Here is a 72089-nt window from a genome sequence, read left to right as displayed (position 1 = left end):
TGTAGGATATATTGACAAGGTTTGCCGCCCCTCGACTTTGTCTCCGGCCTAATAACACCCATGTCAATATATCCTACAAACACCGGCTTCTCTGGCATTATCACTTAATTGTTGCATTTACAACTTGTCACAGTCCTATTATCAACTGATCTGAGCCAGTGAATGACTAGGGATTGACTGCCCTGTTTGAATGGAATGTTGGCATATTGGCAGTTCATTTTTATAATTAATAGAATACTTTCTCTAAAACTGTCTGGTCAGCTAGCTAACACACATACAGTTCAGATTTTTTTTCACATTCATGGTTTTAAACATTATCTTATCACAGCACTGGGAAACTATGGTTGACCAACTTCCTGACCAACATGGCTGACCTTTTGACTGTCATAAGAAGGTTCATGTCCATTCTAGTCTCCTCCACCACATCCTCTGAACATTCTCTGAAAATCTCTCACTAGACAACACAACAAAATCCATCCCTTATGAGTGAAGATTCCCTAAGCCGGAAATGGCTCTCTTAAAAATCACACACAAAGCGTTCTTTAAAAAGCAACTGAAAACAACATTTTCTATCAACTAGAACATCTCAGAAGTGTTCCATCCTACCTGTTTCACTTTCAGTTAAATCTCAGGGCTCCATCTCAAAGCCACGTGGATCAGGTACAGAAACCACATGCAGAGGGGAATGCAATGCAAATGCTCAATTCCGGATGGCGTAAAGAATGAACAACTCCAGATCCAGTCACCCACGAGACCTAGGGATGTGCATTGTCCTCATTTCAGCACCGTCGAGAACAGCTCCAAGGAAAAAAATGTCCATTACAAGAAAAAAGATAGAGAAAAAGCTGGGGGAAAGGAGAAAATGCCAGCACAATACCCTGCCAGTCTGCTCTCTATCCCTCTATCTCTTTCTCAGTCCCCTTCTCTCCACTCTCTCTATCGCTCTATTTCTCTCTCTCTCTCTCTCTCTCTCTCTCTCTCTCTCTCTCTCTCTCTCTCACACACACACACACACACACACACACACACACACACACACACACACACACACACACACACACACACACACACACACACACTCTTCTGTGCTCTTGCACTCACAGTTGTGTAATCAATTGGGTCTGATAGAAAATAATGGCACTCGATTTCACAGGACAATCAATACGATGTATTGTATCCCCCTGACTCTACCCCAGGCTGCTGCTACTGTACCGAATGGATTACAACACACCAATTAGACATTTGGCAGAGTGCAACAGACACACTATATTCCAAAAGAAAAATAAATACATCTGCAGCATTGTAACATAGGGAACACTCAAATTGATGCAAAGTATGAGCTAATAGAATAATACATTTAAATCCAAAGGGTGGAAGGGGACTGACTGGCACCTTCCTTAAGGAATACTGTAGTACTCCTTGGGGAAAATAGTTTTCACTGTTTGATAGAAAACGTAATGGAACTCCCCAGTATGTGTCTTCTGGTCAAGTAGAAATGCAGCTAAGTATAATAATAAACACAGACTAACATTGATGCACAGTACCCCTTGACTTTTTCCACATTTTGTTATGTTGCAGCCTTTTTCTAAAAATGGATTAAATAGCTTTTGCCCTCATCAATCTACACACAATACCCCATAATGACAAAGCAAAAACTGTTTTGGGGATATTTTTTTGCAAATGTATCAAGAAAAAAACAACAACTGTATTATCTCATTTACATGAGTATTCAGAACCTTTACTCAGTACTTTGTTGATTACAGTCTCAAGTCTCCTTGGGTATGAAGCTACAAGCTTGGCACAAATGTATTTGGGGAGTTTCTCTCACTCTTCTCTGCAGATCCTCTCAAGCTCTATCAGGTTGGATGGGGAGCGTCGCTGCACAGCTTTTTTTTGGTCTCTTCAGAGATGTTCGATGTGGTTCAAGTCTGGGCTCTGGCTGGGCCACTCAAGGACATTCAGAGACTTGTCCCGAAGCCACTCCTACATTGTCTTGGCTGTGTGCTTAGGGACGTTGTCCTGTTGGAATGGGAACTTTAGCCTGAGTCTGAGGTCCTAAGTGCTCTGAAGCAGGTTTTCATCAAGGATCTCTCTGTACTTTGCTCGGCTCATATTTCCCTCGACCCTGACTAGTCTCCCAGTCCCTGCCTTTAAAAACATCCCTACAGCATGATGCTGCCACCATCATGCTTCACCGTAAGGATGGTGACAGGGTTCCTCCAGACGTGACTCTTGGCTTTCAGATGAAAGAGCTCAATTTTGGTTTCATCAGACCAGAGAATCTTGTTTCTCATGGTCTGAGAGTCCTTTAGGTGCCTTTTGGCAAACTCCAAAAGGGCTGTCATGTGCCTTTTACTGAGAAGTGGCTGCGTTCTGGCCACTACCATAAAGGCCTGATAGGTGGAGAGCTGCAGAGATTGTTGTCCTTCAGGAAGGTCGTCCCATCTCTACAGAGGAACTCTGGAGCTCTGTCAGAGTGGTCATCTCCCTTTCCAAGGCCCTTCTCCCCCGATTACTCAGTTTGGCTGAGTGGCCATCTCTATGAAGAGTCTCCAAACTTCCATTTAAGAATGATGGAGGCCATTGTGTTCTTGGCGACCTTCAATGCTGCAGAAATGTTTTGGTACCCTTCCCCAGATCTGTCCCTCGAAACAATCCTGTCTCGGAGCTCTACGGACAATTCCTTCAACCTCATGGCTTGGTTTTTGCTCTGACATGCACTGTCAACTGTGGGACCTTATATAAACAGGTGTTTGCCTTTTCAAATCATGTCCAATCAATTGAATTTACCACAGGTCGACTCCAATCAAGTTGTAGAAACATCTCAAGGATGATCAATGGAAACAGGATGCACCTGAGCTCAATTTCGAGTTTCATAGCAAAGGGTCTGCATTTCTTATGTAAATAAAGTATTTCTGTTTTTATTTGTAATACATTTGCGACAATTTCTAAAAAACTGTTTTTGCTTTGTCATTATGGGGTGTTGTGTGTAGATTGATGAGGGAAAAAAGCTATTTAATCAACTTTAGAATAAGGCTGTAACTTAACAAAATGTGGAAAAAGTCAAGGGGTCTAAATCCATTCCGAATGCACTGTACAGTAGGATAATGTACTGTGTATGTGTACTGTAGCATATGCACATCCAAAAGCACTCAATAAATGTCTTGTCTAGGTTACTATTTTTGTTCATTCTGAGGACAGGATTTGACCTGAATGTAATCATACTTAAAATCTCTGAAAATAACATTCAGTTTATAAATCAAATTCATCAAATTAAAGTATCTTAAAGAAAACCTCAGATGTAAAGTTCTATAATTAGCTCTATCATATTCAAAATTGCCATATGTTAGAGACAGAGAAAACAAATAGGTTCTTCTAGGAATTATCATGGACTACTGAAGCGTTCTTTAGTTTATAATGGACTACCATTAACAATTAAAAATCCTTACAGCACTAAGATATTACGCAACTGTTAATATAAGGCCACATTATTTAAGATACTTTATCAGATGGTGAATCATTCATGTGAAGATTAAAGTCGCACTCCAGACTCCTTTTCACCTCATTTATCAGCTGATTTACTTAACAAAAGGCACATCTCAATAAATGCTTGAGGTATCCTCATGACATGGTGGGACTTTCCTCTTCTTTTCTCTATTGCTCCTCTATGGTTCCTGCAAGCAAGGCGGGAGGCTGATGACATCAGAGGGCACCATAAGACCTGCTCCTTATTATTTTGGCCTACTCTTTGAAGTTTGCAAAAAAATCTACTTTGCTCAAACATATTTTTGTTCCCCTTAAGTGTGTGTACAGTACTGTATTCATATGTGGGATATTGTTTCTCAACAGGAAAAGTAAAAAAATAGCTGGAGTGCGTCTTTAAAGAGAAATCTAAAAACATGTTTTACTTCATATTCATCATCTCCAGCACCACTTCAACATCAACATACATTAACATTCAAACGTTTGATGTCACTTAGACATTTCCTTGCTTTGGTGGTGGTAAAGTGGGAGATTTGTACAGGGTAAAAGCAATTTTTTTGTCCATGAAAATAACATAAAACTGATCAGAAACACAGTGTAGACGTTGTAAATGTTGTAAATTACTATTTTAGATGGAAATGGCAGATTTTTAATGGAATACCTACACAGGCGTACAGAGGCCCATTATCAGCAACCATCACTCCTCTGTTCCAATGGCACGTTGTGTTAAGTAATCCAAGTTTATAATTTGAAAAGGCTAATTGATCATTAGAAAACCCTTTTGTAATTATGTTAGCACAGCTAAAAACTGCTGTGCTGATTTAAGAAACAATAAAATTGGCCTTCTTCAAACTAGTTGGAGCATCGGCATTTGCGGGTTCGATTACAGGCTCAAAATGGCCAGAAACAAAGACCTTTCTTCGGAAACTCGTCAGTATATTCTTGTTCTGAGAAATGAAGGCTATTCCATCTAAGCCATATCTCAGACTGGCCATAAAATAAAAAAATTAAGATGGGAAAAAGAGCGCAAGACACTGGACAGAAGAAGTTTGGAAAAAAGTGTTATGGACAGACAAATCTAAGTTTGAGGTGTTCGGATCACAAAGAAGAACATTCATGAGACAAAGAAAATTAAAATTAAAATTAAAAGATGCTGAAGGAGTGCTTGATGCCATCTGTCAAGCATGGTGGAGGCAATGTGATGGTCTGCGGGTGCTTTGGTGGTGGTAAAGTGGGAGATTTGTACAGGGTAAATGGGATCGTGAAGAAGGAAGGCCATCACTCCATTTTGCAACACCATGCCACACCCTGTGGATGGCGCTTAATTGGAGTAAAAAAAATATAAAAAAATAAACATGATTTATAACCTTGTCAACGTCTTGACTATATTTCCTATTCATTTTGCAACTCATTTCATGTTTTCATGGAAAGGACATTTCTAAATGACCCCAAACTTTTGAACAGTAGTGAATATATAAAAATTGCGTGTTTCCATGTTTTCCACAAAAAAAAGATGGAGGAAGATAAGTGTATCCAATGACATCTTAACCAATTAGTAGGCAATGCCGACTCATAATTGGTTAAAATCATACAATGCACATCGATAATGTCATATCTTCCTCTATCTTTTTTTTTTTACTGCAAAACATAGAAATGGGCAATGTTCACATATGTTGATGTTGGGGTGGTGCTGAAGATAATGAATATGAAGTTGAACAATTTTGAAATTTCCCTTTAAAGCTGCAATATTTAACTTTTTGGGTGACCTGACGAAATTCATATAGAAATGTGAGTTATATATCGGTCATTCTCATTGAAAGCAAATCTGTTCCATGTGCGCTGTATATATGCTTCCTGTTCTGAAGTTTAGATTTAGCGTCTTTTACTTTCAGTTTTGTACACCAGCCTCAAACAGATGAAAATATAATATTTATGGAAAATATATTTCACAGCGGTTTAGATGGTACAATGATACTCTACAATATAGTTGCTTGTTTTGTCACAAAACTATTACAATTTTAGCAACCAGAAAATGGTGGAGTGATTTGATCAGTCCCTAAAATGTTTGGCCCTGGCGGAGACATGGATCACCCCAGAGAACACTGCTACTCCAGCTGCTCTTTCTTCATCTGACTATGTGTTCTCTCATAGTCCAAGAGCATCTGTCATCGAAGTGGTGGCAGAGGGCTACTTATTTCTCCTAAGTGGAGATTTTCTCTTTTCTCCCTCACTCTCCTGTTCACCTCCTCATCTGAATTCCATGCTGTCACTGTTACTTGTCCACTCAAGCTTAACATTGTTGTCATCTATTGCCCACCAGGTGCCCTTAGAGAGTTCCTCAATGAGCTTGACACCTTGATAAGCTAATTTCCTGACAATGGCTCACCGCTCATTGCACTGGGTGATGTCAACCTCCCGATGTCTGCCTTCAATTAATTTATTTCCACCTCTTTCTGTCCCCTCCTTGCCTCCTTTGACCTCACCCTTTTATAGTCCCCTCCCACTCACAAGGCAGGCAATACGCTTAACCTAATCTTTACTAGATGTTGTTTGCCTATTAATCTCACTGCAACCCCTGTTCAGGTCCCTGATCAATACTTTGTTTTCTTTTCTGTCTCCTTCTCCTCCTAACATAGTCACTCAGCACCTACACAGATGGTCATGCGCCATCACAATCTTTGCTTTCTCTCTCCCACTACTCTCTCGCCTTCTATCCTATCATCTCTCCCTTCTGCTAAATCTTTCTCTCTCCTGTCTCCTGATTCTGCCTCTTTGACCCTACTCTCCTCCCTTTCAGCCTCCTATGACTCACACTGTCCCCTTTCCTCCCAGCCAGCTCAGCCTACCCGGCCTGCTCTATGGCTGAGTGATTCATTGTGAGTCAAGGGAGGAGCGGGCAGCTGAGCAAAAATGGAGGAAAAATTTACTTCCAGAGGAACTATCATCCTTTCACTCCCACCTCTCTATCTTCACTTCCACTGCTAAAGCCACTTTCTATCACTTAAAAATGTAAGCCTAACCCTAGGAAACTATTTTCCACCTTCTCCTCCCTCCTTAATCAACCACTCCCCCTCCCTCCCTCCTCCCTCTCTGTGAACCGACTTTGCATACTACTTTGAAAAGAAGGTTGACGACATCCGCTCCTCATTCACTCAGCCTTTTGAGTCCATTAGTCCTACAAACATAGAACTACCCTATGCCTTGACCACTTTCTCCCCTCTCTCTCCAGATGAAATCCTGCGACTAGTGAGGTCTGACCGCCCAACAACCTGCCTGCTTGACCCCATCCCCTTCTCCAGACCATCTCTGGAGAGCTTCTATCAATCATCACTTTCTTCATCAACTAATCCATGACAACTGGCTGGATCCCCTCTGACTTCAAAATGGCCAGAGTCGCTCCCCTCCACAAGAAACTACAGACCGGTATCCCTTCTTTATTTTCTTTCCAAAACACTTGAGCGTGCTGTCTCTGACCAACGCTCTCGCTATCTCTCAGATTGATCTTCTTGACCCTAACCAGTTACTTCCAGAGGAACTATCATCCTTTCACTCCAGGCTTCAAGACATGTCACTCAACCAAGACAGTTCTCCTTTGTGTTATGGAGGCTATCCACACTGCCAAAGCTGATTCTCTCTCCTCTGTTCTCATCCTCCTAGATCTATCCGCTACCTTCGTCACCATGAACCCTCAGCTCCTCCTCTCCATCCTCTCAGGGTTGGGCGTCTCAGGCTCTGCACACTCTTGGATTGCATCCTACCTGGTAGGTCACTCCTACCAGGTGACGTGGCGAGGATCTGTGTCTGCACCACATACTTTCAATACTGGTGTCCCCCAGGGCTTTGTTCTAGTCACCCTCCTCTTCTCTCTATACACCAAGTCACGTGGCTCTGTCATGTCCTCACATGGTCTCTCCTATCATTGCTATGCGGATGACACTCAACTACTTTTCTCGTTCCCCCTTTTTCATTGCAACAACTTTCTACTTGTGATGTGCTTGATGCCTTGATGGGGCTGATTTCCCAGATCCGTTCTTGCTGCAGCGTTCTGTTCCGCTGATTAAGGAGTCATTGACATTGATATTGATATTTTTAATCTGACTATTATCTCGGGTGCTATCCCCAGGGTTTGGAAGGCAGCCCATGTGCTCCCACTCCACAAAGTTGGTAACCCTTCCAACATAAATAATTATTGACCTATCTCGAAATTGTCTTGCCTTAATCAACTGTCAGCTTAGATCCTTCCTAGCTACGAGCTGTATTCTGTGTTCACCAGTCTGGTTTCAGGCCGGGTCATAGCACCACCTCTGCTCCAACCTTGGTGTTAAATTACGTGGTAAAGGGTATTGTAATGCTCCGGGTGTCGTGGGTGTGGAGTCAAACACGGGGAATGAAAAATTTACAACTGAAAAATGCACGACCAGGAACTAACACGTTCCTCTACTACAGAGCCGAAGGTTACAATGATTAATCCCGCACAACAAACAGGCGGGCCGGCTGTCTAAAGAAGCCCAACTAATCATCACAAACAGGTGCTACCAATAAACATACAAGGAGGGGGAGGAAAGACAATCAGTGGCAGCTAATAGGCCGGTGACGACGACCACCGAGCGCCACCCGACCGGGAAGGGAAGCCACCCTCGGTCGGACTCGTGACAGGTATGGATAGGAGGATGCACTGTGCTGCCCTCTTAATTGACTTATCGAAGACTTTCAATACTGTTGACCACTCTTTATTGATTCAAAGATTGTCTGTAATCTGTATGGATCAGGCGTCATGTAATTGGTTTGAAAATGACTTGACAGGCAGGACACAATGTGTTTTTTTTTCTTAAATCAGGTTTCTTTTAAAGAAAAATCAGGTTTCCTTGATATTACGAAAGGTGTCCCACAGGAATTTAGGTCCTGTACTGTCTATATAAACAATGTTAGTCAATCTGCAATTTTTTATATACTGTACACCTGTATTGAATTTAATTTATTATGAATCCTTATGGTTCATCATGAATTTTAATAAAGAAAACACTGAACACTATACAAAAACAGTAAACAAAATAACAACCGTGAAGCTAATGCGAGCTGCGCTGAAACAAGCCATCAACATAGACAATCACCCACAAACAAACAGTGCAACCCAGGCTACCTAAGTATGATTCTCAATCAGAGACAACTAATGACACCTGCCTCTGATTGAGAACCATACTAGGCCGAAACATAGAAATACCCAAATCATAGAAAAACAAACAGACTGCCCACCCCAACTCACGCCCTGACCATACTAAATAATGACAAAACAAAGGAAATAAAGGTCAGAATGTGACAGATCCTCATTACTCTTCCTGGGGTCCAGCAACATAAGACAGTTACATACAGTTTAAAATACTATACAACATTACATTTCATGACACCTTACCCAACACATTTAGTGTGTTCCCTTCAAGGCAAACCTGCTCCAGCTCCTTCAAGTTAGATGGGTTCCGCTGGTGTACAGCAATTTTTAAGTCATATCACAGATTCTCAATTGGATTGAGGTCTTGGCATGGACTAGGCCATTTAAATTCCAAGACATTTAAATGTTTCCCCTTAAACCACTTGATTGTTGCTTTAGCTATATGCTAAGGGTCATTGTCCTGCTGGAAGGTGAACCTCCGTCCCAGTCTCAGATCTCTGGAAGACTAAAACTGGTTTCCCCTAAGAATTGTCCTGTATTTAGCGCCATCTATCATTCCTTCACTTCTGACCAGTGAAAAACATCCCCACAGCATGATGCTTCCACCACCATGCATCACTGTGGGGATGGCGTTCTCAGGGTGATGAGAGGTGTTGGGTGTGCGCCAGACATAGCGTTTTCCTTGATGGCCAAAAAGCTCAATATTAATCTCATCTGATTAGAATCCTTCTTCCATATGTTTGGGGAGTCTCCCCCATGCATTTTGGCAAACACCAAATGTGTTTGCTTATTTTTTTCTTTAACCTCTCTAGGGTATGTGGGACGCCAGGGTCCCACCTGGCCAACATCCAGTGAGATTACAGAGCAGAAATACAGAAATACTCATTATAAAAATTCAGAAAAGATACAATGATTTTACATAGGTTTAAAGATGAACTTCTTGTGAATCCAACCACGTTGTCAGATTTTAAAAATGCTTTACGGCAAAAGCATACCTTATAATTACTTGAGAACAGAGCCCAGCAGACAAATCATTACAAACAGTAACCAGACAAGTAGAAGAGTTACACAAGTCAGAAATAGAGATAAAATTAATCACTTACCTTTGATGATCTTCATATGGTTGCACTCAGAAGACATTAATTTATTAAATAAATGTTCCTTTTGTTCGATAAAGTCTCTCTTTATATCCGAAAACCTCAGTTTTGTTCACGCGTTTTCTTCAGCAATCCACAGGCTCAAACGCAGTCAAAACAGGCAGAAATAAAATCCAAATTGTATCCGTAAAGTTCATAGAAACATGTCAAACAATGTTTATATTCAATCCTCAGGTTGTTTTTAGCCTACATAATCGATAATATTTCAACCGGACAATAATGTCGTGAATATAAAAGGTAAACAAGAAATGTACTCTCTCGGTCGCACGCATGAAAAAGCTTTGTGACACGGCAGGGTCCACTCAATCAGACTGCTCTTACTCACCGTTTTTCAGAATACAAGCCTGAAACAATTTCTAAACACTGTTGACATCTAGTGGAAGGCATAGAAGTCATAACTGCAATTTGTCCTAAGTCAATGGATACTGTAATGACATTGAATAGAAAACTACAACAACAAAATAAATCCTACTTCCTGAATGGATTTTTCTCAGGTTTTTGCCTGCCAAATCAGTTCTGTTATACTCACAGACACTTTTAACAGTTTTGGAAACTTTAGAGTGTTTTCTATCCAAATCTACCAAATCTATCCAAATCAATATGCATATCCTATCTTCTGGGCCTGAGTAGAAGGCAGTTTAATTTGGGAACCCTTTTCATCCAAAATTCCAAATGCTACCCCCTACCCTAGAGAAGTTAAGCAATGGCTTTTTTCTGGCCACTCTTCTGTAAAGCCCAGCTCTGTGGAGTGTATGGCTTAAAATGGTCCTATGGAGAGATACTCCAATCTCCACTGTGGAGCATTGCAGTTCCTTCAAGGTTATCTTTGGTCTCATTGTTGCCTCTCTGATTAATGCCCTCCTTGCATAGTCCGTGAGTTTTGATGGACGGCCCTCTCTTGGCAGTTTTGTTGTGGTGCCATATTCTTTCCATTTTTTAACAATGTATTTAATGATGCTCCGTGGGATTTTCAAAGTTCCAGATATTTTTTGTAACCCAACCCTGTTTGGAGAGCTCCTTGGTCTTCATAGTGCCGCTTTCTTGGTGGAGCCCCTTGCTTAGTGGTGTTGCAGACTCTGGGGCCTTTCAGAACAGGTGTATATATACTGAGATCATGTGACAGATCATGTGACACTTAGATTGCACACAGATGGACTTTATTTAACTAATTATGTGACTTCTGATGGTAATTGGTTGCACCAGATCTTATTTAGGGGCTTCATAGCAAAGGTGGGTGAATATATATGCACACACCACTTTTCCATTTTTTATTTGTCCTAATATTTTTAAACAAGTTATATTTTTACTTTCACTTCACCAATTTGGACTATTTTGTGTATGTCCATTACATGAAATCCAAATAAAAATACATTTAAATTACAGGTTGTAATGAAACAAAATATGAAAAATGCCAAGGGGGGTGAATACTTTCGCAAGCCACTGTAAATGAATGCAGCTGTTTATCATAGCACAGAACACTTATTACAGGCGATAGGTTCAGTACACATCACTGCATTCTGTATTAGAAAGTAAACTGGCCCTCTTTGGGGTCTCATTGATCAAGGCATTGCATTCTTTTTGTTTATAAAACCCTCCTGCGTAAACCTCCGCCGTACCTTACTTTATTGTTATCTTACAGATGTACGAGATACCACACTCAGTCTCAGGGATGGCTAAATTTGGAGATCCCTTCGAACTCCACTGAGAGGTAAATCTGCTTTTAGTTTATTTACACCTTACTTATGGAATTATCTCCAATGCTCTCTAAAATTTGATGAATTGCTGCCTCTAGGGCAATTCAACAAGACTTATTGACCATTTACTGAAAAATGTGTTTGTTTTCTATGATCGTGTTTTGCTTTGATGTGTATTGACGTGTATAATGATGTGTATAATGGTGTGCATAATGTTTATTGATATGTATTGATGTGTATAATGATGTGTATAATGTATTTTGATATGTATTGATGTGATGCAGGGCTCATCTGTGACAGAAACCTTGGTCTCAGCAGATTCCCTGTCAAAATAATGGTTAAATAAGAGAGAAGGGAATTGCTCAGAATATGCCATTTCAACTGCATAAATAAAACAGGGTAAATCTAGAGCTCTGCTTGTAGTATAGTATTGGGGAAAAGGGAATGAATTAATATGTCTTTGCACTGAATTAGATTGGCCAATTTAGGCCCCAACATGTGAGCAAGGAACATGACACTATGCAGTGGGATACCAGTAGCTTAGCAGCCTGATGAGGATGATGTCTTCATCCATGTTCTCACTTCCAGAGGTGCTTCTGGCCTGGGGGCTGTGGGTTACTGCTGTAGATGTGAATAACATAATATTGATTTAGTATGATGACATGTTTATTAGGGTCAACATGCAACGTTGTTCTCTGGGAGTAGAATAACACTGTGTGTTGATATTGGATGTTTGATGAGCCTCACACTTAAAAATGATTTATGTTGCTTTTACATGCACAATAAAAATGGAATTATATATTTCTTCGTCACCTTCAAGGTGCGACTTTTAGGTTCATAATCTATTTGCTTCCTTCGACAAATGACACACATGCTAATGCACGTGAGAAGAATAAATAACTGTTTATCACTTGCCTACTCAAGGAGTGTGTGTTAATGTATTATCGCAACATACAGTATATGAAGCAAAACTCAAAAGGATACAATGTTCTATGTTAATGTATGCTTTCAAGTAGATCAACATATATTGAACAGGTTATGTGGATCAACATAGATGAACAAATCAAATAATCCTCTGAAACGGTCTGATCCTACCCTGTTTACTTTTCTGTAAAGTCAAAGTACGAAATGTAAACATTTAAGTGTTTAAACCATTTGGAGTATGGTGAACTAGAAAGCTTATCATTTTCAAGATAGTCATCTTATCCTTACAGTCTTTAGCATAATTAATGCGAGAATCGCATTACAATAAAATATGCCACTGCAGTTGACATTTAAAAATCACTTGATATTTAATTTGACAAGAATAAAAGGGGATGAAAGCTTGTAGCTCCTTCCAGATGAACAAGACAAACAAGAGCATTGGTTGGATCTTGATTTCGACAGAAACAATTTGTCTATTGTGATGAGCACCACCTTCAATTCTGGCTAGCTCATCAGAATCCATGGACAAGGGTTTAAGTAAAGATTATTGTACAATACTGTAGTTCACAGCCGCATGCTTTTGAAAGGCTGTGATGATTATGGTCTAAAGCCCCGGTTTAGCTCAAGTGGGTGAGTGTATCTGGCCTATGTGAGCATGGATGAGGTGTCTCTTTTCAATAGATTATTACATTCTTACAATAAAGACATCTTGTAGATTCTGTAGTTAGATAAACATCAGAGCAGTTCCCGAGGCACTTTGATAGCTTGTCAAGTTTATTTTAACCAAAAAACAAACAACAATAACAACCACCACAAAACTATGATAAAAACTTAAGTGAACGGCTTGTATTTTATTCCCATTGTCTATAAAAGTACTATAAAAGTAAAACAACTTTTGCAAATCAAATAGTATTTTCTGTCATTCCTGTCTTTACAAGTACTCTCAACTCTCCTCCACTTCCGCAGTGGGAGGATCTGCTTTGTCTTTGTCTAATATCCCCACCAGAGTTTTGAAGGACGGCCCCCACTCGCTGAGGTATCTGAAGTCCTCACGGCCGTCCACCGTCCACGACTCGATGGAGCTCAGCGACTCTGCCACTGACCCATCCCCCTCGTAGGCGTATGTAGCCAGCGAGTCATACGGGGGAGCAGAGAAACCCAGGTGGTTCTCCTGGAGACGCTGGTGAATATAGTCCCTGATGATGTTAGTGCTGCCTTCTGTGGTAGGGGTTGACCCATTGATCTCAGTTTGAGTGGTGACATCTGACCATGACCCTGTGCCCCGGCGGAGCATGTTCTCCTTTATGGCCTTGGTGTTCCTCAGCGTGCCCATGTCGAAGGCGTGGGTGTCCTCCTCGCCTCCCCCCTCGACGTCATAGTGGACCACGTTGTCCCGGATGTCCTCCTTAGACGACATCAATGTCTCCCTCTTCTTCTGCCGTCTCAGGCCTACGTAGAGCACCACGATCACTACAATACAAAAGAAACAAGCGCACCACGATCAATACAATACAAAAGAAACAAGCGCACCACTATCAATACAATACAAAAGAAACAAGCGCACCACACCCCCACCATTTTATCGTCTCCATACAAAGATGTACTGCAGTGAAAATATACAGTGACGTGCATTTCAAGAGCTTTTCAAGGTACTGTAGGAGGCAATGGGAAGAAAGACAGTGGGATGTCATGTGTGAGGAGCCATTAGTTAATTTCCTCTTTTCTTCAGCCATTCTTTTTTTCAGCAGGAGAACTTAAAGGAATCACAGCCTGAGGCCAGCCGTGATCCATTTCTGACATGCCATCTGTCACTATTGTACTGAGGCAGCAGTCAGACAGGATGAAAGGCTGTTTCACAATGCTTTCATCTCTCCTTCTCCCTCCCTCTCTCTTCCAGCCTCCCAGTGGCAGAGAGTAGGGAGTACAACACAGCAGTTTACTCCACACTACTGTAGTGCTCACTGTGTTATGTTATTCAATAGTAAGAGATTATAGTAGGAGAAAGTAGGAGAAAGTAGTAGGAGAAAGTAGGGAGTAATTGATGGACCAAGATAAGTGAGCTAAATCGACCTACAAGTATGATTATGGGATTGTTTCAAGGGCCATTTTTTAAATTGTAACGGTCAATTTAATAACATTACTGTATGTTAGGACTTCAGCTCCCCCTAGTGTAAAATTGTACACATTAACATTATGATAATGTACATTTACAGTCTATAGCAGGTAATTAACACTTGGAGGAAGCCGTTATTGACATTATTGCTATTTATCATCGTCAAGGTGGGTGTCAAATGGAAATAATATTCTGTATACTGTACGTCCAGAAATACTGTGTTTCTACACTATAATCTCTGACTGACAGACATAACTTACCCAGGAGTATGACCATGCACAGTAAAATGGCCATCACTGCCCCGGTGCTGAGACCCACTGGTAGAAAGACTGCTTCTGCCGTGCAGGACAGGAGGGAACCATCGGTCTCACAGGCACACACGCGGACAGTGAGGGTGCCAGTGCTGCTCTGGGCTGGGTAGCCACTGTCCTCCACCACCACAGGCACCACGTAGTACTCCTGGACCCGCCTCTGGAACCCCACACGCTTGGTCACTATCCCCGCTGTGTTGTCTGGAAACAAAATGACACAACCATTAACCCTACATGTCTTAAATCAATAAATCAATCAATCTGGTCTGGAACCCTATACGTGTGGTCACTGTCCCCGCAGTGTTGTCTAAAAACCAAATGAGGGATCATCAAAGAGTGTTCACCCGTGATGCAACAGAGAGTACTTACATGTATTTACATAGTCACATTTACATTTAAGTCATTTAGCAGATGCTCTTATCCAAAGCAATTTACACTTAGTGCATTCATCTTAAGATAGCTTTTTTATTTTTTATTTATCCTTTATTTAACTAGGCAAGTCAGTTAAGAACAAGTTCTTCTTTACAATGACAGCATACCAAACCCTAACCCGGACAATGCTGGGCCAATTGTGCGCCGCCCTATGGCACTCCCAATCACGGACGGTTGTGATACAGCCTGGAAACAAACCAGGGTCTGTAGTGACGTCTCCACCACTGAGTTGCAGGGCCTTAGACTGGGCCCCCCGAGCTAGGTATCACAGTTGTAGTGAGTACATTTTTCAGAAAACTCTGTGCTGGTAGGAAAAGACAAATGCACATGTTTTGTTTTCAGAAGATGGGCAGGGACTCTGCTGTCGTAGCATCAGAGGGAAGCTAGTTCCATCATTGGGGTGCCAGGACAGAGTAGAGCTTTGATTGGGATGAGCAGGAGCTGACCTCCTGTAGGATTGGGATGGCCAAGAGACCTGAGGTGTCAGAACAAAGAGCTCGGGTTGGGGTGTGGGGTTTGAGCATAGCCTAAATGTAGAGAGGGGCAGTTCCCCTTGCTGCTCCCTAGGCAAGAATCATGGTCTTCTAGTCGTACTCTATGGATGTTGTAGAGTGTGAACCTGCAGTTCTTTGTTTAGGGAGAAATATAGGGCACATACTAAAGATTGACATTGCCTCCGGTCTTGTACAGTTGAAGTCGGAAGTTTACATACACTTAGGTTGGAGTCATTAAAACTAGTTTTTCAACCACTCAACAAATTTCTTGTTAACAAACTATAGTTTTGGCAAGTCGGTTAGGACATCTACTTTGTGCATGACACAAGTCATTTTTCCAACAATTGATTACAAACAGATTATTTCCCCTATAATTCACTGTATCACAATTCCAGTGATCAGCAGTTTACATACACCAAGTTGACTGTGGCTTTAAACAGCTTGGAAAATGCCAGAAAATGATGTCATGGATTTAGAAGCTTCCGACGGGCTATGACATAATTTGAGTAAATTGAAGGTGTACCTGTGGATGTATTTCAAGGCCTACCTTCAAACTCAGTGCCTCTTTGCTTGACATCATGGGAAAACCAAAATATATCAGCCATTGTAGACCTCCACAAGTCTGGTTCATCCTTGGGAGCAATTTCCAAACGTCTGACGGTACCACGTTCATCTCCTCAGGAAGGAGACACGTTCTGTCTCCTAGAGATGAACGTAGTTTGGTGCGAAAAGTGCAAAACAATTACGGAACAACAGCAAAGGACCTTGTGAAGATGCTGAAGGAAACAGGTACCAAAGTATCTATGGCCACAGCAAAACAAGTCCTATATCGACATAACCTGAATGGCCGCTCAGCAAGGAAGAAGCCACTGCTCCAAAACCGCCATAACTACGGTTTGCCACTGCATATGGGGACAAAGATCGTACTTTTTGGAGAAATGTCCTCTGGTCTGATGAAACAAAAATAGAACTGTTTGGCCATAATGACCATCGTTATGTTTGGAGAAAAAGGGGGATGCTTGTAAGCCGAAGAACACCATCCCTCGTGAAACACGAGGGTGGCAGCATCATGTTGTGGGGGTGCTTTGCTACAGGAGGGACTGGTGCACTTCACAAAATAGATGGCATCATGAGTGAGGAAAATTATGTGGATATATTGAAGCAACATCTCAAGACATCAGTCAGGAAGTTAAAGCTTGTTCACAAATGGGTCTTCCAAATGGACAATGACCCCAAGCATACTTCCAAAGTTGTGACAAAATGGCTTAAGGACAACAAAGTCAAGGTATTGGAATGGCCACAAAGCCCTGACCTCAATCCTATAAAAAGTGTGTGGTCAGAACTGAAAAAGCGTGTGCTAGCAAGGAGGCCTACAAACCTGACTCAGTTACACCAGCTCTGTCAGGAGGAATAGGCCAAAATTCACCCAACTTATTGTGGGAAGCTTGTCGAAGGCTACTCGAGATGTTTGACCCAAGTTAAACAATTTAAAGGCAATGCTACCAAATACTAATTCAGTGTATGTACACTTCTGACCCACTGGGAATGTGATGAAAGAAATAAAAGTAAAAAATAATTCTCTCTACTGTTATTCTGACATTTCACATTCTTAAAATAAAGTGGTGATCCTAACTGACCTAAGACAGGGAATTGTTACTAGGGTTAAATGTCAGGAGTTGTGAAAAGCTGAGTTTAAATGTATTTGGCGTATGTAAACTTCCGACTTCAACTGTATCTAGAATGTCAGTTTTCCAGTGCCTTATTTGAAATGAGGTGATGGTGAGTACTTAGCATGTACAAAAAAAAATAAAACACAGGCCTTGTGTTTTTACAGAGACGACGTGTCGATGTGCCTTGCCTCGTCTCCATCACCAGGATAGTGGTGGTGAACTGACTCTGTCACACAGCATTCCCTCTGCCTGGCTGGACGAATATCTCATTTGACAAGGTAGGAGCCATTATGGCACACCTTGTGCCTGTTTGCTGCGAAGGCCATGAGCACCTCTGTCTCTCTGAATCAGCTCTGGTATTTATGTGTTACTGTGTTAGAAAAATACGAACGGAGGATGGTGAGGTAGGAAGGCTGTAGGGGTTAGCAAAAAGTAGAAAATTCCACCCTGGCATCCCCTGGGTTGTGACAAAAAAACCTGAACATCTATTAATTCAATACCAATTGTTAGTGGATATTGTAGGGAGTTAGTATCAAGAAAGCAGATTTGAAGCGAGTCACTGGCATGGCATCGTAATAGATAGTCTGTATATAATATACAGAGACTTGCAGAGACTCTCTTCTCTCACTCCATCTCTTTCTCTGTCCCCTCCTTCACATTCTCTCCATCTCTTTCTCTGTCCCCTCCTTCACATTCTCTCCATCTCTTTCTCTGTCCCCTCCTTCACATTCTCTCCATCTCTTGCTCTCTTTCATCCATTCCTTTATTTCTCTGAAGAAAAAAAAAACCTGGCTTACTTCCAAAGTCTCGCACAGTGAAATTCCTGTTTCTGATTTCCCTGGGGGACTTGAAGAAGAACTTCTGTCCAACAGTGGGAAGATCCTTGTCCGTAGCATTGATGGTCTGAATTACCTGGTAAAGCACAAAGAGCTTTAAACTACAGAATATGCCCAGAAACAAGTGGAGAGACAATTATCACAATTATTATATTTCTCTTTCATACACACACACACACACACACACACACACACACACACACACACACACACACACACACACACACACACACACACACACACACACACACACACACACACACACACACACACACACACACACACACACACACACAACCTTTATCACAAAGGAGCTGTTCTTGCCTGGCCTACTTTTGCATTTTCACAGACAAACGTGTCAAAGAGAATGGTGAGCTCCGGAGGGAACTCGTTGACATCCAGCACATTGACTGTGACTGTGACCTTGTTGGATAGGAGAGGGTTGTCTGCAGAATCAAAGAAAACAGTAATCATACAACACATAATAAATACACCATGCACATAGTGGACCTCAGTGAGCATCACAAATGAGTGAGCATTGCAAAAGCTCTTTCTCTCATGTCTGAACTGCTTTGTAAAACAAACAGTGTTGTGTTTACAGTAGCTTGATGAAAGATGTAACAGTGTCTGTTTACGCTTTAAACTGCAGGCCTCATACAAGTAATATTAAATTGACAATGAAATAACATGAGAATACTTGAAAATAGAGTCATTGACAAATAATAACATGTTTTCATAGAAAAACAAATGGCTGCACAGTCAAATTATAAGAAATGAATAATATGTGTTGATTGTATTGTGTGATTTTCTAATAATGCTAATGAATTTGTAAAAATCCATTGAAAAGATTCCCATTCAATAAACTTCTCTTTCAGAGGAAAAATAGCATTTAGTTCATTGAATCTGTTGAGCTGCTTTACTGTAAGCATCAGTCAATTTCACTAGATGGTGCCACAAGTATGGAACCCTGTGTGTGTCTGAGACTACGGTATGGCCTGCTTTGTGCAATCTCTTCCCAAATTACTTGCACCAGGACCCTTATTCACAAGCGTCTCAGAGAAGTACTGATTGATCTAGGATCAGGGCCCCCGTCTTGTTCATTATGATTTTGAAGGCACAACTGATTCTAGACCATTTAGACAGTTTAGACAATTTGGACATGGATTGTGTATGTGTGCTATTCAGAGAGTGAATGGGAAATACAAAAAATTTAAGTGCCTTTGAATGGGGTATGGTTGTAGGTGCCAGACGCACCAGTTTGAGTGTGTCAAGAACTGCAACGCTGCTGGGTTTTTTCCTGTGTATATCAAGAATGGTTAACCATAGAAACCATAAATGCATAGAAACTGTAAATGACTTGGTAACAGGAAATCTCTTGGACATTAGAGAAACCTTGAGGGAATCTTATGTGAGTTAGGAAATTATGTTCATTTGATAAGGAAGAATATACAAACCCTTGCAGAGAGCATATCCAACTGACAATCTCTTAGAAAAAAACATTAACTATTAACTACTATTTGACTATTAAAAATAACTGGTTTTGTCATAAGATGTAGGGGAAGTTGGAGCATAACTAACAAAATGAAGTTTAACTAAAAGTTTAACTAACGCTTGATCCAGTAGAAGCTAATATAGAATTTACAAGAGACAAAATTCAGAAATTCCACAACACAACTGCAGGGTCATGTCTTAAGTGTAAATCTAATAAGTATTCCATATTCCATGCTTTCTGGGAATGCTATAAAGTCCGGAAGTTGTGGACAGAGCTAGAAAGTTGGCTGTCAGAAGTATTACAATGTAAACATACTTTCAATCTGTCTGTCTGCATATTTCAAGACATGGTATATGGGGGTGTATTGAGATACACGATGGTTTGGATGATCCTCCTCATCACTAAAAAACTTGTTATGGCTGGGGGCAGTATTGAGTAGCTTGGATGAATAAGGTGCCCAGAGTAAACTGTATGCTACTCAGGCCCAGTTGCTAATATATGCATATTATTAGTAGATTTTGATAGAAAACACTCTGAAGTTTCTAAAACTGTTTGAATGATGTCTGTGAGTATAACAGAACTCATATGGCAGGCAAAAACATGAGAAGAAAATCTAACCAGGAAGTGGGAAATCTGAGGTTTGTCGTTTTTCAACTCTTTGCCTATCGAATAGACAGTGTCTATGGGGTCAAATTGCACTTTCTAAGGCTTCCACTAGATGTCAGAACCTTTTTTGATGCTTCTACTGTGAAGTGGGGGCGAATGAGAGGGGAATGAGTCAGAGGTCTGGCAGAGTGGCATGAGCTGACCACGCACGTTCACGTGATAGTTAGCTTGAGCTCCATTGCAATTCTACAGACAAAGGAATTCTCCGGTTGGAACATTATTGAAGATTTATGTTTAAAAAATATAGACTAAAAACTTGGAAATCAATCAATCCACCATTATTAACAGAATGGAAAAATCTAAATCTAAGTGTGTGGGTTACTAAGAGAATCAAAATGGTGCAGTTTCAGGTGTTAGCAGTTAATGTTACTGTTCAAAACCACAGACCCCAAAGCAAATCAGGAAGAGTAAAATAGGTTTGTTCAAAGAGGACGAATCATAGATGTTATGCTGAGAGGTAGATGTTCATTCTCCCCTGTCCTCAGTGATTCTCTTCAGTGATTCTCCCCACAGAACAAAGAGACAGGATGTACTTTATAACAAAGCCCTAGCCTGTGGTTGACCAATTAGAATTCCTTGTAAGAAAACTAGGCCATTGGCCAAATAACAAGTATCCTATTTCAGGTTCAATGTATAAACAATTTGGACCAATGATAACTTGCCAAGTAGATATGAGTCCCAGACTGAAATTCCTTCCATGTCTCTGACCCATTAATCCTTAATCCCCTGTTACAGAAAAACCCTATTTCCATTGATTGTTAGTACTCCATTGACTTTTAGTCCTCTATTGACCTCTCGTCCTCTGCGTTGTGTATTTATCTTCAAAATATTCTTACACAGGCCATGGGCGCTAGAGATGGGGATGTGTGCTAGTTGGTCTGGGCAGGTGTGATGTAGTTGATGTTTGTAAATATTGTTTGTGTGTGTACATTTTGTATTGTTTATAAAAGAATAAACACATCTTACAAAAAAAGAATGGTCCACCACCCAAAGACCATCCAGCCAACATGACAAAACTGTTGAAAGCATTGGAGTCAACATGGACCAGCGTCCCTGTGGAACACTTTCAACATATTGTAGAGTCCATGCCTCGATGAATTGAGTCTGTTCTGAGGGCTAAAGGGGGTGCAATTCAATATCCTAATGTTTTGTACACTCAGTGTATATTAACACATATTATATACTGTACATATTTACCCTTTGTCCTATACTTACTAACTTTAGTGGCCACAACAAAGATATTGTGCTGCCTATTACTCTCTCTGTCCAACATCTCGGTGGTGGAGATGGTCCCTTCCACAGTATCAATGTCAAAGCAGCCGTCCACAGGCCTCTTCCACTCAATAGAGTATCTACAAAACATTCACAAAAAACATGAATACATTTTTTTTAAACTACTGAACATGATTTCTTCAACCTCACACAGCATCTTTCATTCAATATTTACATCTGAACTATTCTTTCCACACCTTCATTCTGTATTTGCATGTACAGTGCCTTCAGAAAGTATTCATACCCCTTGAATTATTCCACATTTTCTTGTGTTGCAGCCTGAATTAAAAATGGAATCAATATTCAATTCAGGCTGTAACACAACAAAATGTGGAATAAGTCAAGAGGTATAGTCAAGGGGTATGAATACTTTCTGAAGGCATAATGACAACGTGAAAATGACAATGTGAAAACAATACTTGTAGAAGCACCTTTAGCAACAATTAATAAAGCTGTGAGTCTTTCTGGTAAGTTTCTAAGACTTACAACACCTGGATTGTGCAACATTTGCCCATTGTTCTTTTCAAAATTCTTCAAGATTTGTCAAATTGGTTGTTGATCATTGCTAGACAGACAACCATTTTCAGGCCTTGCCATGGATTTTCAGCAGATTTAAGTCAAAACTGTAACTCTGTGACTCAGGAACATTAACTGTCTTCTTGGTAAGCGTTGTGTTTTAGGTTATTGTCCTACTAAAAGTTGAATTCATCTCTGGTGGAAAACAGACTAAAGCATGTTCTCCTCTAGGGTTTGGTCTGTGATTGTCTCCATTCCATTTCTTTTTTATCTTGAAAAACTCCCCAGTCGTTAACGATTGCAAGCATACCCACAACATGATGCAGCCACCACTATGCTTGAAAATATGGAGAGTGGTACAATGTGTGGCATTGGATTTGCCCCAAACATAACACTTTCTATTCAGGACAAAAAGGTAATTGCTTTGCCACTTTTTGGCAGTATTACTTTAGTGACTTGTTGCAAACAGGACGCATGTTTTGGAATATTTAAAAAAGATCTGTACAGGCTTCCTTCTTTTCACTCTGTCAATTAGGTTAGTATTGTGGAGGAACTACAATGTTGTGGTGTAACGACTTTTCTCCTATCACAGCCATTAAAGTCTTTAACTGTTTGAAAGTCACCATTGGCCTCATGGTTAAATCAATGAACTGTTTCCTTCCTCTCAACGGAGTTAGGAAGGATGCCTTTATCTTTGTAGTGATTGGGTATATTGATACACCATCCGAAGTATAATGAATAACTTCACCATTCTCAAAGAGATATTCAAGGTGCCCTATCATGCGAGGCATTGGAAAACCTCATTGTGGTTAAATATGTGTTTGAAATTCACTGCTTGACTGAGGGACCTTGAAGATAATTGTATGTGTGGGGTACAGAGATGAGGTAGTCATTCAAAAAACATCCAGTCCATGCAACTTATTATGTGACTTGTTAAGAACATTTTTACTCCTAAGTGTACTTAGTCTTGCCATAACAAAGGGGTTTAATACTTATTGACCAAAGACATTTCAGCTTTTCATTTTTTATTAATTTGTCAACATTTTGAAAAAAACGATGACATTATGGGGTATTGTGTGTAGGGCAGTGACCAACAAAATCTCAATTTAAACTATTTTAAATTCAGGCTGTAACACAACAAAATGTGGAAAAAGTCAAGGGGCGTGACTACTTTCTGAAGGCACTGTAATAGAACATCTGAATGTAATAGGTCTACAGAGATAGATAGGCCTAAATAATGTATTGGTCCCGAAGGAGAAATGTCCTAACGATTAGTCAAATAAAGATCCAGGCAATGACCGCAAACATTACACAGAAGAATAATCACTCTCTTTTCATGTAGAAACTAGGGATGCGTCCCAAACAGCACCTTATTCCCTATATAGTGCACTTCTTATGACCAGACCCTGATCAAAAGAAGTGCACTATGTAGGGAACATAATGCCATGTGGTTGTGTTCTGATCAGCATTCTAGTTTGTTTATGTTTTTCATGTCCCATGAAAACAATGACAAATGTAATGCTTTAAAATATTAAGCAGACATCACAAAGATGGCCTTTTTGAGCAAGGTGAATTACTGCCTCCTCCATTTCTAGCAAGACATTAAATATTCATCGATAACAAAAAACACTGCTGGGCCACAACGTATTTGTATGTTCTTGCGCAAGAGATGTCCTGCATCTCACGCTCTGTCTCTCAACACCAACAGAGTGGAAGTCAACTGTACTTGAAAACCATTTGGAAGAAGAAGAAAAACAACAAGTCAAATGTATATTAGTTGTCAGTGTTCATAAACTCTGAGGAGCAAAGTGTGTCTCTGTTGGTTAAATCAAACATCCAACACTCCAGTCACCAGACCAAAATTCTCCCATCTCGCTAAATAGATACAGTAAAGTTGATCTATGTTGACAGCTTTTTCTTTTTGCCATTTAAGGTGCCGGATGCAGGTGCCCAATTGGAAAATACCTCAATCCATCATGGTCCCATTGTTCAACACCAGCCTTGATGAATCACTTTTTGATTAACCATACAGTAGGTAAATAGGACTTACTATACATGTATGTATAAATGTATTCACCTAACTGCGCTGGTACTTGCATCTAGGTCCTGCGCTGTAACAGATCCAATGATGGTGCTCACAGGAGTGTCCTCATACACATCTATGGTGTAAGAGGTCTTAGTGAACACAGGGGGTTCATCCACATCCAGCACGTTGACCTTCACGGTGGCTGTGTCTTTGAAGGGGCCCCGGTGCAGGAACCGGGGATCCAGGTGAGCGTTGGAGGCCTCCACTTTAAAGGTGTATGATCTTTTGGTTTCGTAGTCGAGATGCTGAAAGAGAATGAATGAAAGGTGAAATGCATTTATTATTCATAGTAATCAAATCAACATAGAATCACTATTTATAAAATCATTCACATCGTCAAAATCAGAATGCATTTCATGTCAATGTTCTGTGATATGAATATACTGTGTGCAATGGTCAAATATAGTGCTTGGTTCAGTTTGTTAACACCTCTGTTAGGTTTAGTATGCTCAACAGACACGGAAGTCAAGCACTTTGATATGGAAATATGTACGTTAACTGCGCCAACCAAGATTGATTTATGTTAAATGGGTAAAAAATAGTTGGATTCAATGTTCTTTTATCAACACAGACACATGTTCTTCAGTGTCTGAGTTTTTAAGCAATTTGAGACTTGAAAAGCCCCAATGTTTGGGGTTTTAACACATTTTCATGGAGACACTTTGAGAACCGCTTTCTGACCCTATTTTACAGTCTCACATTAACTCAGCTGGGTCCCTAGTTAGCGTTGACAGCAGAGCAGTTTTCACTGTCAACACACACACAGCAGTCCCTGTCTGGGACACACACATGCAAAAGCCTGGTTGTCTGCGGAATGGGCAGCCACCCTGCTGACTGCATAACAAGCAGACAGACAACAGGACTGTGCAGGAGATGCAGGAGGATAGACACCACAGCATGTGTGCCATCCCATCCAAAAAGCACCGCTCAGCGTTACCTGCAGGGAACACAATTCTTGCAACATTGCAAATTAGCAGGGACAATATTCCTTATCTGGAAAGTGAAGCCATCCGTTTTTGGTTTGGGCCTATATCCTCTTACTCTACCTCCCACCTCCCACCCACAACCTAGTGACAATTCCTTCTTATTAACGGCACAGAGGTGTCAATTACAGTATTTGTGCCAGGAAGCTCCTGCTGTTTTTACTGTGCCCTCCTAGGTGCCTGACTCATCATCAAGGAGATCCATGGGTAAGCATAGCACCTCAACCTCCCACTTCACGTGTGATGGAACACTTTTTCAAATTCACTGATAACCTACATGGTAAAAACTGTTTTTGGAATATGCCAGAGTTTGGCTTGGAAAGAGATAATATTATCTAAAATAAATAAAATAGATGACTGTGGTTGATATTCTAACGTACAAAGGTTTGACATTTCCATATCAAAGTGCTTGACTTCCTGCATACTACAGTTTTTTTTATATAATCGCTTTGGTGCTATTTTGGTTGTAATCGATAACTCCTGGAGTCTTGAAGCATATCATAAATTGGGCGTGCATTCAGGCCTAAACTAAATCCAGCACTGTCCAATGTAGAAACAAAGTATAGACCCAATATCTTGACACATAAATACATTTAGAGGCCATTTGAATCCCACAGACGGTTTATCTATCGTTTCACTAAAATCTTTTATTTTGACGGGGTCGATTACCCCTTGAAATGGTTACTCTTCCAAAACCTCTTGTCACAAACTGTGGCAAACTTTGGCTGAGCCCTCTCCAAATCAGCCATTTTGCATACTTTCCTCCATCACCTGGGCTTTCACAGTTTTACAGGGGCTGTTTTAGCAGGACCAGATAGAGAGCAGGAAGAAACATATCACTAACAAGGATGGCTATGATACAAACAGCTACAAATAGATGGCTCTAAAATTTCAGAAGGCAAAAGTGCCTTTGTATAGTCCCACTATGTATTTGCAAGAAAGTGCCTAATGTTTTGAATGTTCATTGTCAACATCCAGACTAGTGCAAGTAGCGCTTTGATGTACTTACAGTATATCGAGGTAACTCACAGAGCTGCAAGATACACACCCCATCTGTGAATAATAATATAATCCCAGCCCAGACGAGACATGCACTCAAACCCAGTTCAAAATGCTTTGGTGCAACTATCCACTTATGTGAAGATAGGATACCAGTATTTGGGAGTCTGTGGGCCACAGAGAGAGAGAAGAAGCTGTTGTAAAGGGGATTTCTAAAGGGATTCCTGCTTGTCACATCCCATCAGGAGTTGTGTTGTCTGATCATAGCCTCAAATGTATTCATTTTAGGCTAAACCAAAACACATCCAAGCACTTTCCTGAAGAAAATATAAAAATAAATGTTTAGACTGCCAGAAAATAGGGATCATCAATTTCTCCATATTTCCTCATGGTTAGGTTCTGAGGATGGTTTGTAGTTGTATCAAGGCACAAGGCGAGACCCAAATGCAGACACAGGAGGCAGGTTGGAGTCTTACAGTGTTTATTAACCCAAAGGGGTAGGCAAGAGAATGGTCGTGGACAGGAAAAAAGGTCAAAACCAGATCAGAGTCCAGGAGGTACAGAGTGACAGGCAGGCTCGTGGTCAAGGCAGGCAGAATGGTCAGGCACGTGGGTACAAAGTCCAGAAACAGGCAAGGGTCAAAACCGGGAGGACTGGAAGAAGGCGAATGCAAAAAGCAGGAGAACGGGAAAACCACTGGTTGACTTGGAAACATACAAGACGAACTGGCACAGAGAGACAGGAAACACAGGGATAAATACACTGGGAAAACAAACGACACCTGGAGGGGGTGGAGACAATAACGAGGACAGGTGAAACTGATCAGGGTGTGACAAAAAGGATATATGCAGCAATGATCTATTAATATTCCAAGGCCTAAGTAGTATGTTAGTTTAATTATCTAAATGAGCACAGCTTTGCTCATGATCTATCATAACAGACCTGCAATTCTTACTTGAGAAACTGTCCCAAAACAAAGCGGGATGGAGATCATTTGTGGACCTTTCCTCAACATAGAGTAAAAGGGATCAAGTAAAATAAAGTGATTGGTGAAGGGTTGTTAATTCCTACCTCACTGAGGACTATGATTCCCTCTTGACTGTGCCCGTTGGAGGTGATGTTAAACATGTGTCCTTCATCTCCAGGAACTATAGAATATTCCACCTCCGCATTCTTCTCAGAGTCCAGGTCATGAGCTCTGATCTTCCCCACTGCTGAGCCCACTAACGAAGACTCTGGGACCCTGAGGTGGAATATACCTGCCGTACAGTAAGAATAGATTCAAATGTAGACATGAAATATTATTATTGGCTGCTTCTTGTATGAGTCAAGTCTCAAGTCTCTAGTTTTATGTAAGGGCCAGAGACTCACTTTACCCTCTTTTAATAATGTGAGGCCTATTTATACAAGTATCACTTCACTGGTGTTGCTAAACCATTGATTATATATAAACAGCTCATACAAATATGAATTGCCTAATTATAATTGATTACCACTAACACTAGTTAATTATTAAAGTAACATCTAGTTGCCTAGAGATATGATGAGATCCCGTTTGTGCAGAAAGATTCCTTTTCAGTGCCCACAATATTGTTAAAATCATTGGGTAATAGCAAACAAAACCATAGTCATTAAAATGCAAATTGGCACACTTTTTGAAAACCTGGGTGGGTTGTCGTTGACGTCGCTGAGAGTGATGTTGATGGTGGTGGTTCCGGCTAGTCCTCCCAGCTGACCGCCCATATCCTTTGCCTGAATAAGGACCTGGTAAAGCTCCTTCACTTCACGGTCCATGTTAGGCAACGCAGTTCTAATAACCCCTGTTCAAGGTCACAAAAACCAACAGAGAAGATGTGAGAGAGTGTGTGTGTGTGTGTGTGTGTGTGTGTGTGTGTGTGTGTGTGTGTGTGTGTGTGTGTGTGTGTGTGTGTGTGTGTGAGAGAGAGAGGCAAGCAAGAGTAAAGAGTAGTGAGGTGGAGAAAGAGAGATGAGTTGTGATTATAAGAGACTGTATCCCCTTTGATGTTCGTCGAAGGAAGAGAGAAGAGGTGGATTTTGACTCATGCATTCATTTGGGAGAATTATGACATCCTACACAGATGTGTAACAAAGGGAGACCTTTGACACTGTGCAAATACTAATCTGACCTAATAGTGCTTCTACTTGTGTGAATAGCGTTTGATCAGGAGTGAGTCTCATGGTTCGGGTACTAAAGGGTCACATGGTTCGGGTAGTAAAGGGTCGTTGCCACCGACAACGAGTAATCCTGATTCAATGTGTTCCCCTATAGTTTCAGTCCAACTTCAGCTGCAATATAATCTCAAAGTATTTACAATAATCACATATTGCAGTGGTACAGCTTTACATTTTGCCATTGTAAAGGCCTGTTACACATTTAACGCTTTGGTTTTCAAATCTCTCCATTTGACATTGTGGATGTGCCTTGATTTCAACTATGTTGTGATCTCACCAGTTTTGGAGTCGACTGAAAAGTAAGGCTGTCCATGTAGGATACTGTAGACGATCCGTGCACTATTCCCATAGGAGGGGTCATCAGCATCTGTGGCAGTCACCTGCATAACAAAAGTACCTGTCCATCATACAGAGACAAAAGGAAGGAAATTGTTAATAAATAGTGTTATTTTCATCACTTCGAGCATTACGTCTTAAGAATAGTACATGATTATTTTGAATGAATCATTAAACATGTAATGATATAATTGACAAATTCTGGCATGCAATGTAACCTACATAGGCCATAGGACCTCCATACTGAACTGGTGGACCGCGGACCAGATCATGAACGGGGTCAATACGGACCGCAGGCCCCCCTACAAAAAAAACCTGCTATCATGTAAACACACATAAGACATGTAGGAATGCATAGAATTTCAGGAATTTAGCTTTTAAACAGCGGGGGGAAAAAATGCTCTGCCACATGCAAAATGTTTAGAATTGCGGGAAATTAGCTTGAAAACTGCAACATTTTCTCTCCAACAACAAGAGAGGTGTGAAAAGTTTAGGGTCGCATGGGTTGCGAGGTGGGGGTTTGTTACTGCGCCAATAAATTACCTTATGCATCCAGACCTTTGCCACCTGCAGTAGGTATCACACCCTGATCTGTTTCACCTCTCTTTGTGATTGTCTCCACCCCTCTCCAGGTGTCGCCCAGATTCTCCATTATCCCCTGTGTATTTATACCTGTGTTCTCTGTTTGTCTGTTGCCAGTTCGTCTTGTTTGTCAAATCAACCAGCATTTTTGTGTCTCAGCTCCTGCTTTTCCCAGTCTCTCTTTTTTTCACCTTCCTGGTTTTGACCCTTGCTTGTCCTGACTCTGAGCCCGCCTGCCTGACCACACTGTCTACCATAGACCCTGACCCTGAGCCTGCCTGCCAAACCTGTACCTTTGCCCCACCTCTGGATTATTGACCTCTGCCTACCCTGACCCTGAGCCTGCCTGCCATCCGGTACTGTTGCCCAACCTCTGGTTTACTGACCTCTGCCTGCCTTGACCTGTCTATTTCCTGCCCCTGTTGGATTATTAAACCGTTGTTAATTTGACATTGTCTGCATCTGGCTCTTACCTTCAAACCTGATACTAGGAAGTGTATGTGGACCTTCTCAAATAGTACCCCTGCTATAGGATATCTAATGTAATTCAAAGCAAGATATTGACAATTTGGCTGAACTTTTTTGATAAAGGCTGAATCTGAAGCTTCCTCTACATGGAGTTTAGACTTCATGAGAATTAAGAGATGATGGTTTTAAAACCTAATTGTTAAGATAACTTTACGAAATTGTATTTATCAGACAAAAAGATGGGAGAAGTTATGTCACCAACAAAATTATTGAATAAAGTACATGATGCATATTAAGCAGGCATAACTAATATAAAGACTAGGTCTTTAGTGCGAAGCACGAGGTAGAGGCTTTCTTATTTAATATTCATATCCTTGTTTCTTTTGTTTGTGTTTCTGCGCATTCACCACAGGAGGTTGGTGGCACTTTAATTGGAGAGAACAGGCTTGTGGTAATAACTGGAGTGGAATTAGTGGCATGGTATCAAATATATCAAATACATGGTTTCCATTTGAGCCGTTCCGGACATTATTAAGAGGCGTGCTCCCCTCAGCAACCTCCTGTTCCTTCACTGACCGCTCATGTGTGCTCTACTGTGTGTGCATCCTAGAGCATGGGTGAGTATTTGTGGCCACAGTTGCGCGATTGTCAGTAATTTCCGCATAGACTTAGGACATGGCGTCATAGACATTGCATCATTGCATCTGTATCATTATGGCGTCTGTGAGAGCACGGACAGCGCCATTGAGGCCATCTTCATTTTGAAGTGGTCAATTTTCTTCTTCTATTACTTCTGAGTAGGTAAACAAACTGTAACAGTGCATACTTCCCCCTGGAGTGTGTTGTTTGAACAGGTATAAAGCCAAGGTTTGCAATTTACTGCCACCTGCAGTTATGGAATGTTTGATCACAAGTATAATTAATTGGCTGATCCCTCCCGATGACCTGGCTGGAATCATGGGATCCTTCCTTAACCCATAGGAAGTCCCATCCAGTTGATTATTTAAAAATAGTTTCAGTCCTTAATGGCGCTGCCAATGCTAAATAAAGCCTCTTTCAGTAGCCAAACATTGCTGAACATTGTGGATATGCCACGAGTAGAGACAAAGTGATTCCTTTTTCTACATGTCAGAGAGGGGTGTTTGTTCTACATAGCATATTTCTATCTGAACGCACCAAAACATTGCATCCTGCTGAATGCACCCATGGTCTGTTTATCAGGTGGGCGGTCACGTTTGTTTGCAATCAGAGGACCACTTATTTGAGCCCAGTAAGGGGACAGGGACAGTGGCAAAAGAGAAGCCGGTAGCAGCACAGTGACACAGGTTACATGTACGTACATTTCTTTAGAGCATAAGGAGAGTAATAAATATATGATGATCATGCTACCACCTTGCCTGTGGTTACTGATAATGTGTCAGTCTGACTCCATTGGTTATCACTAAAACTGTCCTGTCACCAAAAAACTGGCCTCTCATTAATGCCAATGCTATTAACATCTACTGGCGCTGGTGAATCCTTACCACATACATGTGCACTCTCTTTGCATAATCCTTTCCTCCTACTTTATTAACAAAATGTAATTTCCTCCTATCCTAGCTTCCTTTCTGCCTTTTCCTATCTTTCTTTCCTCATTTCCTAGTTTAATTTCCTTGAAACCTTGCCTTACTTTCCTCTCATCCTTTGGTTTCTCTGCTCCTTTTCTTTTCCTCCTGTTCTAGCTTCCTTTCCTCCCATCCTTTGATTTTATAGCTCTGCTTCCTCCTATCCTTTCATAGCTTCCTTTCCTCCTTTACTAGCTCCTTTTTCTAGGAAGGAGGAAAAAGAGCTAGGAAAGGAAAATAGGAAAGGAATATAGGAAAGGAAATTAGGAAAGGAAATTAGGAAAGGAAATATGGATACAGGCAAGGAAATGAATTAAGGAAACATTTTTAGGTAATTATACTAGGAATGGATACTAGGAAAGAAATCTAGGAAAGGAGGAAAAGAGGCGCAGAACCTATAGGAGGAAAGGAGTTAGGAAAGGAAAATACGTAAGGAAGCTAGAAAAGGGGGGAAACAAATCTAGGAAAGGAAAGGAGAAAAGAGAGCTAGTAAATTAAAGAAGGAATGGGTTTAGGAAAGGAGGAAAGGAAGCTAGGAAAGGAAATAAGGAAAGGGATTTAGGAAATGAAGATAGGCAAGTAGGAAAGACTCAAATCCTTACTGAGACTGACTCAACTTCTACTGAGACTGACTCAACTCTTATTGGGACTTAATGTGGATACCGTATCCATGGTATCCCACCTGTGCTCAAAAGAGTTAGGAGAACTAACTGCTTTAACTTTGATTTAATATCAATTCAGTGTTTTGTACCACTTAAACATGGACATGGAATGTATCATATAAAGACTGAAAATGTTTGGCTTTAGGCCAAATTGTTAGCAATCTTTAGGTTTCTACCACTGCTCATGGTGATCAGTGCGCGTTGCAAACGTTTACAAAAATGGCACGGTTTGTTTGAGACTAGCAACATTTGTTGAGTCCAGTCCACCACAATAAACTGTGAATGAATGTCACCTGCTTTCAATGTGTGTTTTTTGTAGAAAATAATGGACTTTATTCCTTTCCACTGCAGAAACATTCCAACACAAAAACACCAATGCCACCTGACTGCCATGACTTGAAATGAAACCAAGCAACAACAACCTTTGCCTATCATTTCAATTGGAGTCAGATCTCAATCATATGATTCTATGAAGGTACAATTCATAGACAGTAGAACTAGGCCTGTATTCCTACAGGATTCCCTTCAAATACTCTAGTGTAGCTTAATGTCCAATTGTCATCATAGCTTTACTCCATGTGGATTTGTATAAGCCAAAAAGTAGATTACAGGTGCCTTTCTTACCCCCTGGTGACATCTCTGGGACACAGGCTGTGTATGGGCCGTCCAAGAACTTGGGTTCATTGTCATTGACGTCTTGAATTTTTATGATGAATTCAGACTCAGGCTCCAGAGGCCTGCCTGTGTTCATGTCCACAGCCTGGGCTCGTAACGTGTAGTAAGACTTCACCTCTCGGTCCAAACCCATCAAGGCATGGATGTCACCTGTCGTCTGGTCTATGGTGAAGATGGTTCCGACTCCTTCTCCTGATAGAGTGTACTTCACGTCGCTGTCGCCCCTGTCCAGGTCAGTGTGAAGCTGCATAGAGAAAACATGTTGTATTTGTCAGTGAATCAAGGTAGGAATACACATGTACTTGGCCTAGATCTTTATGTGACTTGAGCATAAGTGCATACTGTAGCTTGTTTGATGGATGACAAGGGGACAGAGTTTTGTTGCTGAGCTGTGTCTATTTCCTCCTCCTCATTCCTTCCTTCCAACCGTCACTGACCATATGGAAATGCTGAGGACATGTTGTGCCCTTGATAGATACATATAATGGCAGAGCACAGTCCCCGAGTCAATGAAGACATCCTTTAGTTGACCTGTGGCTTGGTTATCCCATAAAGGGATTTATTACTTAGGGTGGATGGCAAGGCTTAAGTTTTACATAGTAGATAATCCATGAGCCACAACAATAACGATAAAATGGGATGAGTCCCAATCTATTCCCTATGTCAGGGGTTGGCAACTAAATTCAGCCACGGGACGATTTTTGGTCATGGGGCTGGACCATAATTATAATAATTTGCACATTGCAAATTGACCACAACTAAGCACAAAAAAAGATTGTATTTGAAAATAAGAATCATTTCATACCTTGATTACATTGAGACATGATCACATATGTCTATTTCTTTATTATTGGGAATACTTTCCTAAATACATTTCTTTTCTCAATTCCTTGTGATTTTTTTACTAAAACCTTTGGGGGGCCACGCCTGTTTCTGCCTGTTGCCGACCCCTACCCTATGTAGTGGACTACTTTTGACCAGGGCCTATAGGGTTCTGGTCAAAAGTAGTGCACTATATAGTGAATAGGATGCCATTTGGGACACAGGTTGTCCATTCGGTTTCAGTATGCAGGGGACAATAAAACCCTTTCTATCCATGAGATTATTGGTTTATTTAGAAAGTCAGTGAATTGAATGTAATTAAATCAGAGGGCTGAATCTCAAGACACGTTCACTCATTACATTGTTTTATGTCCATTCCCTCACCGTCTGATGTACCTCATTCAGCAGGCAGAACACGATTTTACTCTTGACAGTGGGTTCGGATATAATGAGTTTTAAGGTGAATCAGATATTAATGGAATTTGTGGTACACGAATAAAATCGAATGAAACCTCCACAGGAGCAATGTCTGGATTAAAATAAATCGTGAGGAAATAAACATTAATAGAATATTTAACAGTATCCACCCAGTGCTATAATGTAGAGGAATCGCTTGTTTCCTGAGTACAAAGCAGTGTTGGTATTTAGCTGAATCCATATATTATGATACAACCTGTGGTCTGTCTGATAATTTATCTTACTGGTTCCCCTGTATGTGAATAACGTCTCATTGTAAAAGGTTATTCACCAATAAGGAATATTTGGCAAGGGGTCGATATATCCTTGACCAAGGTTTGAGAGGTGAGCCTTTTTCATGATTGAAGAAAATTATAATCTGTTTATTATCTGATGCAGCATTTCTCTGCAATACATAGTCATGGGCTAGTGGCTATACATATACTGGTTTTCTACTTTGTAACTGCAAACATGCAATGCAAAATAATATGATAACTTAAGTGACATGTTGTAGCTTAAACTGAGGAGTGTCTATCCTTGAGAGACCCAACAAGAATGCTTAAATGATCATCCGTACCACAAACAATTTAACACAGTGATTTAGACTAGAGAGAAGCTTAGTGTGTTTTAGCTCAGACCAGACAAGCCCACTAGCTCAGTCTTCCTTGCAGATGGCATTTGCTTAGTACGGGGCCCAGTAGCAGACTTTTTAATTGTAAAGAGTACAGTTGCATATCCAGTGCCTTGCGAAAGTATTGGGCCCCCTTGAACTTTGCGACCTTTTGCCACATTTCAGGCTTCAAACATAAAGATATAAAACTGTATTTTTTTTGAAGAATAAACAACAAGTGGGACACAATCATGAAGTGGAACGACATTTATTGGATATTTCAAACTTTTTTAACAAATCAAAAACTGAAAAATTGGGCGTGCAAAATTATTCAGCCCCCTTAAGTTAATACTTACAGCTGTAAGTCGCTTGGGGTATGTCTCTATCAGTTTTGCACATCGAGAGACTGAAATTTTTTCCCATTCCTCCTTGCAAAACAGCTCGAGCTCAGTGAGGTTGGATGGAGAGCATTTGTGAACAGCAGTTTTCAGTTCTTTCCACAGATTCTCGATTGGATTCAGGTCTGGACTTTGACTTGGCCATTCTAACACCTGGATATGTTTATTTTTGAACCATTCCATTGTAGATTTTGCTTTATGTTTTGGATCATTGTCTTGTTGGAAGACAAATCTCCGTCCCAGTCTCAGGTCTTTTGCAGACTCCATCAGGTTTTCTTCCAGAATGGTCCTGTATTTGGCTCCATCCATCTTCCCATCAATTTTAACCATCTTCCCTGTCCCTGCTGAAGAAAAGCAGGCCCAAACCATGATGCTGCCACCACCATGTTTGACAGTGGGGATGGTGTGTTCAGGGTGATGAGCTGTGTTGCTTTTACGCCAAACATAACGTTTTGCATTGTTGCCAAAAAGTTCAATTTTGGTTTCATCTGACCAGAGCACCTTCTTCCACATGTTTGGTGTGTCTCCCAGGTGGCTTGTGGCAAACTTTAAACAACACTTTTTATGGATATCTTTAAGAAATGGCTTTCTTCTTGCCACTCTTCCATAAAGGCCAGATTTGTGCAATATACGACGGATTGTTGTCCTATGGACAGAGTCTCCCACCTCAGCTGTAGATCTCTGCAGTTCATCCAGAATGATCATGGGCCTCTTGGTTGCATCTCTGATCAGTCTTCTCCTTGTATGAGCTGAAAGTTTAGAGGGACGGCCAGGTCTTGGTAGATTTGCAGTGGTCTGATACTCCTTCCATTTCAATATTATCGCTTGCACAGTGCTCCTTGGGATGTTTAAAGCTTGGGAAATCTTTGTGTATCCAAATCCAGCTTTAAACTTCTTCACAACAGTATCTCGGACCTGCCTGGTGTGTTCCTTGTTCTTCATGATGCTCTCTGCGCTTTTAACGGACCTCTGAGACTATCACAGTGCAGGTGCATTTATACGGAGACTTGATTACACACAGGTGGATTGTATTTATCATCATTAGTCATTATCATCATTTAGGTCAACATTGGATCACTCAGAGATCCTCACTGAACTTCTGGAGAGGGGTTTGCTGAACTGAAAGTAAAGGGGCTGAATAATTTTGAATAAAAAAAAGTTTGAAATATCAGAAAAATTGTGTCCCACATTCTTCACAAAAAAATACAGTTTTATATCTTTATGTTTGAAGCCTGAAATGTGGCAAAAGGTCGCAAAGTTCAAGGGGGCCGAATACTTTCGCAAGGCACTGTAGCTGTTTTCCCCATAAGGCCTGCTGAATGTCAGATCCAGGGGCACAAGGCAAGCTGGTGTTTAAATGTAGGTCTTTCACTCTTAGCTGGTCAGCTTTGTCTGTGTCTGCCTCTACAGTTGGATAATACATGGGAACAAACCCAGCAGAGGAGCTTTCGGCAACGTGGATCAGTGGTGCAGTCATTTTCTGTCTTCAAAATGCTCACACAAAGGTGTGCGATTAATGGTAGAAAATGCTTTATCTCCTGTTTTAGCCAGGAAGGCTGTGGCCATTACCTGTTGGTAAATTCAAAGTTGTGAAGGCTCATTTGTGTCTGTTTATAAATCATAGCGTTGTCTTGCTAAATCTCTTTACAAAGGCGATATAGAAACAATAACCAATTCAATGGCTGATGAAAGTCTCCAGGTGCAAGTTACCATGTTATACTGTAATATGCCTCTGTGGGTTTTCTAAATAGAGTAACAGAAACCATTAGACAGCTCTCTCTAGCTGGAGGGGGATTCATGAACTGGCAGTCAGATGGTTTTCAAGCCAGATTTGGTTTTTGTTCCCTTTTCCAAACATGCAGCTCACAGTGATAATCAAGGTCCTGATCCTTCACACTGTCCCCTATTAAACAGCAACAGATGAATCAGTGGTCTCAGGGCTGGTCGGTTACGACTTCTGCCATCCTCATTCTCAACACAGACACTGGTTACATTCAGACACTGGTTACATTCCATTTGGGGGATGCACCCACTGTGAGGAGTGAATCACTCAGTAATTGTAGCATCTGTTTGACAATGTGTGGATGCGTCTTTCCCATCCTTCCTTTCTCAGCCAACAGAAACACATTCAGCGGGACTGTGCGTGCTGAGAAAGGCAGTGGTAGATGTCCTTGGCATCAGCAGCTGACAAGTCAATCTAAGCCATTATTTCATTTGAGCTGGAAGTGCCAGATTCCAGAATGGTTCTTAATGCCTCTTAAAATTTGATTTGGAACTGCCCAAAAATCCCTTTCACTTCCTCTGTGTGTGGATAATTAGAGCCGATGCTGAGAAAATTGCAAAATCGCAGTCAGTAGCGATCAAGCAGCTCAAGCAATTAGATGTGATTTGTGTCGTGCTGCTTGCATTCCTATATTCTTTAAGTCTTAACGGACAGAAGCACAAGCCTTCAACCTCCTCAGTTTGATTTCTGACCTCAAACTGTCATCACAAGAATAAAGACAGAGGTTTACATGGATTAGTCTTAGAGAACCTTAACCTTGAACTTATGTTGCCTTTTTTTCCCAACCTACTGTGGGAAAGTTCATATAGATAAGTCTGAATGAATGCTTTAAAATGATGGTGGCCTTACCTTTCCAACATATTGTGGTTCCGATCCCATATATTCCTCCAGTACAAAGAACTGGTTCCACACCCATCCTCTCTTCACCCTCTGAACCCCTGACGCCACATGTCTCCTCAGTCCCAGTCCTTCCACACCCCTCAGGTGTTGCTCTCTTCCCATCCTGCGTTGGGGCGGAGCGTGGAGGGGAGCCAGGAAACCTTTGTCCAAGAGAAACCAAAAGACCAACAGCAGACCGTTCCTTGTAATCATTGGCAATCTGGGCAGTGGAGTATCTCTGTTGAATTCCACTGAGAGACTGTCAGTGAGACAATAGCAGCTGGGTTGCAGATCCAATGAAGAAAGAGACAGGAGGATGTTGTGGTGACATGGGTAGATTGGTCTCCAGGATGTTTGGCTTCTCACTCAACTAGTCCTCATTACCTAGGTATCCTGGTGGAAAGAGGGAAGACATGTGCTTACTTTACAATGCAGTTAAAGTAGTTACAAGACAACATGAAAAATAATCTTATCCACCAGCCAATTGAGCCTGTCTCTCTTTCTATATGTGGTAGCAATATAGCCTGGGGACGAGGTTACATACAAAGTACTGCATTGAAATAAACAGCAGTACTTCATTCAGTCCCAATCTTATAACTGGCACATCAGTAACTCATCATCATTATTAACAAACTCTGCTCCGATTATATCTACTCATTTTGAGGTCAAAATGCACTTTCTATGTTCGTCTAGTCAACCTTGACAGTATCTTACCGGAGGGATTTTACGGATAATGATTCCGGAAAAATGAAACATGAGCAAATTGGTCCTCTGGCGTGCATTTAATTCTGCGAGTCAGGCTATGTGAAGTTAGTGGAGCAGGAGCAGACATCAAACAAAGTCACACACACAGAGGAAAGGGAGATGAGCAAAAATGACAAGACTCCACGTCCAGAAAAATCACTGTAAGGGAGCATGAAAGATACAATATATTGTGCCAGTGTCCAGGATATTGGTCCAAACATTGATTTTACTTGAAGTGACTGGAGGAAACTGGAGGAGGCAGTGCCAGAGCTAGATGTCAAGGATCCAGGTTCTCTGTCAGGGTTTTGACTTTCTAATTATCTTTGCAGAAAGTATGTGACATTCCTGCATTTCTAACAACAACTGCATACTGGAGATTAGAGAATAGTTTACATATTGCATAATTAACTAGAATTCCTGTCACCTTTTGACTTGAAGGGGATACTTTGTAGTCCCCTTCAAAGACATTACACACTAGTTGTTGTGAAGGCTTATGTCCTCACCCTTAACCTCTGGCCATGCCCCTCCCTTGCCTCTCACCTCAACCCTCTCCACTCTGTTCATTAGCACCCTCCAGTCTTCGTTATTCCTGTTGGTAAATGCATGGGGCGGCCAACTTATGTTTTCCTTTCCATTTTGTGAGTGACTGACAAGTGAGTACCTTTCATTATTGAATAATATGTATACATGTTCATATCAATATCCTTGTTAAAGTTAGTGTATATTCTGCATGCAAATTAGTACCATTTCCTGTCAATCCAGCATTTGCGATGCATTTCAGTTATCCATTTTGCACTTGTCAGTCATGCTTGTATGTTAAAATGTGTTTGTATCCCCCTCTTGTATTTCCCTAGTAAACCTCAAAGTTATCCTGCAACTGTTCCCCAAGTGCTCCTGTGTCTATGTGTGCAATAAACCCCACTATTTGGATCCTTGCTTCATCTCTTCGTTTCATCTGCCTTATCGACGTGCCATGGTGGCATTCTGAACCAGTCAAAACTTCCTTAAACAGTCCACCTCTTCTATACTAATGTTAGTTGTTAACAGTGCAGCGTCTGTATGCATAGCACTGAATGACAGCTGTAGGCCAACTTCCACTGATCCCACCCCTCATCCCTCTTTACTTCTATCCCTCCCCCCTTCAAATCTGCTTCAACAGACCTGTTTATTTTTAGCTTCGGGTTTATACAAATTTACAGTAGTTTCTCTGCTTCATTGCGCGATGGTAGGCTATATTCCTTGGTTAACAGGTTATTGTGCATCCATGTATTCTCTGGAGGCTAAACCCCCGCTGTTCTTATCTGTCTGGAAGGCAAGTCCCAAGATTGTACAAAATGTCCTTGTAGCGTGCCACACTCGGCTATTCCATATCCCACTTTCTGAGATTGAGTGGTCACTGAATGATGACAACATCTGACTGATGACGTGTTGGATGATCTTGTTGATTATAGTACCTGCATCCATATGACTTTTTGACACAAATTATATTGTTGTGTCCTATAAAGTACCGTTTGACTTAATGAGTAGGTCATCATAAGTCATCACTGTTATTTTACAGTTGATGTGAGATGTCTTCTGTAGTTTCTGCCTCCAGAGCAGAAGGCCTAATGAGAACAGACGTGTGTGTGTGTGTGTGTGTGTGTGTGTGTGTGTGTGTGTGTGTGTGTGTGTGTGTGTGTGTGTGTGTGTGTGTGTGTGTGTGTGTGTGTGTGTGTGTGTGTGTGTGTGTGTGTGTGTGTAGTGGGAGCCTGCATGGCACTAATACTGCAAAGGAGTGCTCAACCAACCCCCTTACTGCACAAACATGTGACTTAACAGACAGCCACCCCTGATCTGATAGTGGGGTGGTAGAGGCCCACTATTCTCCCTTAGCTGAGCTCAGGTGACTACATACACCATAGACATTAGGTCACACACACACATTTAACTCAGGCCGATCCATCTCATAGCCGCAGCTCATGAGCTCCATCAGCAGCAGATTTGGATTCACATGGGAAATAAATCTTAATCAACAAATGTTATTGAATCACATCAATGCGTTCCTCTAATGAAACTGAATAGCACCAAATAATTTCAAACTGAAACTTATCGGTCCTGTATCGTATTGTTCCTGTATGTACAGTACATTCGAAAAGTATTCAAACCACATTTTGTTACGTTACAGCCTTATTCTAAAATGGATTACATCGTTTTTGTCCCCCTCATCAATCTACATACAATACCCCATAATGACAAAGCAAGAACAGGTTTTCAGAAATTTTTGCAGATGTATTAAAAATTTAAAACTGAAATATCAAATGTACACAATTAGTCAGACCCTTTACTCAGTACTTTGTTGAAGCGTCTTTGGTTGCAATTACAGCCTAGAGTCCTCTTAGGTATGACGCTACAAGCTTGGCACACCTATATTTGGATAGTTTCTCCCATTCTTCTCTGCAGATCCTCTCAAGCTCTGTCAGGTTGGATGGAGATTGTCGCTGTACAGCTATTTTCAGGTTTCTCCAGAGATGTTCGATCGGGTTCAAGTCCAGGCTCTGGCTGGGCCACTCAAGGACATTCAGAGACTTGTCCTGAAGCCACACCTGCACTTTCTTGGTTGTGTGCTTAGGGTCGTTGTCCTGTTGGAAGGTGAACCTTCAACCCAGTCTGAGGTCCTGAGTGCTCTGGAGCAGGTTTTCGTGAAGGATCTCTGTGTACTTTGCTCTGTTCATCTTTCCCTCGATCCTGACTAGTCTCCCAGTCCGTGCCACTGAAAAACATCCCCACAGCATGATGCTGCTACCAGAATGCTTCACCATAGGGATGATGCCAGGTTTCCTCCAGACGTGACGTTTGGCATTCAACCCAATGAGTTCTATCTTGGTTTTATCAGACCAAAGAATCTTGTTTCACATGGTCTGAGAGTTCTTTAGGTGCCTTTTGGCAAACTTCATGTGCCTTTTACTCAGGAGTGGCTTTCGTCTGGCCACTTTACCATACAGGCCTGATTGGTGGAGTGCCACAGAGATGGTTGTCCTTCTGGAAGTTTCTCCCATCTCCACAGAGGAACTCTGGAGCTCTGTCAGAGTGAACATCGGATTCTTGATCACCTCCCTGGCCAAGGCCCTTCTCTCCGATTGCTCAGTTTGGCCGGGTGGCCAGCTCTAGGAAGAGTCTTGGTGGTTCCGAACGTCTTACATTTAAGAATGACGGAGGCCACTGTGTTCTTGGGGACTTTCAATGCTGTTTTGATACCCTTTCTCGGATCTGTGCCTCACACAATCCTGTCTCAGAGCTCTACGGATAATTCCTTCGACCTCATAGCTTGGTTTTTGCTCTGACATACTCTGTCATCTGTGGGACCTTATATAGTCAGGTGTGTGCCTTACATATCATGTCCAATCAGTTGAATTTACCACAGGTGGACTCAATCTAGTTGAAGAAACATCTCAAGGATGATTCATGGAAACAGCATGCACCTGAGCTCAATTTCGAGTCTCATAGCAAAGGGTCTGAATACTTGCGTAAATAAGGTATTTCCATTTTTTATTATTTTTATAAATTTGCAAACATTTCTAAAAACCTGTTTTTGCTTTGTCATTATGCGATATTGTGTGTATAGTGATAAAAATACAAATAAATTATACATTTTAGAATAACAAAAATGTGGAAAAATGGAAGCGGCCTGAATACTTCCCGAATGCACTCTATCTATCCTGAATAAAAATATAAAAATGTTGGTCTCGTGAGCTGAAATAAAAGATCCCATAAATGTTCCATAAGCACAAAAATATTATTTCTCTCTATGTTGTGCTCAAATGTGTTTACATCCCTGTTAGTGAGCATTTCTCCTTTGCCAAGATAATCCATCCACCTGACAGGAGTGCCATATCCAGAAGCTGATTAAACAGCATGATCATTACACAGGTGCACCTTGTGGTGGGGACAATAAAATGCCACTCTAAAATGTGCAGTTTTGTCACACAACTCAATGCCACAGATGTCTCAAGTTGAGGGATTGTGCAATTGACGTACTGACTGCAGGAATATCCACAAGAGCTGTTGCCAGAGAATTGAATGTTAATTTCTCTATCATAAGCTTCCATTATAATTTTAGAGAATTTGGCAGTACGTCCAACCGGCCTCACAACTGTAGACCACGCGCAACCAGGACCTCCAAATATGACTTCTTCACCTTCGGGATCGTCTGAGACCAGCCACCCAGACAATTGATGAAACTGTGGGTTTGCACAACCGAAGAATGTCTGCGCAAACTGTCAGAAACAGTCTCAGAGAAGCTCATCAGGATGTTCTTTGTCCTTGCTGATGTCACAGTTGTGAACAGAGAAGCCCATGCTGGCAGTGGGGTTATGGTATGGACAGGCATAGGTTAAGGACAACAAACACAATTGCATTTATTGATGGTAGTTTGAATTCACAGAGACACCATGATGAGATCCTGAGGCCCATTGTGGTGCCATTCATCCCCTGCCATCTCCTCATGTTTCAGCATGATAATGCATGGCCCCATGTTGCAAGAATCTGAACACAATTCCTGGAAGCTGAAAATGTCCCAGTTCTTTCATGACCTGCATACTCACTGGGACATGTCACCCATTGAGTATGTTTGGGATGCTCTGGATCAACGTGTACGGCAGCATGTTCCAGTTTCGCGCTGCATGAGGCAAATGGTCGTCACACCAGATACTGACTGGTTTTCCGATCCACACCCCTACCTTTTTTTAAGGTATCTGTGACCAACAGATTCATATATGCATTCCCAGTCATGTGAAATCCATAGATTTGGGCCTAATGAATTCATTTCAATTGATTGATTTCCTTATATGAACTGTAACTCAGTAAAATCTTTGACATTTTTGCATGTTGTGTTAATATTTTTGTTTTGTGTATATAAGTATCGAATCGTCTGGAAAGTGTTAGATACACATCCCTAAAAGACAGCCATCCCTAATCCACCAGTAGTATCCTTTGGGTTGAGAGATGTGTTGTGAGATGTTCAAAAGCATCCCTTGAGAAAGGTAGTGGCAGAAACTTCTGTGATGGCTGTACTATATTGAATTCAAATGTAAAAGACCACAGCAAGCAAGAACAAACTTGTATTCTTTGCATGTGCACCCCATCTCTATATTGAGAGATGTGTCACGACTTTTAGATAGAAACGAAGAACAAGGCATACAAGGACGTAGACCATTGCAAAGCATAAAATACTTTAGTTGCTGGATCAATATTCAGAGACAAAGGAAATGGTATTGTGTTCGATTGAAATTGTGTTACATAAGAGTCCGTTTTTCATATAAAATAGAACCCAATATGAACCAGCAAAGCCTAGAAACAGTGTTGGCATTAACACATCAACACATACATATGACCCTCTGGCCTGTATACTGTACGGTAATGATTTATCCTCAGAGAATTATTATATCTTTAAAGTCATGGTCAAAGGCACAAACATCACCAGAGGCTAGAATTTTTATTTTTTATTTTTTATTTTATTTAACCTTTATTTAACTAGGCAGGTCAGTTAAGAACAAATTCTTATTTACAATGACAGCCTACAGCGGCCAAACCCTAACCCGGACAACACTGGGCCCTATGGGACTCCAAATCACGGCTGGTTTTGATACAGCTTGGAATTGAACCAAGGTCTGTAGTAACGCCTCTAGCACTGAGATGCATTGCCTTAGATCGCAGAGTAACTCGGGAGCCCCAAGAAAGGATGGTCTGAGATGCCCTTATGGACCATTAAACAATCTGTACTGTATGTTACTACATAATTATCACTCTCTCTCACACACACCACACACTCTCCCTGAAACATTTGCAAATCCTCCCAAACACAAATGTCATCAATCATCCCATGATGTCAAACCAGCTCTGCTGCCCCAGTTGTAGAAGAATTTAGGAATTCTGGTTTGGAATATATCAACACAATTTATCACTGGGCTCTCCACTGCCGTCAGTTTTAATGCTAAATCACAGTTTATAATTTGAATTTGGAATTTGAAGTTTTCAACTAATATGGCCAATTATCTTTATGGGTTGACCAACTTATTTAATGTTGTTAGTCAACTTACTGCATTACATACTGTATGCAGGGCCAGCCCTGCCAATAGGCAAAGTAAGTGGCCACTAAGGGGCCCCCCACCAAGGGAACTCAGTCAGGGTCTCAATTTACCAGTTATAATATTACAATACATATTACAATACCCAAGGTGCAATTTGGAAATTTGGTAGTGCATCAGCAGTTTTCTTCTTGTTATGTAGGTCACTGATAGTCACTCAATTAGCCAATTTTTTGGATTGATAGGTAAATTAGTCTTGCCAGCTATCTAAACTTTGCAGTAATCCTGGCCAATTTACCAACAGGGCACGCAGGACACATGCACAGGGGCCCTGACCTCCAGGGGGCCCCCATTGATTTTGTTAGTCACCCTCACCCAGATATTGTATAATCACAGCAAAATGTGTCGAATTGCAGGAAATGTTATTTTAAACCGCAAAAATGTATCTCCACCCCATGGCAAAATGAGTATAATTGCATGAAATTAGTTTTAAAACTGCAAAGAAAAATCTGCCCCATCACAAAATGTGACTTGTTTTAGGATACTAGGCATATGCCATGCATCACTACTTCAAATGAGAGGCATATTTTTATATCAATGCATTTTTGGGCAGAAATGCCTTCTGGAACATGTGAACTTTCATGTGCCTTAAAAACAAACTTGTATGCCATCTGTAAATATGAATAAAATTGTTAAATTACGAGCCTAGTTGGTTAAGCCACGGAAAAAGCCAGGAACCTTCCTGCTAGCCATGATTGGCTTAGATAATGGAAGAGCTGGACATGCCGAGAGATGAGTTCGGATTGGTCTGCCATGTAGCTCGCTTCTGTCGATAACATGAGCTGCTTACTATGTGTAGGTAATCCTTTCTAAAGCGGATTTTTTGAAAGATATCATGAAGAACCACAAGTGGCTCTCCACTTTCTGGAGGACCGAGTTTTGAAATCAGTGGAATGCCTGGTGTGAGCAGAGTATGATACCTAAGGAGATGGAAAAAATGTGGGTGTTTGATTGCAAATGTGGAGGGAGTTGAAAAGAGAACACAGAGGGCTGTTGTATAAAACTGGATTACATCTTCAAACTAAGGGCAACCATGGCATCCGTGACAGAGAGGGATAAGCGGTCGTCCATGTATAAGGGTAAGAGAGTCTAGCTAGCTACATTTTCAGATATTATATCTTTCTAATTATGTCAGAAAGTCATTTTCATTGCAAGTTAAAGCACACTGTTAGCTAGCTAGCTAATGCTAGCTGGCTGGCTGGCTGGCTCACTAGCTAACGTTATATGTATGATCTGTGAAGTAATGTTAGTCGTATCTCAGATCCATTTGCATTGCTATTAACATGCCTAATGTTAGCTAGCTATGAAGGGTAGTTGGGATTAAAAATTAAAATTTATTATTTCAACTTTATTTAACCAGGTAGGCCAGTTGAGAACAAGTTCTCATTTACAACTGTGACCTGGCCAAGATAAAGCAAAGCAGTGAGACAAAAGAACAACAACACAGAGTTACACATGGGATAAACAAAAGTACAGTGAATAACAAGAGAAAAATCTATATACAGTGTGTGCAAATGGAGTAAGATTAGGAAGGTAAGGCAACAAATAGTCCATAGTAGCGAAGTAATTACAATTTAGCAGTTTAACACTGGAGTGATAGATGTGCAGATGATGATGTGAAAATACTGGTGTGAAAAATAACAAAAAAGTAAATAAAAATAATATGGGGATGAGGTAGGTAGTTGTATGGGCTATTTACAGATGGGCTGTGTACAGCTGCAGTGATTGGTGAGCTGCTCAGATAGCTGATGCTTAAAGTTAGTGAGGGAGATATAAGTCCAACTTCAGTGATTTTTGCAATTCGTTCCAGTCATTGGCAGCAGAGAACTGGAAGGAAAGGCGGCTAAAGGAGGTGTTGGCTTTGGGGATGACCAGTGAGATATACCTCCCGGAGTGTGTGCTACGGTTGGGTGTTGTTATGGTGACCAGTGAGCTGAGATAAGGTGGAGCTTTATCTAGCAAAGACTTATGGATGACCTGGAAACAGTAGGTCTGACGACGAATATGAAGCGAGGGCCAGCCAACGAGAGCATACAGGTCGCAGTGGTGGGTAGTATATGAGGCTTTGGTGACAAAACGGATGGCACTGTGATAGACTGCATCCAGTTTGCTGAGTAGAGTGTTGGAGGCTATTTTGTGAATGACATCGCCAAAATCAAGGATCGGTAGGATCGTCAGTTTTACAAGGGTATGTTTGGCAGCATGAGTGAAGGATGCTTTGTTTGCGAAATAGGAAGACGATTCTAGATTTAATTTTGGATTGGAGTTGCTTAATATGAGTCTGGAAGGAGAGTTTATTGTCTAGCCAGACACCTAGGTATTTATAGTTGTCCACATATTCTAAGTCAGACCCATCCAGAGTAGTGATGCTAGTCGGGCAAGCGGGTGCGGGCAGCGATCGGTTGAGGAGCATGCATTTTGTTTTACTAGTGTTTAAGAGCAGTTGGAGGCCACGGAAGGAGTGTTGTATGGCATTGAAGCTTGTTTGGAGGTTTGCTAACACAATGTCCAAAGAAGGGTCAGATTATGGTTAATTGTCTAAACAAAAGACCCCATTATGCAAGTAACCATTTCCACCTTCCAACAAGCTAGAAGTGAACCAAAAACATTATCTAGAAAGTTGCATTTAGTTGCCTGGTTTGCTAGACTGACATATACTAAATTCCTTTCTAAACAGATGGATTTATTGGTGTTAAAATTCACCAGTTATGATATTTTGGACCCCCAGTCTGCTGATGTCATGCAGCCTGTCGTTTATGTGGTTATACTGGGGCTGCAGGGTAGCCTAGTGGTTAGAGTGTTGGACTAATAACTGAAAGGTTGCAAGTTCAAATCCCAAGCTGCTGATGTTCTACCCCTGAGCAACCCACTGTTCCTAGGCTGTCATTGAAAATAAGAATTTGTTCTTAACTGACTTGCCTAGTTAAAAAAAAGGTAAAATGAGAAGTTTGATTTTTGGACAACAATAGAATTTCCATGTTGTCACTGCAACCACTCTATACAGACATGTGGAAGTCATATAAACCAGCCTTTAGTCATGATCTTTGGTTGTACACTTCCATACTCACTGTTTAGAGCATGGCCTCACATGTGAATCCTTAAAGAGATGGGTGGGGCTAAGGGGGAACTATGTTGAATGACGACGAAGACAATGAAGAACTCTCCAGTAAGTGTCCCAAAACAATCAAGGGCTATTTTTTCAAAAGGGGAGTTACAAGTTTCAAAGCAGAATTACTTTCCCAGTGTTCCTCAACAGCAGTGTATGATATACCATACTAGCTCAGAGTCTCTACATTTATCCAATGTAAAAAATACAATTATGTTTTTACATAAGATCAGATCAAGGAGGCCGATCACAAATGTGTAGAATGGCAGAAAATCTGCTTTAAAACTAACTGTTCTGTATCACCATGGCATGATGTGTAGAATTGCAGGACACAACTTAAAACTGCAATATTTTGTTTCTCTCCGCCGCAAAGATGGGGTCAACTAAAAAGTGGGGGGATCCCCCAGCCAAATTCGCTTAGGGCATCCCAAAAGGCTAGGGCCGGCCCTGACTGTATGTGTAGAGCTGAGGCAAGTAAAAGATAAATGCACAAACCACGTGTCAGCAATATCTGTGCTAAAACCCGGCCTTTGCAATAAAATCATGTTTTGTTTTTAAGTGATTTTAAAGAAAGTGGAGAGTCACACATTCTATTGTAGCCTACTCTCATATTTTATTAATGCAGAAGGCAAAAACCAGCACTTGGGCACACGGTTCCTTCACCAGGATTTAGAAAGGAAAGTTAAAAACAGCAGTGAAGGCAAAAAGCAGCACTTGGGCACACGGTGCCTTCACCAGGATTTAGAAAGGAAAGATAAAAACAGCAGTGAAGGCAAAAAGCAGCACTTGGGCACACGGTGCCTTCACCAGGATTTAGAAAGGAAAGATAAAAACAGCAGTGAAGGCAAAAAGCAGCACTTGGGCACACGGTGCCTTCACCAGGATTTAGAAAGGAAAGATAAAACCAACAGTGAAGGCAAAAAGCAGCACTTGGGCTTCACCAGGATTTAGAAAGGAAAGATAAAAACAGCAAGTCAAAGGAAAGAAAACTGAGGCCGTTGCATGTATTTGTGTTTACCTAGACACAGAAACAATACCATGGAGCTTTATATGGAATTCTGTGCAATTCTTTATATGGAATTTGAATACCTGAACCACTTGCATCAATATCATCCAGTGCAGATCACTGAGCAAAAGACGACTGAGTGGGCTGCTTGCTGCATGTTATCACTTCAAATGCAATAAAAACAATCTTTTAATCCATGTCGGCATACTCTATGGGGGCTTAATCGAGTTTGGAGTCATGTTAGTAGGATGTTTTCGGGTGGTGATACAGACAGATTTGGTTTGCTACTGTACCAGTTATTTCTTATTTCGTTACTGTCACACTTTACTGTCTTTTCGTTATCTATCTTATCTTTGTAAAGATAAAATATTCAGTTCAATTATTATTTGAATGAAACAGTGAAATTAACACAGTGGGTATAACTACTCCACATCTCTGTTATGTAATTGTAGCATTTCATCCTCACAAAACAAACAAAACAACTAAGGACCTTAACAATGAAACAAACCTTAACTGTCTCTCGTCAGGCTCCCAGGCTGGTGGAGTTTGACCAAATTAATCCCAACATCTGATGGTAAAAGCGATGAAACTCCCTTGCGAGCAAAGAACACACTCAGACTTACAGCCCTTCAAACACATTCTCTCCCTGTCTCTATCTCTCCCGCTCTCTCTGTCCTGCTCTCTCTCTTTCCCTCAACCTCTCTTTTCTCCCTCTCTTTTCAGTCTACCCCTCTCTCCTTCCCTCTCTCTTTCATTCTCCCTCTCTTTCCAAGGTTTTCCAAAACACTTTGTTCTCACTCTTCTCTCAGCAGGCGAGTGCGGAGTAGAAATGAAAAAGGAGAGATAGAGTATAAGCTGTATGTAGTAGTATTGTATGCAGGAGTGCTCAGCAGTGCACACAGCGTAAAGCCAAGTTGCAAGCCCAGCACTCTGATGGGCTCCTGTGCCGTGTTGTGAATATATTTGAGGTGGGTGTCAAGAGAGTCTCGATCCCTTAAGGTCCCCATGCTGGTCTGGAATCCTCCTCCCACCTCTAAATTCCTGGATAAGTAGAGGGGAGGAACCAGTGATGTGCTCTGATGTGGTCATCTGAGGAGTTTACTTGTGCCCTGAGACTTTGATTGTAAAGAGCCTCACCATGATTTATTGCTAATGCAATTACTGATACAATTGTTGTTTCATAGGGTTTAATTTTTTAGTTAAGAACAAATTCTTATGTACAATGATGGCCTATCCCGGCCAAACACTAACCGGGACAACTCTGGACCAATTGTGCGCCGCCCTATGGAACTCCCAACCATGGCCGGTTGTGATACAGCCCAGGATCGAACCAGGGTCTGTAGTGATTCCTCTAGCACTGAGATGCAGTGCCTTAGACCACTGTGCCACTCAGGAGGAACCCAGCAGGGCTCAAGATGCCTTTCCCAGTGGCATGGTATCTGTGTACTTTATGTCATCGCAGATGTACTAAGGTATTATTTTTTTCTTTGCTCTCTCAGAAGCATTAGTGGAATACATGATCTTGTCCATTGTCAAAGCCAAATTAAAAACTACCCAAAGGCTAAGCCACAACACCTGGTAGTAGTGGTGTGTAGCACGCTATCATGTTGACATTGCATGATAGCATTTGTGTCTGTGAGTCTGAACCTCTGCCTTTTCTCCTAACGTGATCTTAATTTGATTGTAGTTCATGGAGTAATGTGAATCCCCTGCCTGCTCTGATCAACCCCTGTCCAGATGGCATAGCATGTCCCGTGAAAAACACTATTTAATCCTCTGAACACATGGTGTGCTGAGTCAAGCTCAGTGTGTGTTCGTGTGTAAGCGTGTGTAAGCGTGTGTGTGTGTGTGTGTGTGTGTGTGTGTGTGTGTGTGTGTGTGTGTGTGTGTGTGTGTGTGTGTGTGTGTTTGTGTGTGTGCATACAGTGTATTCTGAAAGTATTCAGACATGTAAAATGTATTGAATTAATGTTTTAATTATCAATCTACACACAATACCCCCATAATGACAACACGAAAACAGGTTTTTAGAAATAAAAAATTAATAATAAAAAATGGTAATACCTTATTTACGTAAGTATTCAGACCCTTTGCTATGAGACTCGAAATTGACCTCAGGTGCATGCTGTTTCCATTGATCATCCTTGAGATATTTCTACAACTTGATTGGAGTTCACCTGTGGAAAATTCAACTGATTGGACATGATTTGGAAAGGCACACACCTGTCTATATAAGGTCCCGCAGTTGACAGTGCATATCAGAGCAAAGACCAAGCCATGAAGTCGAAGGAATTATCTGTAGAGCTCCGAGACAGGGTTGTGTCGAGGCACAGATCTGGAGAAGGGTACAAAAACATGTCTGCAGCACTTAAGGTTCCCAAGAACACAGTAGCCTCCATTAGTCTTAAATGGAAGTAGTTTGGAACCACCAAGACACTTCCTAGAACTGGCCGTCCGGCAAACTGAGCAATCGAGGGAGAAGGGCCTTGGTCAGGGAGGTGACCGAGAACCCGATGGTCACTCTGTCAGAGCTCCAGAGTTCCTCTGTAGAGATGGGAGAACCTTCCAGAACGACAAACATCTCTGCAGCACTCCCCTAATCAGGCCTTTATAGTAGAGTGGCCAGAGGGAAATCACTCCTCAGTAAAAGGCACATGACAGCCCGCTTGGAGTTTTCCAAAATGCATCTAAAGGACTCTCAAACCACAAAAAAAAAGATTCTCTGGTCTGATGAAACCAAGATTGAACTCTTTGGCCTGAATGCCAAGCGTCACGTCTGGAGGAAACCAGGCACCTCTCTTCACCTGGCCAAAACCATCCCTACGGTGAAGCATGGTGGTGGCAGCATCACGCTGTGGGGATGTTTTTCAGAGGCCCGGACTTGGAGACTAGTCAGGATCGAGGGAAAGATGAACAGAGCAAAGTACACAGAGATCATTGATGAAAACCTGCTCCAGAGCGCTCAGGACCTCAGACTGGGGTGAAGGTTCACCTTCCAACAGGACAACGACCCTAAGCACACAGTCAAGACAGTGCAGGAGTGGCTTCGGGACAAATGAATGTCCTTAAGTGGCCCAGCCAGAACCTGGACTTGAACTCGGTTGAAGATCTCTTGAGAGAGCTGAAAATAGCTCCACATCCAACCTGATGTCACAGAGCTTGAGAGGATCTGCAGAGAAGAATGGGAGAAACTCCCAATCCAAGCTTGTAGCCTCATACCCCAGAAGATTTGAGGCTGTTATCGCTGCCAAAGGTGCTTCAACAAAGTAATGAGTAAAGCATCTGAATACTATTGCAAATGTGATATTTCCATTTATTTTATTTTATACATTTGCAAAAATTTTGAAAAACTGTTTTTGCTTTGACATCTTTGGGAATTGTGTGTAGATTGACAAGTGGAAAAAAATATTGAATCAGTTTTAGAAAAAGGCTGTAATTTAACACTGACCATATGAGGCAGCTCATCTATTCCCTTTTGTCATGTTAAACTTTGCAGTCAGAACAAAGAATACTGGCATAACATTACAGATTAAAGTAGCTCTAGAGGCTTGCTTTGCCTTATGGAAATTATGAAGCTTAGAGGCAAGAAAGGATAGAATGGAAACTGCATACTGTATGCCCCCTACATTACCCATTGTGGATTTGTATGCTATTGTGACTGATGGGGGTTGGCTGTCATAAAGTGAAGATAATCCATTGTAATACAAAGGAATCGTCCAGAGATGCTATGAGATTCTATGAAATCACAAGGGAATTGACACTTCGCTAAGCCCTGTACCCCTTGGTTACTGTTGCATCCTCAGACAACATTTTCCCCGGAAGCCCAATTCACCACTCATACCACTGGTGAAATGTTTTTAATATGCAATTCAATTAAACACAGACTACTCCTTGCTAATCAGGAGGCTCTGGTATGTTGTGGTTGACTGTCATTACAATTGGTTCACAGGAACCGGGTCAAATTATGTTTGTCTTGTGGCCAGGCACTGATTGGCTCTGAATTCACTGTCAGCAAGCAGTCAAAGCTACTTTTGAAGCTAACAAGTACTCTTAAATCATATCCTGATGTCAAAAGCACATGATAGTTGTATTCATAACTTGGCTAACTTAGCTAGCTCACATATATTTAGAGACAACAAGTTATATTAAAGAGATTGTCCGGTACTTTTGTATATTTTTTAGCCAGTAGTTCTGAAAGTAGTGCTCACCAAAAATGGCATACTACGTCACATACGTGACTCGCTCTATAATAATCAGTCAGAAGTCGCAATGGCTCATTTGTATAAAAATTGTGTTTTTGGCCAAATTTAGATTTTTCGCTGTTTTGGGGTTTCATCCAGTTTCAACAAAACAATCTCTTTGCTTTTATAATCTGTATGTTTTATGGTCAAATTCAGAGTATAAATAACATTTTTAAGTTCATGAGGTATTTAAGAAAGAATGAGTTGTAGGCTGTGTCATCATTTGGAAAAAAGAGCTGCGTATACATTGTGCTTTTCAGCACATATTAAAAAGGCATGTTTTAAATCGTTTATTTCCTGGTTACATCATTTCTACAGATAAGCTGACTGCAGTGATAGAGTTCTACAAGGAACATGGTGTGGCTCCAAGGAAGAACAGGTGTGGTGGCTGTCTCGCCTGCAAACGGGTGCTGTTCTACGAGGACATTAAGCGAATCGTCCACTATGTCAACAACTTCACCGATGTCCATGCAATGCCGCTCCCAGGACGGTCATATTTTCTTTAACATTTCTAATTTGAGTTGCTGCTTAGAGAGACCAGAGCTTACTCTGACCCTTTTAGCTCTCACCCCCTCCACCCCTTCCCTGTTTTAGCTCTTTTCAGATGACCTTTACTCTGTGTGACTGTCATAAAAATGCAGGTCCTGGGTTTGTGAGAGGGTTTCTTGGTCACATCTGCATATGTTGTGTGCTGTACCCAGGGACATGTCAGATGTGTTTGACTATAGCCTATACACATTCTCTGTGACATGTATTTCTAAGAGATGCTATTTAGCGTGGACATATATTCATTATTTATCCTTATCTCTGAATGTAATCTGACATAGAGAAACTAAGGGCCACAACCATGATATGTGCGAGGACTATATGGGTTCTGGACATGTTTGTGTGCATGTGTATGTGTATGTGCACATGTATGTGTATGTGCACATGTATGCATGTGCACGTGCGAATACACATGCACACTGCATGTACAGTAGTCCTCGTACATACAGTATCATGGCATGAACATGTGCAGTGTGAGAGTGTTTGTCTTTCATACATACAGTATGAATGTACATGTATGTGTGTACTGTACATGTGAATGGGCACGCTTTTATGTGTACAAACGTGTACAAATGTGTGCACGCATACATGCATGTGTATGTATATGTGTACGTGTGTGCGACAAAGATGCAGACAGACACTGTGAGTGTAAGTGTGAGTGAAAGAAGATTTCATGTATTGTGTTTTGTATGAAATAAATTGTTGTTATTCATTATTAAATACATGTCTTAAAAGTAACTGCAAAGTTCGACTGTGTTTTTTGCGAAAACATGGTTTGGTGACACTCACTTGATATTTGGAGTAGAGAGATGATTTTGGTCTCATTAGAAAGCTAACATTATCCTCTTTCCAGCACTGTATAACACTCCACATGTTTTGGGGTCAATGGGGCTGATTATAATAGAGCAAGTCACTTTTTAGTTCTACTTAAGTCATTTTTGGGGGTATGTGTACATTACTATTAACTTTTACTTTTACGTCACTACATTCCTAAAGAAAATGATGTCGTTTTTACTCCATACATTTTCCCTGACACCCAAATGTACTCGATACATTTTGAATGCTTAGCAGGACATTAAAATGGTCCATTTCACGCACTTATCAAGGGAACATCCCTGGTCATCCCTACTGCCTCTGATCTGGCGTACTCACTAAACACAAATGCTTCACTTGTAAATTATGTCTGAGTGTTGGAGTTTACCCCTGGCTATCTGTAAATTCAAAAACAAGAAAATGGTGACATCTGCTTAATTGTTGCTTAATATAAGGAATTTGGAATGATTTATACTTTTACTTTTGACACTTAAGCATATTTTAGCAATGACCTTTACGTTTGATATTTAAGTATATTTAAAACCAAATACTTGTAGACTTTGTTAAAGTAGTACTGGGTGGCATTCACTGTTACTTGAGTCATTTTTTTATAAAGATGTCTTTACTTTTACTAAAGTATAACAATTGGCTACTTTTTCCACCACTGTGTGTCCCATGTCATTGCTCTCTTTCTCGCTCTGCTGTGTGTCCCATGTCATTGCTCTCTTTCTCGCTCTGCTGTGTGTGCCATGTCATTGCTCTCTTTCTCGCTCTGCTGTGTGTGCCATGTCATTGCTCTCTTTCTCACTCTGCTGTGTGTGCCATGTCATTGCTCTCTTTCTCGCTCTGCTGTGTGTGCCATGTCATTGCTCTCTTTCTCGCTCTGCTGTGTGTGCCATGTCATTGCTCTCTTTCTCGCTCTGCTGTGTGTGCCATGTCATTGCTCTCTTTCTCACTCTGCTGTGTGTGCCATGTCATTGCTCTCTTCCTCACTCTGCTGTGTGTGCCATGTCATTGCTCTCTTTCTCGCTCTGCTGTGTGTCCCATGTCATTGCTCTCTTTCTCACTCTGCTGTGTGTCCCATGTCATTGCTCTCTTTCTCACTCTGCTGTGTGTCCCATGTCATTGCTCTCTTTCTCACTCTGCTGTGTGTGCATCTTGCTAGCTTTCACTCAAATGGAAAGGGGCAGAAGGTCATTGGCTAGAACATGAATTGCTAGGAGGCTGGCCCACGTGGGGGAAAATGTAAGGGAAAAAGCGCTGCACAGCTTCCTTCCAGTAGTGTATCCAAACAAAAATAGCATATTTTGACCAATGACTAAAATAATATGTTAATTGTGTGGATAATCCTCTAACAAACCAATGGTCCAAACCGCATGTCTCTATCATAATCTGATATAACATTATTGGAGTGTTTACCCTTGTAAGATGGCCAGAGTTAGGGTGAATAAATCAATAGAGGTCAGGAGAAAAAAAGTGGTCAAAAATCAGGAACATTGCATCAGGTCAACTAGTCTGGATTCTGTGCAAGAATTAAGGCTACTGGCTACCTGACAGGCTCACTTTCCCGTTGAGCTTGTCATCTTCTCGAATCCACAGGACATAAACCAATATACAGTGAGTATACCAAACATTAGGAACACCTTCCCACTGTTGAGCTTTAAAAACCTAGCAGCGTTGCAGTTCATGACACAAACCGGTGCGCTTGGCATCTACTACCATACCCCCGTTCAAAGGCACTTCCATTTTTTGTCTTGCACATTGAATCTCTGAATGGCACACATACACAATCTATGTCTCAATTGTCTCAAGGCCTTAAGATCCTTCTTTAACCTGTCTCCTCCCCTACATCTACATTGATTAAGGTGGATTTAACAAGTGACAATAAGGGATCATAGCTGTCACCTGGATTCACCTGGTCAGTTTGTCATGGAAAGAGCAGGTGTTCTTAATGTTTTGTATACTCAGTGTAGAGGTTAGATAGATATCCATTTTGAGACATGACATGTACAGTAGTAAATTCATATTTTAGTATACGCTTGTCATATTTATTCGAAATTCCTGTTCTTTTTCAAAAATGTCTCACAAAAAAGTGTATCTCTGTGAAAGGTCAACGAAGCACTTTTATATTTAATTCAGCTCGTGTCATACTAATTTAGCTTTTTGCGACCCTCTGAAAAAACTTTGAAGGCGACCACAACAAAATGTAAAATCCTCAAAAGTTGTTACAAGAAACCTGCACCGCTATGTTACCAGAGTAATAATTTTGCACGCCCAATTTTTCCGTTTTTGATTTGTTAAAAAAGTTTGAAATATCCAATAAATGTCGTTCCACTTCATGATTGTGTCCCACTTGTTGTTGATTCTTCACAAAAAAATACAGTTTTATATCTTTATGTTTGAAGCCTGAAATGTGGCAAAAGGTCGCAAAGTTCAAGGGGGCCGAATAGTTTCGCAAGGCACTGTATGTTAGACCCAACAGAACGATTCAGAACATTAATAATCATATTTGTCTTGGTAAAAATGTATTTTCTAACATAATCAAGTGAAATTTCATCACCAAAGCACACTTTCACACACTCTGGGACACCTTACTTAAACAGTCACTTTCAAACTAGGGATTTGGTGGCTAATTGAGGTTAAACAGTATTTCTGCTCATAGATTATGCATGTTTGAACTACACATTGACAGATCCAGCTCAAAGCGGTAGGTTTAAAAAAACGTACTAGTCTACAAAGTTCCAGAGCATAGCTAACTAGCACTAGCAACATTTGGTGGTCAGTGAGACAGAGCTAGCTAACCAGCTGAGCTAGCAAACAACGTAACAAAAGTATAATTTTGGATTCTAAAAATACAGGCTATGCATTTCAGGAATCCCAGTAGCAAGTACCCTTGGTGCACTGTTAAGTTAATTAGCTTTATTTTTTTTTTAAGAAAAAAAGAAAACTCTTAGTTTTTGCCATTACCCTGGCTTTCATGTGTTTGAAATGTGAGCTTGTCCAAGGTGTTGGACTCAACAGTTGCTATCAATTGGAGCACTGCGATTGGTTGCCCCAAATCCTGGGGCGGGGCTTAGTGAAAGGTCAAATTGAATTGTACAGTTACCATGCCTCTGGCAAACAGTGAGGTCTGAGAGCACTGGCCCATTAGTCTGTTGCTGTTTCCAAACTCATTAACTGTCAGCTTCCAAAAACGCTTTATGCAGCCCTACCTGGTCAAGAGTAATTCTGTTTTTGTATGCCTTTATGCTTTTCCTGGGAGTGTAACTGTTCCCATTGTTACCATTTTCTCCTCGTGTTCATCTTCTCCTTGACCTAAGATGGCAACACTGTCCTTCTGGACAATATAACGGATCAATACAAGCTATAATGTAGATCAATACAAGCTTTCACTCATCACTATTGTTTACCAGGCAGCAGAAGGCTGTACCGTAGTGCATCCCTGAATGGAAATACACTTGTAAAATGCTGATTCTGCTTGTATATGTCCCCAATAATCGTTGATATTTTTTCTTGGTTTTACCAACCTTTATTTACACACATTACTTGGGCACAGATGACACGTAGTCTAGTCACTACCTCCCTCTGAAGGCAAATGAGTTAGATATGGTCCTTGAGGGGGAAGAGGATGGTCCTTGAGGGGGAAGATGATTTTTCCTGACCTCATTTCTCTCCAACCTCTTAGAATATAAGATTTGAATGTTGGTCCCCTTGGACCCTTCCATCAGTGTTTCATTGTAAACCAAAGGGTCTCCAGTGCTCTGTGGAGCTACTGAGGTTCTGTACAGTGATTGAACATGTCCCCCTAGAATCCAACTGAAAATATGAGAGGAGAATAGGGCGCAAGAATCTGTTTTTAGAGTGTGCATGATATTATACAGCAGAGGCTTAGATTCATACAGGTCTGTCCGTGTTCTAACCAACAGACGATTCTATTCATAGTCCCTGTGCCTCTGGCTGACCACAAATGAGGGCGACATATCAGATACCGAGAGGCATTCTGCAATGGCTATCAAATTAAATCATGGTCAGCCACACACATTTAATTTGTCCCGTCTCGCACTTCCATAGGAGAAAAAAGACAGTGTAATGATGTAATGAGGTCTCAGAGAATAGGCTACAAACTGATTTGGTTATCCTTCCCATCCTTCCTATTGCAACATTTTCATGGAATGATTAATCATTGTGACAATAATATCCTTTTTATTCTCCTTTTTATTTTTTTAACGGACTACAGTACCTATAACCAGGTCAGAAAAGGACTGAAATATATGTTATGAACAGGCATAATGAACTAGCTAATTAACTGGCCTCCAAGCACACGGTTGCTTTATTTGACAATTACATTTGACAAGATTATTTTTGCTATATTTCTAATTTTAGAATTGTATTTTACTCATACAGAAAACAATATGATTTCTAATCTTTAATGCAAAGTATTTTAGTCAAGATTACCAGCCCAAAAAACGATTTATATAATTTATAGTTCATTGTATAAAGTGGTTAGTGACAGTATAATCCTTATTCATCCTTATCACAGTCTGGATAGTGGATTTTTTAGGGCTGCACACTAACGAAGCCTGTTCTCAGCTAACGCAGGATAGGGAGACCTAGCAGGGTCTAGCCCCTGGCAAGGTCAGTCACAACAGGTTCATGACTAAGTAGAGTAGCACCCTCTCTAACAAGGTGGCTAATCCTACCATGAGAGGGTGGAAACAAATCAAGCCCTGATGTGCTCAATGAAGCAGAAGGTATCTTCCCTAATGTAATTACAATGAAATGTGTGTAAACTTGTAATTTTCTCTTATGTCCAAAATATGTTTAAAAAAATGTTGAGGACTTATGCATATTCTTAAGGGCTTAGAAGCATTTCCTATACATGCAATGTATTATTTTCTCATCCAGTCTGACATCAAAATGGAAATGAAATGAATGTACTTTGTGGGCATAAACAATACAGTGATATCAGGATTGTGTTGTAATCAACCTCAACCTCATCAACCTGCAAAATTGTCCTCCAGTCAGCTTATAGCATCCTGGTAAGACGTATGATGGTCTTCCAACATGCAGGATAATTAGGCAAAATAAAATGCATTTGCACATAATTTCCCTCTCTGGAGATTGGTATGGGCTCCTCAAATTTCATTTCCCCCAGCGGGAATGTGGTGTGTTCAGAATGTAACATTTGATTCATGAATTCATGAATTCCCATGAGTATAAAAAGGTCTATGCATGTAATTGAATAATGATGGACACTACACCCACCAAGGTCAGGTTTAGTTTCACATCTCAGTGGGTTTGTTTCTTAGTTGAGATCATAATGTACTTGTGTATTACTTGTTGAATACTCCCTGTAGTCTCTTACTGTGCATCTGTGCAAGTAGGCATCATAGGTATTTAGACATGAAAGAGGTCATAAGTTCCAACAACCTTCTCACTGCAGTCCTAATACACTCAAGATATTGGCTTGTAATTTGTTTGCTCCTCAGGGCTGTGTAATCCACTGCATTTTAACTCCATTATGTATGTATGAGGGGTTTCTCGGCTCTCTTCTATCCTAAGCCTGTATAGGTCTTTGATGCTGCAGGACTTTGTTGTAACATTACAAATATATTTATATCAAATGGAACGTAAAGATGCTTTGGAAGAGGCCTCCTCCCTCAACATATTTATTTATTTGCACCAAAGAAAACAAGTTATAAAACCAAATGAAAACAACAACACAAAAAGGGTGTGCAGGTGTGGTTGGTATTCATGACAAATGACCTGTAATGTATGTGTACTAGTTAGGCTATATGGAGGAGATTACTGAGTAGTTAGGTTCATTAGGCTGACCCCCAGTCTTTGCTTGAAGTTATTGGGGATGACGATGTTTTGGCAATGTGAAGATAAGAATTCCAGAGTATGGTACCTCTGTATCTGATAGAAAATGTGAGGTGCGGCAGTAGGGAGGGTGAAGGCTATCGCAGTGTCTTGTGTTACATGGATGGATTTCAGAATTAACCTGCAAGAATCCATTGAAAGGTTTAGGTAAACTGTCTGTGAGGTATGAGTATTTGTAGATAAAAGTGAATGATTGACTTACATTAATGTCGTAAACAGACAAGATTGAGTTTCTTAAACAAAGGTGCAGATGGAGCCAGGTAATTAGAGGAGGTGGCTAGACTTGCACATTTATTTTGTATGATGAGTAATTTGTGTAGGTAGGAGCCATATGTACTGGCCTGGACAATATTAATATTATACTAAATGAGATATGGATAAATTAATTTACAATAATTTTGTTTTAAAAAATTGTCTGCAGCAAAGTGATGAAATCTGTTGGCATCATCAGAAAGATTAGTGGTTTGGCTCATCAGGCTTGCTTCCTAACTCTATACTATAGCTTCATTTACCCATATCTAATTTACTGTAATATTGTCTGGGCCAGTGCATATGCCTCCTACCTACACAAATGATTTCTTATTCTTGCTAGTGAATATAATGAAGTTGGATTTTTTTAACATTAAGGAATGATTTGCTTATCTAGAACAATTCAGAAAATTTGGCCATACCTGAGTTGGCTTCATGAACTAGTGAGTCAAAATGATTGCGTGATAAAATCAAATGGATATCGTCAGAAAAGAGAATAGGAAGTACGGTCGAAGACACAACAGCAGGGTCATTGATATCGATGAAGAACTAAAGTAAATTATATGTATAATCATGAAAACCATAATAATGCAATTTAGAAAGTAATATTTCATGATCAACCATGTCAAACGCTTTAGATAAATCTAAAAAGATAGAAAGAGCATATTCATTGTTTGTTAGGACTGTAAAGGTTTTTACAAGTTACAAAAGAGGCATGTAGTTTTTACCATAATAGTTTTCACCATATTGGTGCTCGTAGAATACAGTGTTGATCATTTTCTAAAACAACAATTTTACTAGGATTTTTGAAAAACATGCCAGTACAGATATTGGCAGATAATTTGTAAAAGATCTGGGACCCCCATAATTATAGAGGGGGGAACATTGGCAATTTTCATATCTTTAGGAACAGTAGCAGTTTGCATTGATTTGGTGAAGATATACTTTTGAGGCTCAGTAATCGAGGAAGATCTCAGTAATCGAGAGGCACCAATCTCATCATGACCTTCTGCTGATATCTTTAAGCTACCAATTACCTCCATCACTTCCATTACACCAGGAGGATCAAACTGATGCAGAGAAGGGAAATATGCCTTAATGTAATCCAAAGGATTTCAATCCGTTTTCTCTATTTTCTTTGACAGAGAGGAACCCACATTCACAAAAAAAGTTATTAAAAAAGTTATTATATACAATTTATACAATTAAAAACTTTAAATGAATGTATCATGGCATCGGAGAAGATGGCTGACGTTTTACATGCTCCTAACCAACTGTGAATTTTTGTTCGTTTTTTTGTGTTGTTGGTAACTTGTTTTTTTAACTTATTCTGTAAATAATGTCGCTGCTACCGTCTCCTATGACAGAAATTAACTTCTGGACGTCAGAACTGCGATTATCACCACGAACTGCAGTAGCTTTTTTTCCCCTTTAACAAGTCCAACGAGCCTGAGGTGAAGGACGTACTGCTTTCCCGGGAACAGCCCCAAATCCCCATCATTTGCATGAAGAGATGCCTTCTGGGAATCCGTAGGTGATCGAATAAACCCCCATTGCCTTCCATTCTACTAGCTAACATGTAATCATTGGAAAATTAAATTGACGATCTACGAGGCCGATTAAACTACCAACGGGACAATAAAAACTGTAATATCTTATGCTTCACGGCATTGTGGCTGAGCGATGACATTATCAACATACAGCTGGCTGGTTATACGCTGTATTGGCAGGATAGAACAGCGGCATCTGGTAAGACAAGGGGGGGCAGACTATGTATATTTGTAAACAACAGCTGGTGGATGATATCTAAGGAAGTCTCGAGGTTTTGCTCGCCTGAGATAGAGTATCTCATGATAAGCTGTAGACCACACTATCTACCTAGAGAGTTTTCATCTGTATTTTCTCGTAGCTGTCTACATACCACCACAGACCGATGCTGGCACTAAGACCGCACTCAATAAGCTGTATTCCGCCATAAGCAAACAGGAAAACGCTCATCCAGAGGCGGCACTCCTAGTGGCTGGGGACTTTAATGCAAGGAAACTTAAATCCGTTTTACCAAATTTCTGTCAACATGTTAAATGTGCAACCAGAGGGAAAAAACTCTAGACCAGCTTTACTCTACACACAAAGACGGGTACAAAGCTTTCCCTCGTCCTCAGTTTGGAAAATCGGACCATAATTCTATCCTCCTGATTCCTGCTTACAAGCAAAAATTAAAGCAGGAAGCACCAGTGACTTGGTCAATAAAAAAGTAATCAGATGAGGCAGATGCTAAGCTACAGGACCGTTTTGCTAGCATAGACTGAAATATGTTCCGGGATTCTTACAATGGCATTGAGGGGTACACCACATCAGTCATTGGCTTCATCAGTAAGAGCATCGATGACATCGTCCCCACAGTGACTGTACGTAAATACCCCAACCAGAAGTCATGGATTACAGACAACATCCGCACTGAGCTAAAGGCTAAAGCTGCCGCTTTCAAGGAGCGGGACTCGAACCTGGAAACATATAAGAAATCCCGCTATGACCTCCGAAGAACAAATACATCAAATAGACAATAGAAAATCGTAAATACAGGACTAAGATCGAATCGTACTACACCGGCTTCAGCGCTCGTCGGATGACTACACCGGCTTCAACGCTCGTCGGATGTGGCAGAGCTTGCAAACCATTACAGACTACAAAGGGAAGCACAGCAGAGAGCTTCCCAGTGACACAATTCTACCAGACGACCTAAACTACTTCTATGCTCACTTTGAGGCAAATAACACTGAAACATGCATGAGAGCACCAGCTGTTCTCGACAACTTTGTGATCACACTCTCCACAGCCGATGTGAGTAAGACCTTTAAACAGGTCAACATTCACATGCCGCAGGGCCAGACGGATTACCATGACGTGAACTGCGAGCATGCGCTGACCAACTGGCAAGTGTCTTCACTGACATTTTCAACCTCTCTCTGTCCGAGTCTGTGCCCAAGAACACAAAGGTAACCTGCCTAAATGAGTACTGACCCGTAGCACTCACGTCTGTAGCCATGAAGTGCTTTGAAAGGCTGGTCATGGCTCACATCAACATCATTATCCCAGAAACCCTAGACCCAATCCAATTTGCATAATGCCCTAACACTTCCACAGATGATGCAATCTCTCATTGCAGTCCACACTGCCCTTTCCCAACTGGACAAAAGGAACACCTATGTAAGAATGCTTTTCATTGACTACAGCTCAGTGTTCAACACCATAGTGCCCTCAAAAGCTCGGAAAAAAAGCTAAGGACCCTGGGATTAAACACCTTCCTCTGAAACTGGATCCTGGACTTCCTGACTGTTCTCTCTACTATCGCATGGCAAGCGGTACCGGAGCATCAAGTCTAGGTCCAAGAGACTTCTAAACAGCTTCTACCCCGAAGCCATAAGACTCCTGAACATCTAGTCAAATGGCTACCCAGACTATTTGCATTGCCCTCCCCCCTTTTACGCCGCTGCTACTCTGTGTTATTATCTATGCATAGTTACTGTACCTACATGTACATATTACCTCAATTACCTCGACTATCCGGTGCCCCCACACATTGACTCTGTACCGGTACCCCCTGTATATACTGTAGTCTCGCTGTTGTTATTTTACTGATGCTCTTTAATTACTTGTTCCTTTTATTTCTTATTCTTATTCTTATTTTTTAAACTGCATTGTTGGTTAATGGCTTTTAAGTAAGCATTTCACTGTAAGGTCTACACCTGTTGTTTTTGGCTAATGTGACTAATACAATTAGATTTGATTTGATTTGAATTCACATGAAATAACATCAGGATCACTATTGGTCTTATTTTCAACAATAATTTGAGATGGGATAGTTATAGATGCCTCATATTCAACATATTCAATATTCATTTTACTTTATATTATTTAAGGATTCTGGGATTCTAGGCATTTGTTTGTAAAATATAGATTTTTGGGATATCCAAAAATGTGCAGAATTCAGGGGAGGGATTTGTGAGAAACTTTTTATACAACTTGTTTTTTTTAACTGCAGATTTTTTGAGACCAGTTGTAAACCAAGGTTTCCAGAACCCATCTGCTGCTCTCTTATGTGATTTAACTAAGGGAAAGCAGTGGTGAAATACAGAATTGAAAGATCTGGTACCTAGAATCCATATCGGCCTGATTATAAACTTTTCCCATGAAAAATCTTCAATCAACATCTTAAAGTGCTCACAATTACTTTTGTTAAATATTCTACACAATGCTACTAATAATTCCCATCTGTTAATTTCCAGCTGCCAAAGAGAAGTGGGAAATTGGAAAGTGGTCAGAAATGACAGTATAAAGTAAACCTGTTTAAGGCACAATAGTCAAATCATTTGTCAAAATATTATCAATAAGGATGACAGATGAACGAACTGGTCACTCTGTGGGCTTTTGATGAGGGGATACAGATAGCTGGAGTATAAAGTATTCAGAAAGTCTGATGTTAGTGAATGGTTCTCACTTTTAGATACATTTATGTTGTAATCATCCAATAGAAAACACATTTTATCTTCATTATTATTCCAATCCAAGGGTAATGCAAGGATATCAATAAAACTACCAATGTCCGAATCGGGTGGCCGATAGATGCTTCCAATTACCACTTTTTACCACCAGAAAAACAATCAGGAGGGAATTTCTATGAAAAAACAACATCAATGTTATCAGATATAAGTATGAGGTCCTCTCTTACATTGAACTGAAAACATTTATGAACAAAAATGGACACTCCTCCACCCACTCTGTAGGTTCCACAGTGGTGAACGGCATTATAAGGAGACATGTCATAAAGCATTGTTGTCTCTTCATAAAGCTTGGTTGTCTCTTCATAAAGCTTGGTTGTCTCTTCATAAAGCTTGGTTGTCTCTTCATAAAGCTTGGTTGTCTCTTCATAAAGCATGGTTGTCTCTTCATAAAGCATGGTTGTCTCTTCATAAAGCATGGTTGTCTCTTCATAAAGCATGGTTGTCTCTTCATAAAGCATGGTTGTCTCTTCATAAAGCATGGTTGTCTCTTCATAAAGCATGGTTGTCTCTTCATAAAGCATAGTTGTCTCTACATAAAGCATGGTTGTCTCTTCATAAAGCATAGTTGTCTCTACATAAAGCATGGTTGTCTCTTCATAAAGCATAGTTGTCTCTTCATAAAGCATAGTTGTCTCTACATAAAGCATGGTTGTCTCTTCATAAAGCATGGTTGTCTCTGATCATACCATTACAATATCTCACAATACATACAGTAATATCTTAGCCAGTTCAATTTATTGTGCTTGTCAAATCATAAGCCTTTTTGCCTGTTCACATAAACATAGACTAGAGCAATTAGTTTTGTAGTTCGTCGTAATTCAGCAAGAAAATTGACTTCTATACATTCTATTCTATAGAATAATTGTATTTTTTCTCCATGAAGCCCACACAGGTTCTTCTTACTTGAATGAACAAAAAATATTTATCCTGACAAATACCAAATGACCTTTACTTTACACATTAATTCTATTCTCTAACAAGGTCCGTAGGGCTTTTTCCAAGAGATGGTATCTGCTGTGCTGGTGCAGCCACATCCTGCTTCTGTCATTTGTCACACAGTAGGGGTGGTTTGCTAGGATAATCTATGGCCCTATAAGTACTTTATAGTGCACTTATTCTCAGCTTTTCCAGATGAACAAAGACACAGTTTAGGCTATAAAAATATATATATTGTTTTATCTGTTTTTTAGCTGTTCAAATGGATTACCTGGTAAACCATATCTCCTGATTTCTAGAATAATCTCAAAAAGCTGTATTGCTTTAGTAAAGCCTGCTGTAACTCTGGGGATGCATCTATCAACATGAATTAACCCTGTTGATCTATGTAGTGCTTTCAGGGAATATACTGTACTGTATTCCTACCCGCCACATGTCAACATGTTACTGTCATTAATTTACTACTAAGAGTTGGGCTACTGCAGCTGTGCATGGATTACTACAGTACATGAGTTACCTTACACTGCAGTAAAACATCAATGTACCTGTTGTATTCATAATTATGATGGATCTGAATTTCAAATGGTCACAGGCTAGTGTTTACAATCTCAAACTGAAACATCATTGCCTTCTTTGAAATTACAGTATTTGACTGAATATGAGAACATTATACTAAAACGTACATTTCATATGAACGTCCTCTCACCTGAGGTTTTAGATGCAGAGGAGTTCTAACACGGTGACTATGGGAACAGTTTTACTGTTGGTCTAGTTACTTCACTCCAGAGTAACCCAGGTCAAGCTCTCTCACTATCTCTCTCACTCTCTCTCCGTCTGTCTGTGCCCCCTTTCATGCTGATGCAACATTTAACAGAGGTGGAGTAGGAAAGAGTTGTGGACAGAAACTTCAAGTTTAAAATAGGAGGGCTGTATTTTTTTCTCTGGGTTCTAGACTTAGAAAACGCGATGCGACTCATCTTCCATCGACCGACCTAGGAAGATTATGACTTCTGACAGCTATGCAGTATATATGCTGCATAGACAACCATTATGTATTATTACACAGATCACGAACCACAAGCCCTTATGAAATTCACATATGATGTATGACCAAATACGCATGAATATCTGCATTGGAATCCACTGTGTTGTAGCCACTTTATGACATAGGCCAAAGTTATAATCAGAAAAAGTTAAATGCTTTTTCATCAAGCCTTTTTTGTGACATTACTAAAAAAACTGTCTTAAAATATTCTGACTTGAAATTAATGATTTATTCCTAGACATAGTGGAAATACCTCATATTCAGAGTCAGATTGTGACCATGATGACAGCTGTGTGGCTCTGCCAGTGTTCAAAGCTCTGAAGTGGAACACAGTCTATTTTTCTCTTGTTTTGTCGTCCTGCTGAATCCATCCTAATGGTTCTTCCATGACCTTCCCTGCCATCTGTTGTTATACAGCTACTTTGGCTAAATCAGTACATTAATCACACTGGATAATGTGCAATTGGCCCTCATTTGGAGTTAATGGGTGTCTATTCACACCACACAGTGCAAAGGCAAATTACAGTAATGAGCTACTGAGCACTGGTTTACATATGCTCGGTAGAATGGGCGACTAATTGGTTCAAGGTAGTATTGACTGAGGAAAACAGCAAATTTCCCCAACATGTCACCATATACAGTGCCTTCGGAAAATATCCAGACCCCTTGACTTTTTCCACATTTTGCTAGCTACAGACTTTTTAAAAAATGTATTAAATTGTTCTTTTCCCTCATCAATCTACACACAATACCCCATAATGACAAAGCAAAAACAGGTTTTTATACATTTTTGGTAATTTATTACAAAATATATAAAACAGAAATATGACATTTACATAATTATTCAGACCCTTTACTCTGTAGTTTGTTGAAGCACCTTTAGCAGCGATCTTCTTGGGTATGACGCAACAAGAATAGCACACCTGTATTTGGGGAGTTTTTCCCATTCTTCTCTGCAGATACTCTCAAGCTCTGTCAGGTTGGATGGGGAGAGTTGCTGAACAGCTATTTTCAGATCTCTTCATAAATGTTCGATCAGGTTCAAGTCTGGGCTCTGGCTGGGCCGCTCAAGGACATTCAGAGACTTGTCCTGAAGCCACTCCTGCATTGTCTTGGCTGGGTACCTAGGGTCGTTGTCCTGTTGGAAGGTTGAAACTTCGCCCCAGTCTGAGGTCCTGACTCTCTAAAGCAGGTTTTCATCAAGGATCTCTCTGTGCTTTGCTCTGTTCATCTTTCCATCGATCCTGACTAGTCTCCAAGTCCCTGCCGCTGAAAAACATCCCGACAGCATGATGCTGGCACCACCATGCTTCACCATAGGAATGGTGACAGATTTTCTACAGACGTGATGCTTGGCATTCAGGCCAAAGAGTTCAATCTTGGTTTCGTCATACCAGAATCTTGTTTATCATCGTCTGAGATTCTTTAGGTGCCTTTTGGCAAATTCTAAGAGGACGGTCAGGTGCCTTTTACTTTTACTGGCCAGCCTCCGTCTGGCCACTCTACCATAAAGGCCTGAATGGTGGAGTGCTGCAGCGATTGTTGTCCTTCTGGAAGGTTCTCCCATCTCCTCAGATCACCTCCCTGACCAGGCCATTCTCCCCTGATTGCTCAGTTTGGCCAGGGGGCCAGCTCTAGGAAGAGCCTTGGTTCCAAACATCTTTAATTTAAAAATGATGGAGGGCACTGTGTTCTTGCGAACCTTCAATGCTGCAGACACTTTTGGTACCCTTCCCTAGATCTGTGCCTCAACACAATCTTGTCTCTGAGATCTACGGACAATTCCTTCGACCTCATGACTTGGTTTTTGCTCTGATATGCAATGTCAACTGTGGGACCTTATATAAACAGGTGTGTGACTTTCCAAATCATGTCAAATCAAATGAATTTGCCACAGGTGGACTCCAATCAAGTTGTAGAAACATATCAGGAATGATCAATGGAAACAGGATAAACCTTAGCTAAACTTTGAGTCTGAGGGTCTGAATACTTATGGAAATATGGAATTTGAAAAATTTCTAAAAACCTGTTTTCGCTTTGTCATTATGGAGTATTGTGTGTAGATTGCTGGGAATATTGATTTTATTTAAGCTATTTTCTAATAAGGCTGTAACATAACAAAATGTGGATAAAGTCAAGGGGTCTGAATACTTTCCGGAGGTCACTGTAGAATAACATGTACAATAGGAGTCCATGGGAGTTCAGTATCAGTTATCCCCATTGTCTTTGTATGCCATGATAGGTACAACATATTATGATTTATCTATGTATTTTCTATCACGTTAATCCTTAATTTGTTCATAATTTGTTACAGGTTTAAATACCAGCCAATGAAACAGGTTGCAGTTTCCAACAGCACAGTGAATTGCGAATGAGCATTGACCTTAAGATAGATATTCCACATGCACAAAGTGACACTGAACAATGTCACCACATCCTTGGGGATGGAGGAATAACAAATTGCCATGCAGCAACTGCTGCTGGCTCCCCCTGACAACGGTGACAACGGTGAGTCAAGGACATTTCTGGTTGCGACAACCAATCATATCGCCGTCTGCAACCAAGAAGTAACCAAGAATTGAAGAACTAGAAGAGCAAAATCCTTGGTGCAATGTGTGACTTGTGGGTCTTGGGTTGACTGAATGATACTGACCCACCTGAATATTAGAGTATTCAGTTAAGCATGACAACAACCTTTAACATGATCACTGGAAGCATATTACTCTTTCAGACAGATTGTCCATTCAGTGCAGCACTGTCATTAGTCTTGACAGTACTGTCCTAGTGTTAGTTTTCATGACATACAGTAGAGTTGACATTGAAAGCTGGCAGAACTGAATACTTCCAGCTGACCTCAGTTGTATCTATTTTATATGATAAGATTAAAAGTAGGTTACTTATCCTGTAGGGTCTCATTCCCATCACTGTCAATCAGCTACCTATTTAATTCAGTATCAATATATCATAATTAATGATACAGAAATATCTAATTGGGAAATACTTACTGAATACTTAATGCAAAGTATCTAATTGGGAAAAACTGACAGAATGTACTTGTTCTCCTACTGTATGTATATTTTGCTTACAGAATGTACTCCTTATATATATATATATATACAGTAAATAACATTACACAGAACAACCAATTTCAGAGGTTCATACTGTATTTGTGACGCCCCTGTTTCTATGTTCGCCTGCCCCCTAGTGTCCATCAATGAATAGCTCATATTGCCTCGTACACTTAAATGATAAAGAGGACATTCATTTCTAAACCTCTGCGTGGCGCCTTCTGGCTGTATTGAAAGTAGCAATGACTCAAATGCTTCTGAATGTGTAGCATTAAGCTTCAAGTTTTATTTGTCACAAGCACAGTGAAATACTTAACTTGTGAGCCCTTCACAACGATGCAGTGTTTGACAAATATCAAATAAAAAACAAATAAAAAACACAAGAAATAAGAAAGGAAGAAATAAAAGTAGAGTGTAAGCTCTGTACAGGGTCAGTGCCTGTACCAAATGTTCAATGTGCAGGGATACTGGAGTACTTGAGGTAGGTATGTACATGTAGGCAGGGATTAGGAGAAAGGTAGCAGGATAAACAATAATAATAAAAGCAACCAATATAGCAGTGTAAACAGTGCTGAAAAGTGACTGGAAGCATGAATATATAAATACTATGATAATATACTCATGGTAATATCAACATGTAAACAGGAGTAGTATTGACCAGTAGCAGGATAAATAGATGGACACTAATGGTAATGGCACTCAATAATCAATAAGAGCAGCATAATGGTAGTAATGAATCTGATCAATAATCATTTAGCAGCAGCATAGGTGTGAGGGTGTAAGCGTGTGGTGTCAGTAATGAGTGTGTGAGTGAGGGTATATGTGAGTGTGTGTATGTAATTATGTGTGTGTGTGAGTAAGAGTGACAGTGAAGGTGTGAGTGTGTAAAGACTTGTGGGTGGGTATAGAGTCTGCGTGGATAGTCTGTTGTAGAGGGAGAGAGGTTGTTTTTTAGCAGGGGCACAACTTTGGTTTTAGAAGTAGGGGAGACATAATTAATACATTTTTATCCAGTTGGATAAACACTCCAAACAGCCTACCCGACCGCTCTGAGGCATCTGCATGGTCCTAAAGCACACCTTGCCTCATTTTGTATCACATTCCAATGATAAAACTGGAGGGTGGAATAAAAATGCAATTTCAGAATGTGGATGTCCCCCCAGTGATAGTTGTGCCCCTGGTTTTTGGCCGTTTGCGGTCTTATGGCCAATGCATAGAAGCTGTTGAGGAGTCTGTTGGTCTGAGCCTTGATGCACTGGTACCGCCTGCCAGACAGGAGTATGGAGAACAGTCCATGTCTCCGGTGGCTGGAAACTCACCCCCAGTGATGCCCTTGGCTGTCCGCACCACCCTCTGTAGGGATTTCCAATCTAGGGTGCTGGAGTTGACATAACAGACAGTGATACAACAAGTTAGGATGCTCTCGATGGTGCAGCTGTAAAAGTTCCTGAGAATCTGAGGGGCCATGCCAAATCATTTCAGCCTCCTGAGAGAGAAAAGGCAACACCGAGCGTTCTTCAAAAGAGGCATCATATTCTTCAACAATCATTACATGTAGCCTACAACATGCAGCAGTGTGTGAGGTGCTGGTGGTGCCACTTGGTGGAGCCCAAGACCTTTCCTGCACGCTACCAATCATTCATCCATCCCTGATAGCTCTTTCTGGATGGCAGTCATAACTGGCACATCTGAAATATAATACACTGTATCCTCTTTATTAGCAGTCTTCAGTACGGACTGGACCAAAATGCATTTTGACTGTCTTCCTGGAGGACTCTCTCGCTCACTGGCATGAATGACTAACTTATCATTAAATATGTATTACATTATGGGAGTTGTTATATTTACCTTAGTCATCAGAGAAAATGGAAACAATTGGCAGGTGAATACCAACTCTCACACTTTGGAGTGTTCACAGGTCATTTGTGAAGTGGAAGACAGGAAATAAAGTAGACAGCATTCAATTCATATTACGATTGGTAGATAATATGTCGTGAACATTTT

At 40.8% G+C, this 72089-nt stretch overlaps 1 protein-coding gene across 1 annotated transcript; it reads right to left on the bottom strand.

The window, feature by feature from the left end:
• Window positions 1–13177: 13177 nt before the first annotated feature.
• On the bottom strand, window positions 13178–49705 carry cdh12a (cadherin 12, type 2a (N-cadherin 2)). The gene is made up of 12 exons (XM_042328787.1): window positions 49251–49705; window positions 37735–38157; window positions 32766–33060; window positions 28767–28886; window positions 27949–28116; window positions 27368–27555; window positions 24305–24558; window positions 21655–21791; window positions 18606–18727; window positions 18243–18357; window positions 14799–15050; window positions 13178–13895 (listed from the first exon to the last, which is right to left on the bottom strand). Exons 2-12 carry the CDS (start codon window positions 37975–37977, stop codon window positions 13369–13371), a joined length of 2421 nt encoding a protein of 806 aa, XP_042184721.1. The 5' UTR covers window positions 37978–38157; window positions 49251–49705; the 3' UTR covers window positions 13178–13368.
• Between the last annotated feature and the right edge of the window lie 22384 nt (window positions 49706–72089).

This window comes from Oncorhynchus tshawytscha, linkage group LG10 (genome assembly GCF_018296145.1).
Source record: "Oncorhynchus tshawytscha isolate Ot180627B linkage group LG10, Otsh_v2.0, whole genome shotgun sequence".
Classification (NCBI taxonomy): Eukaryota; Metazoa; Chordata; class Actinopteri; order Salmoniformes; family Salmonidae; genus Oncorhynchus; species Oncorhynchus tshawytscha.
The sequence above is the reverse complement of the archived record's forward strand: the minus strand, read 5'-3'. Positions and strand labels throughout refer to the sequence as shown.

Excerpts from the sequence above, each read along its gene's own strand:
- cdh12a (XM_042328787.1), bottom strand. The coding sequence starts at position 37,977 with ATGATTACAAGGAACGGTCTGCTGTTGGTCTTTTGGTTTCTCTTGGAC. Across the intron at positions 18,358-18,605 it reads AAAATGCAAAAGTAGGCCAG|GTAATTCAGACCATCAATGC; the intron begins GCAAGAACAGCT and ends GTGCTTTACCAG. Across the intron at positions 13,896-14,798 it reads GTGCATGGTCATACTCCTGG|TGATCGTGGTGCTCTACGTA; the intron begins GTAAGTTATGTC and ends TTTGTATTGTAG.